At 46.9% G+C, this 72,089-nt stretch overlaps 1 protein-coding gene across 1 annotated transcript; it reads right to left on the minus strand.

The window, feature by feature from the left end:
• Nucleotides 1-6,024: 6,024 nt before the first annotated feature.
• Lgi2 (leucine rich repeat LGI family member 2) lies at nt 6,025-38,207 on the minus strand. The gene is made up of 9 exons (XM_021210770.2): nt 38,015-38,207; nt 36,074-36,145; nt 34,267-34,338; nt 32,298-32,369; nt 27,888-27,959; nt 26,656-26,825; nt 19,205-19,369; nt 10,477-11,319; nt 6,025-6,467 (listed from the first exon to the last, which is right to left on the minus strand). The coding sequence occupies exons 1-8, from the start codon at nt 38,200-38,202 to the stop codon at nt 10,502-10,504; spliced, it is 1,629 nt and encodes a 542-aa protein (XP_021066429.1). The 5' UTR covers nt 38,203-38,207; the 3' UTR covers nt 6,025-6,467; nt 10,477-10,501.
• Between the last annotated feature and the right edge of the window lie 33,882 nt (nt 38,208-72,089).

The raw sequence follows: 72,089 nt of genomic DNA on the forward strand, positions 1-72,089 counted from the left end.
GATAGATCCCTGTGGGTAACATGTACTTTCCCTTGCGCGGTAAGGACTAGGCACAGAGAGTGACCAGGTCAGGCTTGAGGGGTACATGACCTCTATGTTTCGGCTTGCTCCCCAAACCGGCCAAGGCTCAAACTGATGTGGTCCAGACCTGGTCTCTCTCACATGCTGGAACCAGAGGGAATGGCTGGCTAAAGGCAACAAGGCAGCAAATGCAGCGGACACAAGAAACGGCAGGCTTCAGAAAGCGTCTCGCGTGTGCCTCTTACTAGGCCAGGGCCACATAAGGGTCACATACACGTGTTCTGTATTATCCTAGGCAAATGTCACGAACAACCCAAGGCTCAAACCCTCCAATCATATCTAAGTTGCTCGTGAAATGCTTCACCAAAAAAAAGTAGAAACTTTTCACGCGTATATGCTAAACGGAGGCCAGCGTTGCTCTGCCAGGATGCCCTCGTGGCTTGTTGACGAGTGCCTGGCAAGGGTGAAAAGTGGGGGTGCTGGGGAAAGTCATGGGATTTAGGGGAGTGAAGGAGAATAGAGACAGGGGGAGAACGTAGTTTGTATTTCGGGGTGGTGGAAAGATGACTCAGCTAATCGAGTACTCTACAAGCATATCCCTAACCTCCACCCGCAGCTTTAATTCCCCGCACCTAGGTGAGAAGTGGGCCATGGCAACGCTGGAAGACAGATACAGTTGAGTCCCTGGGGCTTGCTGGCCAGCCAGTTCAGCCTCACTAGAGAGCTCTGTCTCAATGAGCCATTGCTTGTTTGAAATTCAAATTTTACTGAGCAATCCACATTGTATCTGGCAACTCTATTATGGGGGGGGGGGCGGTAAAGTTGGTTATATTTGTGTTCTGGGTACAAAGCTGAATAAATTTTCGAACCATCCTATACCACATCGCCCTAGTTTTGCCACCCTTTCTCTGTGCGACCTTAGCGACGCCCTCAACCTCTCTGTGCCTCTACTTCTGCATCTGTAAAATGGGCGGATGGAGAGCATCCACTTCCCAGAGGCCTCCCAAGAATGAATGAGAGAAGGAAGGTCTAGTCCCACTGCTTGGTGCCCAGTACCCAAAAAGGTCCTGCCCCTCTCTGCACTCCCTCGGGTGGGAGGGGCATGCCGGAGAAACAGTGAAAACCCACCAGGCCTGGATTCTGCAGTCAGCCCCCCCGCCCCAGCTTCCTCCCCACTACCACCCCTGCAACAGCTTTGCTAGAATTTGCTCTCACTTTCCTTTCCTCTGTGGTGTCATGACTGTAAATCATTGCCCGGGATTCCTGGGCTACAACGGAGCCTGGGCTAGAACCTACACACTGGAGGCTTGGTCGGGTTATTTATAGTGTCAGAGGGTGCAAATGGCTGGCAGTCAACAGAGGGAGGGGAAGCCACCTCAACAGTCTGTGCCACTATAAGTGCAGATGGCGGGCTGTGGGGAGCTGTGTTTTTAGTAAATAGAGCAGATACCCCACTTGGCTGGAGCTACAAGTCGCCAGAAAACTTCTCACTTTCTATGTGCGAACTGAACTGACCGGCTTCTTCCAGGACCCCGTGACGCTGTAGCTCCCTGTCGTCAGGACGCTGCAGTATGAAAAGCTGGTGAGTACAGACTGGTGAGAAGGGAGGTGAGGAGATTGTTGCCACCTTGGCCAGGTCCCCGTCACAGACCTCATCACCTGGACTGCAGACTCGTCCTGTCCCTCCTTCCCTAACCTGCCTCAGAGAAGAAAGATCTTTTCCAAGGAGGTAAAAATAGATTCCCTGGTCGCTGGGCAGAGTTTGCAAATGGAATCAGGGGACAAGGAGCCAAGCTCCCAAGGATACCAAGAGTGTTGGCTTGTCCTCAGAAGGGGACAATTGACAGCTGACCTTGGTGGAAAAGATACCCCCCCCACACACTTCAGAGGATTCCTTTCCCCCAGATGGGAATCCTGCTGTGAGACCCCCAGCAGCCACCTCAGGGCCTTGCTCTCTCTAGCTCCAGTGAGCTGAGCCACTTAGAACCCGGAAAGCGGGCTCCTTGATTCCTACCTCAGTCTGGCCTCTCTGGTCCTCCTGCAGAGAGTAAATATGCCCCCTCCCCCCCGCTGCTCATCCCTGTCAGCAAGTCTGCACCCTGATGAGCAAGCACTACAAGTCCCATGGTATGGTCTTTATTACTAAACAGGTGCTGTGCGGGCGTTGGCCCTGCTTCTCAAGGGATGCGATCGATACTCAGGTACTCAGATGGCTTGGGACAGGGTGATCTCAGACCCCAGGAGCTGCCAGGGACGTTATAAGGCCTAGAATACTGTGTAGTAGCCGTACTTCAGTTTCAAGTGAATAAGCTTAAGCATGCAGCTTAGCAATAGCCAGAAGACAGACAAATGTCGTTAAATCGGGCGCTTATGATATCCAGTAGAGACTTGCCTCATTGAGAGAAAGCTAACAGAGGTATCATTTGCCAGTCTGAGCTTAGTTTATTTATGTATGGAAAATGCTGTGGGGCATGTGTTGGTTCCTAAACCTTCTCAAAGTAACAAATCCCATCTAACAGTGACTTTATCTGATGTGACAATAGGAAGGGAATATATTACCCTCTGGTTCACACTCAACTTCCCCCAAACTCGCCAGTTTTTAAAACAATAAACACCTAAATGTCACATTGTTTCTGTGAGCTAGTAATCATACAGTGGCTTCCTTCCTGGCACAGGGAGGTGACAGTTAAGATGACAGCCAGTTCTGGGTCATCCAAAGGCTCGGCAGAGGTCGCCACCCTTCCTGTGACGCCCGGTTCTCCTGTGGGCTCCTCGGCACACGGCTGGAATAGCTCACAGCAGCAGGTCTTCCTCGGAGATTGTGGTCCAGGAGATAAGAAGGCGCTCAATGCATTTTTAAGACCTGTTCTCTTGAGAGGCAAGCGCTGGCCATTCACTGTAAGTTCAAGTCCAGCCTGGTCTACATAGCAAGTTCCAGACCAGCCAGGGCTGCATCATGTCTCAAAAAACAAACAAACAAACAAAAAGATTCATCTCTTCCTATAAATCTTTAATCATTGTGCTACATTTTTACCCTAGAAGCAAGTCTCTAAACGCAGCTCACACTCCAGGGTGAAAAATCCAGGCCCCACCTCTTGATGGAGGGGGAATAGAGGAATCTGAGAAAATGTAAAAGTTCCCAGAGGTAGAACAGCATAGAAGAGGGATGCCAAGGCAGAAGGGTCTAACCATTAGCTGAACTGAGGAAGCGGGGATCAAATGCATGAGGGTTAGCTGGTGCCTGTGTCCCACCCCACCCCTTCTGCTGAGGGAGATGGGGGTGGGAAGGAGAAGGGGCCAGGTATGGACAGAGTGGAGAGCTTAAAGAGGACATTAGAGAGACCTGTGGAAGGTTGGACAAAGGCCTTCCTCTTCTGCTGAGGACACAAGGAGAAGACCTCCGAACAGCTGGTCCTGTCTGAGTGGGGCGTAGGTGGGCCGTTTCATTAAGGGTTGTACCCCTTACTCATGCTTTCTCTGTCTGTCTGCCTGTCTGTCTGTCTGTCTGTCTGTCTGTCTCTCTCTCTCTCTCTCTCTCTCTCTCTCTCTCNTGCCTGTCTGTCTGTCTGTCTGTCTGTCTGTCTCTCTCTCTCTCTCTCTCTCTCTCTCTCTCTCTCTCTCTCTCTTTCCCACCCCTCTCTGGCTGACTAGGACTCTGTGTAGACCAGGCTTCAAACTCACAGAGCTCTGCCTGCCTTAAGACTTGTGAACTCTGAGCACACACAGCGCTAGTCACACGGTGAGAACTCAGAATTAGCTAGAAAGAGTCGGATGAACGAGAGAACTGGGACTTTCATGGGATGTGAGATCCAAGGTGCTGTGGGATATAAAGGGACTAGGAAAGGAGGTACACATGAAATAGAAAAACAAACCTTATGGAACTGCAGTGTGTCCACCATTCATGAAAGACTGAAGGACACGAACGTGGGAGTCTTGGGCGGGACAAGCATCCAGAGTGGCGCTTTACCTGAAGCCCCTCCCCTGGTTCATTGTTGAGCAAACTGGGTTGTCTGGAGTGACGGACTACCTCTCTCCCTACCTGGAACTAAGATGGGGCTCTGAGCTCTGCGCCATCTTGAGGGGTGGGGGCAATGTCAGTCTTGATTCGGTGAGCCGAACTTTCTCCTCCCGCCCTGAGGGAAACCCAGCCGTCCTTTTTCCCTCCTGTCCGTTGGAAGCCTCTTGGGCCAGACACCCAGAGGTCTGTATAGAAGGTTCTGGAGCAGTCAGAGATGGCTAAGCCTGAGGAAGCCTTATGCCCTCCACAGCCTCCCTGCCTGGTTTGCTGCCTGACTCCAGGCAGGACCAGAAGTTCACACTTAAGGGGAGGCTGCCTGGAGCGGAGACCAGATGGTTGGGTTTGCGGATGCCTTCAGCTTCACCTTCCCAGAGGGTGGGTTGTTTGTCTTTGATTTTTTAAAGTCATATGTGCCAATTAGACCTGGTAGTAAAGGAGTGTCCTGTCTGGGAGGCAGGTACAAGCCAATTACAGCCAGTTGATCAGTGAAGGTGGCACATCACTTGGGGCTCCAGTTCTTCTCAGACAGTTCAGCTTCAGTTAGCGCTCTGATGAATGAAGAAGGAAAGTGTCTTTGCTTCTATGGGGGTTGCCAAGCCTTGAAGATGTCTAAGACCAACCACACCAGGGCATCAGGATCGGCCTCTGCCTTAATGAGCTTCAGGCTTGCAGGCTTGGAGATTATTATTCTTCTTTTCTGCACTTCACAAACATGAAACAACAGAATAAGAATCTGAAAGACTTTTTCCTGTACCTTTCTGCCCAAAAGGTATTTCCTGTGGCCCATGGTGACCTTGTCCCTAAGAATCAGCTCTCTCTATGTACAGCTCCTGTTGCCCTGGGTCTGAGAGAATGCCAGTTGATGGTTGGGGCTTGTTCTGATGAGCTGAGCATCCAATCTTAAGAGGAGACACTTTAGGTTGACTTCTCAGTCCCCATAAACTGGCCTCATAGAGACCTTCAAGGGATGAGAGCAATCCGTGACCTGCATCAAAGCAATAAAACCAGGCCAAAGTGATGGGTTTTCACATCTGGGTGTCAGAGGACCTGAAGAAGCCCACAGCTATGGGGCTGAAGGAACGCTGGAGAAGGGCAGGGACCTGGGGGCGGGCTCTTGGTGCTGAATGAGGCTCCCAACCAAAGGCCAGCAGGGAGATGGGGACTCCCACATCATAATCACAAGAAAGTCAATTCTGGTCCTCCGGGAGATTCCACACACAGTCTTAGGGGACCTTGAACAGAGGCACCAGCTATGCCATGCCTGGGCTCCTGCCCCTGGGAATGGGGTACAACTGTGGCAATAGAAGGCTAGTACTGTACCAGGCCTGGGCAGTCATCAGCTATGTACTTATGACCCCTAGTGTTTTGTTGTTGTCGCTCAACCAGCAACACAGCCATCTATGATCAAGTGAGCTACGCCTAAGTACCTTTTATGAAGCTCGTGGCACATCAGAGGGCTCCGCACGCAGTAGGTATTGTCTCCATTATGTAAATTAGGCTGTTGACCCTCCCTTTGTCCAGCTACACCAACGTGTCTGAGGCTAAGGTACATGTGACAGCCACGTGTTATAGACCTCTCTGCGCCACTTAGATCCTAGACACACAGAGGACTGAGGTCCCTCCCTCGGGGAGTTTGACAAGATTTAGATCCCCTCCCTCTAATTGTCCCAGATAGTCACAAGCTCCTGAGAGATTCCTGAAACCCCCAGACCACCCAGCAGGCTTCGGAGACCACAGATCAGGTGGCAAGCTCTTCAGTGAATGTTTAGTGGCTTTTAAACGAATTCTTAGTTTCCAAGTGAAAAACCAAACGGTCCCCATGGCGCCTATCTTCTGTTTAAACAGCAAAGCAGCCATGGAGGCCTCTCCATCCTCCCTGACGCCCCCCCACACACACACTCTGTAGTACCCTTCAGCTCTGCCATCCAGTGGGTTCATCCATTTTTTTTAAAGCAGACCAGAGATCAAAGCGGCGCTAGGCATTTACTACTTTTTATTCACAGGATTGCAGAATATATAGAATCAAGAGGCATATCATGTGTCCAATCTATTTTCCAAAAAAAAAGCTAAGTAGATACAGCTTTAAAACACATCCAGCATTGTCCGTCTACTGTAAAACCCACTTCCACACATGTATAAAGTATTATTTCACCTAAGTTGTGCATTTAAAAGACATAAAAACAGTACCAAATGGCATATTGGCCTCTTTTATCACAGTTCTCATACATTCCTGATAGTCAGGGGGTTGGTTAGGGAATGCATAGTTTCCCGCTAGAAAGAGGTGGCTGCTGGCGCAAGCAAGGGTAAAGAGCAGAGTGTTCGGCTGAGAGCCCTGTGGCCCAGTGATGTCACTGTCGTCTGAGTCTGCATTACGGTGGATGCTGTTCAGTGATTAGCATGCTGCGGATGTGTCTGGTCATCCTACCCTCTGCTAAGGCAATGGAAATTATCATTACTCTTTCAAGCTTATTCCTCCTTCCCAAACCATCTGCCCCGCACGTCTCCCCCACGTCTCCCATGGTGCCCCAGATCTAAACCACCCTGTTCTTTGCACCTGCTGCTAGGTTGCTGACTCTGCTGTAGCACGCCGTCCAACACAACCCTTGGCCTTGCCTAAGGCAGCAACTCCCTTCCAGAGTTATTCAGTCACACGAGGAGCGGAGCCACCCAAGGAGTGAATCTTCCGCAGAAGAATCAGGAAGCTGGCTCGAGGCTTCCTTTAGGGGGGCGTGCAAACCGAGCCCCTCCTGCAGACCTTCCTCTGGTTTGCCTGGAGTCCCCTAAGCCAGAGAAATCTCCATGGCAAGCACTCCCAGTGTCTAAGCTTGCAGCATCTCACATTGATTTTTTTTTTCCCCCTAAAAGCATGCAGCCTCATTCCACGAGAAGAACAACACAACACTGGCCCGGAGAAATTCAACATTGCTCCTGAGTTGGGTTTTTTAATTGCTCTCTCCTAGAACTCATCGTATCTGGTAGACACCGTGACAAGAACCAGATGTGTCCAGCCTCAGCGTTCCCTCCATGGTTATATATGAGGAGACGCAGCCATGCCTGCTAGAAATCCTCTCTAGACAACTGAAGCCATCCACCACTTCTGGAAGGCTTTCTCAAGCCTGGCTAGGCATGCCCCACAGTTCTGAGGTGCTTGCTAATTGTTCGATGGCATTGATGATTGAACAGTGTGTGTCAGACATGACTTTCACCCATGGCTCTTCATTCTGCTTGCACTTTTACTTAATCTTACAAGAACGGCTGCTTTCTTCACTGTCATGGTAACAGAGTCTGACTTTGGGTGGGCACAGCAGAGCATTAGAGAGAGAAAATGCAGCACCTGCTGTCCACAGGAAAGTTCTAGCTTTGCTGCTTAAAACTGGATAATCTCAGGCAGGCCATCTACTTCTTCAGTTCTGTGTCTATTTCCTTCTCTCTGAAATTAGAATAACACCTGCCCTCCGTAAACCAAAGAGCAACATGTGACACATGAGCAGAACACAGATGCACAGGCGGGAATGACAAGAAGCTTCCGGGATGCAAGTGGATCTTATCCACAGCCCAGGAACAAAGTGCTTGTCAGCCCTAAGGTTTATTTTTAGTCTTTATAGAAATCTACTACGGATCCTACAGAGTCTGAGGACTAACCCTCGATTTCAGGTTATGGAAAAGCTTAAAGCCGCAGGACTGATTGGAGGGCTCATCTTAGGAAGCCAGCTGCAGAGACGGACAAAGGGCGGGCTGAGCAGATGTCAGTGGATGGGTGTTGGGAAGGAAAGAAAGAAAGAAGAAATGAGGAGGGAGGAAGAAAGAGAGGGAGAGAGGGAGGGGGAGGGAGGGGGAGGAGAGACCAGTTGCCCTCGGCTGGACAGTCCTATGCATTTCTCTGCTTTGGGCTCTTGTTATAGCTGTGTGGGTGGGTTTTGTTATTTTACTGGAAGAAAGCATTTTGCAGAAACTGCTTAAAACTTCAGGGATTCTTGGGAGAGAGCAGTAAGATTAATGAAGCAGAGCTTCCCACCTTATGCCAAGAACATCTATGTTCCTTTGCTAAGTTGGCCAGAACAAATACCTCCTCCCATAGCGCAGGACTCAGAAGGCTGCAGACTCCAGTCTGGTATAAACTCGTCTTAAAAAGAAAACCCAATTGCAGCAGAGCGGAATGCCGGTCCTCTCGAACCCCTGCCCCACTACCCACCAGGGGTCTTTTCTGCTTCCCAAATGCTTCATCCGGGTCTGACAGCCTGCCCCACCCCCCGAGTCAAACCCCACGTATCTTGGCTCTCTGAACTCTAAGCTATGGCTGTGGCTTTACCCTGTGAGGAAGCACAGAGAAGCTGGTGCCAGGCTCTGCAGAGGTGGCACTCTGAGAGATGCCCCTGTGGGTTCCTCTACAAGCGGTGGGAAGCAAAAGCATTATCTCCGCCTGACGTCAGTGCTACCTGCCTGTCTGCAGGACCCATGCATGGAGGAACATGGCTCGCCAGTTCTTCAGGAAAAGGAAAAGCAACCATCACACGCCCAGCCTGCGATAGGGAGAGCCGGGAACTCATGGGCAAGCCAAACGAACCAGGAAGACAAAAGAAGGTGAAGAACATAATTTATGCTCAGAACATTAAAACAGACCACTCTTTCTATTTGCTTGGCATTTGGTACCAGCGGTCTAAGCAACCATACTATAGAGCCAGAGTTCATTAAAGTCCTTGATTCCCCCTAGAATGGAAGCATCAACCAGGAGTGCTGATTACCATCAATGCGTAGCTCTCCAGTATGGTGTACCAATCACCCCCTGCTGCTTACAGTCAGGAGACAACAGACACATTCGCATTTGTGGAGTACCCTCTACCTATCTACAGCGTGAGGATGACTGTTAAAAACGACGTCGTACTGCAGTGGGACTCTGTAACACTCCCCTAAAGCAACTGCTCAGACAGAATATCCATCCACTGTGCAACCATCTACAGAACCAGACCCCAAGAGCTTCCCTGCTGTCCCCACAGGAGGCCTATTTTGAAATAAGCCACCTGGTCCCACACACAGACCTGGCCTACGAGATTAAGCTCATCTGGTTCCAGCTGGTCTCGCCTGAAGCTCTATCGGATACCCCACCACTAGCGCTCGGTCCTGCTTCCTATTGCTAGCGTGCTGGAGGAGGGAGATGTGTTCCTGTGATTTTTGACTTTCGCAGGTTCAGAAACTTCAGCAGGGCTGAACAAACCAGCCACTGTGCACACCTACAACTTAACAAAGGACTGTTCCAGGAGAAAGGGAGGCAGGTGGGCAGGTAGGCAGGTTGCTATTGAATCAATTACTTGAAATATTAAGTTGTCCAGAGGGCAAAGACATGCAACAATCAAAGGACCCCCTCTGGGTCTCAAAGCACATGGAGATCTGAGTTAAGTGCCCTCTGACTCTGTAAAAACCTCACTTCAAAAACCCTACCCAATGCGCAGGAGATGGGAACACCTGTTCCATCTCTCTAAGGGACAGATGAAAAGCACCAGTCAGCCTTTGGCCTGCCTGCCAGTTACCCACAAACTAAAATGATGGGCTCAGAGATTTGAGCGAGCAACGGAGAACATCAAATGCACATGATTGTTCCAGTCACCTTGAGGGTCACCTTTAAACCACACACACACACACACACACACACACACACACACACACACACACACAACCAAACACAGGGAAACCCCTTCATCTTGGGCACGTCCCAGGCTGGCCTAGACACGTGTCACCAGAATATTTTCTCTGTTGCACAGGATACGATGTTAAACATTAAACTGTGAGCATACTCATGAGGGACATCGACCCAGATGAGGGCAGAGCCAAGGTTCTACTCCAAGGAAGATTCTGGAAGACTGGCCTGGTCATGACTTTCAGGAAACTAGGATGGCTCAAAATAGCACTGTGGAGCATTCTAAGATTTTTTTCAATGAATGATCAGCAAATCTTTTCAGCCTCACTTTGGCTTTACCAGTTCTTAGCTGAAAGACTGCTAAGATAGGAATGGAAAGGTTGGTGGGGTTAGATGGGTGGGGGTCTCTTGTCTTAATTTCACTAAAAGGGCTGGCCCATCTTATCCATTTTATCCTTTTTTTATTGAAATTAAAGTAGAACCACATTGCCTTCTAGATGGTAAAGACGCTGTGCTCCTGTCTCAGAAATTACAGGCTTTAAGATGTCGCTTGTAAACAGCAGCATAGGCCTGTCATGCAATCAGCCAAAAGAAAAATGCAACCCCTGGTTAAAACGTGAATCCTAAAAGTTTGAAAATGTCTAACTATTTCCCCCAGTGCAGTATGAATTTTAATTTCAGAGCTCTGAGCCTGGCTTATTATGATTTTTTATTATTATTATTATTATTATTATTATTATTATTATTATTATTATTATTATTTCTTCTTGGTCCTGTCTCTCTTGTGAGAGCTAACACTACACACCTTTGAAATAGCTCCAATCACACCTTCACAAACTTAAATCAACAATGATATGTTCAAAAATCTTTGTCTTCCCTTTGAAACTGGACGCAAAGAAGAAATCTCTCCTGTCGGTGGAGACGGCTGTGAAGGACCGAGGCGCCTGCACATAGATTTCTTTAAACTTTTTAAACTGCTGTTTCTCTTTATCCCACTGGTAGATCTGTGAGAACGTGTAGTCACTCCCCAGGGCCAGGTAGTGGTTATCTTTGAAGGAGAACGGTTGCAAGGTCATGGCCCCCCGGGAAGGAAGAGCCTGGACCTCCACAAACTGCTTACTGTTCCACCGCATGACCCGCGAGTCCCCAATAAACCGAGTGAGGGAAAGGTAGAGGGTGTTCTGCATCCGGAAGCTCTTCACAGCCAGTACATCCTCCATGTTGGGGATGTCGCCGTGGGGGACAAACTTCTTGGAACTTTTATTCCACTGCAGGATGATGGGGACCTGGGAGCGGCTAGACAGGATGAGATGCGACTTCCCGTCGATGTCAACAAACTCCGCATCCGTGTCCCTGAACCACTCGTGGAGTGACTGGTAGGAGTAAAACCCTTTGCTGTTCCATTTGTAAACTGTGGACAGCCCGGCTTTGGAGCTGTCGGCGATGATGAAGAAGGTCTCGTCGTCGATCTCGAACAGCTCGATGTCGTTGGGCTTGGAAATCCGAGACACCTCTATGTCTTGGAACTTGACGAACTTGGTCCAGCTCTCATCATATTTGTAAATGTGAGAGCCACCGAAGAGCTGGGCCACCACCACAAAGACCTGGTCGTCAATGAGGATGGCTTTGCAGCCCACGATGGACTGGCCTGTGGCCAAAAGAAAGAGAAGACGTTAGTGTGACTGCAATGAGTGGTAAATCTCCCTCCAGAACATCTCCCAGCTGGCCCAAAGGTACTGTGGTACTGTGGAAGACACCATGTGCTTTCTTGTGAACTTAAACCTAGACTTGCCAAATGACAATTCTATTTCTTGATACAAATCCACAAGAGCTTAAAGCAAGGCCTGGAAGAGATACCTGGATACTAAATTGAGAGACCAAATGTTCATGTTTAGTCGCTCCCAAAGGGACCATTGGGAAAGATGAAGAAGGCAGCTTGCGGTTGGGGTCTGAAACAGCCAAGCAGACAAAAGGAAAGCCAGGGCTCTAGAAACCTGACCTTGGTTGGGTTTAAATCAAATGTTAGGGTTGAAACAGTGAGGTTGGTGTCTTATGTATGATTTCTATTGCTGTGATAAAGACACCATGACCATGACCATGAACTTGGGGAGAAAAGGCTTTATTTGATCTTATGGGTCCACATTACAGTCCATCACTGAGGGAAGGCAGGGCAAGGCAGGGTAGGAATTGAGCAGAAACTATGGAGGAAGGCAGCTTACTGGCTTGATCCTTGTGATGTGCTCAACCTGCTTTTTTTATACCATCTAGGACCACCTCCCCAGGAGTGGCACCACCCACAGTGAGTTGGACACCCCCCCACACACACACACACAATATCAATCATCAATCAAGAAGATGCTGTACAGATGTACAGATACATATGCCTTCAGGACAGTCTTACGGATACAGTTTCCTCTTCCCAGATATGTTTAGATTTGTGTCAAGTTGACAAAAGCCAACCAGAGCAGTCCCTGGGAATATTGGGGAAGATAGAGAAGAGAGCTTACAGCTGGGGTCTGAGAAAGCCAAACAGACCACGTGAGAGGAGAGGCGGGACTCTAGGAAAACCAACCAAGCCAGTCTTGGCCAGATCCCATGATCCCACAGATTCCTCTTTGGGGAATGTACTGGCCGGTTTTATGTCAACTTGACACAAGCTAGAGCCACCAGAGAGGAGGGAGCCTCGGTTAAGAAAATGCCTCTAAAGATCATGCTGTGAGCAAGACTGTCAGGTATTTTCTTAATTAATGATTGGGGAGGGAGGGCTGGGCTCAGCCCATTGCGGGTGATGCTATCTCTGGACTGGTGGCCCTGGGTTCTATAAGAAGCAGCACCCTCCATGGTCTTCTGCATCAGCTCCCATCCCCAGGTTCCTGCCTGGCTTGAGTTACTCTCTTGACTCCCTTTGATGATAAACCGTGATGCTGAATAAACCCTTTCCTCTTCACAGTCGCTTTGGTCATGGTGTTTCATCACAGCACTAGAAAGCTAGGCTAAGACAGGGAGCATGAACCACTGCCTTTTCTCCAAGTAAACTTGTCAACTGCATTGATAGTTACACCTTTCTTGCATTTAGATGCATTCTTGCATCAAAGACATTTAATAATAACAGACTGAATTGTGAATAAAAATGATTACAAAAAAATATTCCTCAAGCTATTTTAGAAAAGGGACCACCCTAAGTCACCTCAAGGGTGAATGGCTGGAGATTGCTAAGTCAAGGATTAGAAGTCCAGATGTAGAGGTGGCTGGCTGCCAGGCTGCTTGGCTGGGCCTGTCCTCCATTCTAGTGGGCATATTTACTTTTTCTTACCCTCCTATTAAAAATAAACAGAGCGCTCGCTCTAGCTGTGCCCTTCTGTGAGCTTTTCTTCCTCAGGAGAGCAAAGATTTCTGCCATGGCTGGGGCTAGGGGGAATTCAGGAGTAGGGATTTCTCCATCTATAACAACTTTGATGGAATTGTGCCAGGAAGTAGGGGTTTGGAGCGGTAACTAGGCCCCTCATGATCAGAACTACCCTGACAAAAGAAACCCTAGGGACCCCCTTCTGCCCTTTCACCATGAAGAGACTTCGGCAGGACTGGGGTGGGGTGCAATTGCACTGAGAGACTTGGGAAGTGGCTCTGGGCATAAACACAAGGATCTAAGGTGAAATCCCCAGGTCCTAGAGTCCCTGTGCACCTACAGAAAGATGGGAGATGGAGACAAGGGAAACTCTCCAGCTAGCTAGCCTGGTGGAGACAAACAACCAAAGAGAAATCTGTCTTGAACAACATGAAAGGCAAGGACGGACATCCGAAGTTTTCTTCTGACCTCCACACGTGCAATGTGGCACACATGTGCCTGTACTCACACATGGAAGCACTCATATACCACACACATATGCACAGCCATGATGGGTGATCTTGCACCAGACATGAAATCTGCTGGTCTCTTGATCTTGGATGTCTCAGACTCCAGAACTTGAGAAAGAAATTTCTGTTGCTTATATGCCTCCCTGTAATAGCAGCACTAAATATACCAAGACAGCCTTACTGAAAGTATCATTACACACAGCAGCTGAAAGGTGGATGACTTGAGTTACTCTCTTGCTTCCACCCAACTGTGGTCTGTGGACACCAAGAATAGTACTCAGCCTCCAAAAGGAAGGAAAGCCGGATGCTTGGTACAACCCGGACTGGCCTCGAGGACGGTCTGCTAAGTGCACAAAGCCAGCCATGAATGGACAAAGCCGTCAGTCCTCCTGCAGGTGGAGTCACAGGCACAAAGACTGGACATAACAGGACGAGGAGGGGGAAGAGCTACTGTGTAGTAGCTACACTGTGAAAGAGACATGAAAACTGATTACCCACTACGCCAGTGTACCTAACACCATAGCACAGTATACAAGAAGCGGTGGGGGTGGTATTTTGCACTGCATGTCTCCATGGCGGTGGCGGGGGGGGGGGCGTTGGTTCTCAGGGCCTCTGAAGACATCAAAGGGTGTGCAAGACCCTTAGTGCATGGTGCTGGCACACAGGAGTGGCTGGCATCACACAATAAGTGAAGTAACCGGACTGTCCTGACAATCTCAAAACATCTCCCACCTCTTAACACTTTCCCACAGTTCAGAAACGCCTGTGGAGTTTGCAGTGGTCTGAGGCCCAGCTCAGTATCACAAGGGACCCACTCCCACTCTGCTCTGGGTTGCCACAGGCATTCTCTCTACACTGGACTCCCATCCCCCACCGAAGAAGGCCCCCTACCAAAGATGACTGCCCCTCCTTCGAGATCATAATACCGTTTTGTCTTTTAATATTCCTGGTAATTTGACCAAAGTGAATCTGGTCTGTAAATTACAAGGATAATGACCCAATTTCTGTCCTGAAGATTAGCTTTGGGGCTAATCAGTGGCTTTCTGAAAGGTATTTGTTTTTCTCTCTTTTATTGTTCTGAACTTCCCGCAACCTGATCTCTTGTCTTTGTTTAAAACAAACTCTTGAATTGTAGTTTTGTGAGGGCAAAAGTGATGTTCACCAAAGCAAAAACTGAAATCACCACAGGTAAAACGTAGAAAGTGGGTGCTTGTAAGCAACATGCCAAACTCCTTTGCCTGCCTACTTCCTCTTCCCAGTCACCGCTGGAGACAGGGCAAGCCTTACCAGCATGTTCGGCTTGCCAACAAGACACAGAAGAGTTAAGCATTCCACATAAAGTCACACAGCCCGTACGTGACTGCACCTGGGTTTTAAGTCTAGATCACCCATACTCCATCACTAAAGTACCAAAAAGGCACACCAGAAATTAAAATCTATGCTGAAACCAAAATTAATTGGTAAATATTAATATTTTGATATATTTCCTTAATCTTTAATTTATTATCAATATCTACATATCGCTATATCAAATATGCTTTTTTAAAAAGCCATTGGGGCTTATACTATATACCTGCTTTTAAAACCCTACTTTTACATGTATGTACATGCATATCTGGTTGTCATGTATGTACATGTGTGCCTGGTTATCGTTTCTCATTGCAACCCCCAGGCATCCAGCTGTCTCTGCCTCCTGAGAGCTGACAATATAAGCACAAGGCACCACATCTGCCTTCTGGTTTTTTTGTTTGTTTGTTTGTTTGTTTGTTTTTTAATGTGGGTTCTGAGGATCAAACTCAGGTTCTCATCCTTGCAGCAAAGCTTTCCCAACTGAGCGCTCTCCCATCCTTAGAACCTACCTTTTTCATGGAACCTGTATGCTGTTAGCTATCTTCTACAACTGGATTTTTTTTTTAATTACTATGTGTTGGAGCTGGAGAGATGGCTTAGAGTTTAAGAACATTTGATGTTTTTTTTTTTTTCCAGAGAACCCCAGGTTAGGTTCCAAACACCCACATTGCAGCCATCTGTAATTCCAGTTCCAGGGGTCTTATGCCATCTTCTGGGCTCTCTGGTCATCAGGAATGCAAATGGGGCACATACAAACAGGAAGGCAAAACACCCATAAAAATAAAGTATAATAAAACTAAAAGAGAAAAAACCCACAACACTATGCAACATTATATCGCATGAATGCACCAAATCCTATTTAACTGATCCTATACTGCAGGACAAAGCAGTCCATTCTAGTGTTTCATTATTGATAATTCCTTCCACATACCGTTAAATAAACATGCCTTTAAACCATCTGACAGCATCCTCACATGTAAAACTCTGCTAGCATAAATGCTGGGTGTCTTTCCTAAGGCTTTAGGGCTCGAACTACCAACATGGCTCCTCAAGAATGCCCACCCTACAAACAGCAATTTCTTTTTTTTTTTTTTTTTTTTTTTTTTTGGTTTTTCGAGAGAGGGTTTCTCTGTGTAGCTCTGGCTGTCCTGGAACTCACTTGGTAGACCAGGCTAGCCTTGAACTCAGAAATCCGCCTGCCTCTGCCTCCAGAGTGCTGGGATTAAAGGCCTGCGCCACCAGGCCCGGCTCTAAACAGCAATTTCTAAATCAAGCTTCAGTTCTCCCTGGGGTGGAAAGGCTGGCTAATGAGGTCCCTGTCCCTAAGGGAGACCTTAGAAGTCTGTCTGTCCTAGAGAAGGATTTCAATCCCATGGCCCAGGTGACCAACCTGTGAATGTGTCAGCAGCAATAGAGATTGAGTGTGTGTGTGTGTGCGTGTGTGTGTATATATACACTCAATATACACTCATATGTCCATCTGTCTGCCTGCCTAACTGCCTGCCTGTTAGTACAGGAACAAAGATTACAAGTTTGAACAGGCAGAAGTCACAAAACAACAAAAATACAAAAAGAGCGACAAAGGAGGAGAGGAAGCCGTGGACATTGATGTGAACATGAATTTTCTCACTGGAGACAAAGGAACACCTTACCAGAGCCCCAGAAGAGAAACTGGGTGCCTCTCTGATTCCTCTGACACTCCATCTAACAGGCACATATTGAGAACACACTGGGCAGCTTGTTCTGACTTCAGAGTCACCCATGACCAAGCAAGATGATGGAGGAGGAAGGTCCAGCCCAAGGAGGGAGGACCATCCACTCTCCCTCCCTTACTCTTGTTCATGGTCAGTGACTCCACACATGGCTTTGCCTGACCACCCAAGCCAGAAGGACTTTTTCATACCAAGCTAAACTTCAGCTCCCAAGGACAGGCACATACTCTTCCCACGCCTGAACAACTCACTCACAGGAGTCTCAGTCAGTTCTGGGGTTCTCTGTGCCTATAAACGTCTCGGAAGTCTTAACTGAAGTCAGAAAGGCGTGGTCTCTGATGGGAGAGAGCTGGTTCCATTTCAACCCTGGTGGATAAGGCTACCATTGGCCTCAGGGTCTGCCCACTGCACACAACACCCATTACATCCTTTCCAGAATGCCAAGGCCAATACTACACTAATCCCATTTCATAGATGAAATAGAAGCCACAAAAATTCCCACTGAGCAGATGAAAGAAACCTATGAACATATAATGAACTTGCCCAAATACTATATCCCCACCAGCTAGAAGGCAGCTAGCTCAGAGAAATGCCCTATAAATGAATACATGAAGAACGATTCACAGTTGCCACCAGTGCTAGAGTTTTAAAAGTAAAATCTCAACCAAGAGAACAGAATCTCTGGGTGGGAGGGAAATCTACTTCACCAGCTGGGCTGGGTCAAACACCTTGGCTGAGGACCGCCTCCAGAGAGGAAAGCTCACCTTAAGCCATGCTAATGAGTTAGGTGGACTAATTAGTCCTTTAATGAGATTTTCCCTTCCCAGAATCCTCACTTCTGGTGCAGAAGCTCGCAGACCCAGACCACAGCCCAGCAGGTCCATAAGCCTGATTTTCTGAATTGGTCAGATAAGGGTGTAGCTTTTCCTTTTTCTTCCCTCTTTTCTGAGTCTGCTTTGCGCTCCTCTCCAGCCTTTGCCTTCTCCCTTACCCTTTGTGTAAAGCCTTCCTCCCCACTGCATGGCCCCCTGCTCACCTCTATCTGACTGTCCCAGCTTAAATGGCCTTTTCCCCTCCTCCTCTCCCCCCTCCAGGCAGTTGCTGAGACTTAAGAGCTGTGTGGCCTGTGCTTCTCCTTCTAATACTGATCGAGTTCTCCTTGTGCTTACATTTGAGCTCATTCTTAAAACCTTCTCTGAATGAGACTCAGAACCCTAAAGGGGGATCCCAGTCTCCCCTCCAGGGCCAGCTGCCATGAGTGGCAAGGGCCGGTGAACAACAATGCTACTCCTTTCTGTCCTCTCCAGACTGGGACAGGGACACACATAGGGATAGGTTCTGTCCCTGAATGAACAGAGTACGTCACTCGCAAAGCTGTGCTGACGGCGCTGTCACACAGGCAGGAGCCAGCCCAGGCATTCTCCACCGAGCTCTACACCCAAAACCACGAAGCAAACTCCGCCAGGATACCAAGCTCTCCGTACATCCTCTTTCCCCAGCCGTGGTCCAGGTACAAGGTCCTTCATGCAGATCTGCACTGGGTCTGAGCTTCTAAACTCTACACCAAGGACAGCGTGCTCCACACCGGAATGCCAGGTGTCTGTGGCAGCAGCAACTAGCTCATCTGAGATGGCGTCTCCCGGGCATCGGGGCTCATGATTAGACTCATTAGTAGCCCGTTCCCCAGGGGTGAAACACCACTGTTTCTGCCTACCTATGCGCTTGCATTTGCTGTATAGCCGCTTGTGCCTGAGAAACTCCTACGATCTCCCCAACCCAGACTTCATACCAGATCCATTCCAGAGTGACAGTTCAATGCCTCCAGGAGCCTGGGCAGGACAATGGTCGGCCTTTTAGAGTCTAAACACCAGCATCAGCTAAGCTATACGGACAAGCTGAGAGGCCTGAAAGATCGCTTCCAGCCCTAATTTTATCCTTTTACTTAAGGAGCAAACAGATAGCTTGTCTTTAGTATCACTAAAGCCCTCAGAACTCTTCTCAGGATAAAAAAGAAGCCAAAGCTCTGAACTTATGACCAGTCCATTCTCATTGCTATGCTATTCACGAGAGTGAGCAGTGATCTTCTTGACCCAGCAAAGGAGCATGGGAGCGAGCAATGGAAGGAGGGGTGGTGTGTATATGTGTATGTGTGTGTATATGTGTATATGTACGTGTATATGTATGGGTATGTGTGTGCATGTGAGTCTATGTATGTGTGCATATGAGTGAGTGTGTGTGTGTGTGTGTGTGTGTGTGTGTGTATGTGTGTGAGTTCATTAGTTAATAATCAGCTTAAGAAAAACAAAGCGGTGACTTAACTCTGGTACAGACAGGCCACCTTAACTATGCAGGACCATGGGATTCCCATGGGACTTCTTGCCATTGAAGGAAGAAGCTCTCAACGTTCTCATGGAGTCGCCACCTCCCCTTTCCCAAAGGGATCTCCACCATGAGAAATCACCACCTGAAATCCCACACTCATCAATGTCTGACCATACGGAGAAAACTTCAGAGGGACCATTAGCATGGACTGGAATGTGGTCCCTGCCTCCCCTCCAGCTAGGACATCAAGCCTTCCCTTGACGACGGCAGGGGGTGCTTCTCCTCACAACCCACCTGTGATATTGTCATAACTCCGGAAATTCATTTCTATGTGGTCCCACTCCAACACCATGCAGTTCTCCATGCTGGGCTGAGCGATGGCCACGTACACATCGTTCTTGGAGTTGAACGTGTCTACAGACACCGACTGGTACGGCAGAGTCTGATGAACGACAAAATCTGAGAGTGGGTGTTGAAAAACAAATATTAGTTCATAAAATCCCAGTGAGAATCCCAACTGCCATCCTCTCTGCTTGGCATCATCAGTCTGGGGACCTGGGGAGGAATAGGCAACTCCACACTGCCCTGCCTGGGGAACGTTCTGCTCTGTAGACTCTGAAAGATGGGATTGTCAGGTCCGTGCAGTTTGTGATACTGCTTCCTGGAGACACACCCCCAAGGTACCAACAAGGTCTCAATGGTCTAAGCAAATGTGGGAGACCTGGCTTTCAGAAAGCCAGGGCAGAAAGAAGGGGGCAGGAAATACATGAAGCTGGCATGCAAATTATCCTGTGACAGGGGATGCTGTGTTCTATTAAGTTCTAAGAATGCTAAGCCTTGAGCTCTCTCAGAGCAGCCCCTGCAGGAAAGAAGCTGGCTGAATATGGCTTGATGATATTCTTCTCAAACTCACTCAACACAGGAGGGACCCCGTGGTCACCTGTGATTTACACCCAGTTCCACAAACCCCTACCGGGAAACAGCACCCCTGCAGGCCACAGTGAGTACTACACTCCAAACAGGGCATGCATAAGTTTGGGAACAAATACCTTCTGCAGAGGTCTTAGAGGTTTATGAAGGGCCCCCTGGGGAAGTTGAGGGGAACCTAAATGAGCGCTCTGGACACCGGTCTTGATGTCCCATGCCTATGGTCTGAGCATCATGACATAGCAGTGAGCAGGCACGGAACTCTGCAGGAACATGTAGCATAGGGACTGAGGGTTCTCACCCACAGAGAGCCCATGAGTGACAACCAACTCTCTGTGAAAGTTTGGGTATAGCACAGAACTGCCAAGGGACAAAGGGCAAGGGGCATGCCCACAGTGCTAGCATCACCTGTATGTGGGGGAATTAGAAATCTAGAAAAGAAACAATTTTTTAAGACACACACACACACACACACACACACACACACGGCAAGATGTGTGGAACATGCCTCTAATCCCAGCCCTCAGGAGGCAGGCACAGGCAGATAGGTAGATTTCTGTGAGCCCAAAGCCAACCTGGTTTATATATCAAGTTCCAGGCCAGCTAGGGCTACACAGTGAGATCCTGCCTCAAAGAAACAAACAAAACCTCACAACAAACGGTTATAAAACACAGACTAAGTGGTTCTTCTGACCGGAAATGCTCTAACACGTGCAGCCCCTCCAGGAGGGAATTCACATCCAGGAGGAGATCCATCGCTTTCCCACCTAATCCTTAACCATCTTAATTCATGTCACCTACAAGGCCATCTCTGACCAGCCCCCACAACACAAGCTGGGTTCATCTGTGGACACTGAGGTTTAACCGAGGGTTGGGGTGACAAGAGTGAGGCAGGGGTGAGAAGGGTTAGCAAAGGCATCTTTCAGGCCTTAGTTCATTTGTCAGAAGATGAAGGAAGGAGCTACTCTCCCAACTCCATGGTGGGGACAGATCAGATCTCGCTAGGTGAAAATGCTCACCTCAGGGCTCAACTTAAACAAATGCAGAGGCTGTCCCACCTGCGTCTGTATCCTGACCATCTTTGTAAGGTGGGCGGTGTCTATTTTAATAGCATTGTTGCTGAGTTAATTCTTCATGTTTCTTCCTGTTCTGAATAACCTTGGGAAAATGACATTCTCTCTCTCTCTCTCTCTCTCTCTCTCTCTCTCTCTCTCTCTCTCTCTCTCTCTGCCTTCCTATGCATGGGAGAGGGGAATGCACGCACTGTAACACATTTGCATGCATATGAGCACCACTTAGCCCAACACAAAAGGAAGTCCCATACACCTCCACTGTAAGAGGTGCCCCTTCTTCATCTGGGATACCCAATACGTGCTTACTATGCTATTTTACTTATTGGGGAGGCATAGCCTCAACCCAGGTCTGTTGTAGAGACTGGGGGGGGGGGAGGGGAGGGCAGCAGGCAGGTCCTGTGAGAAGGGGGAGACAGGAGAGGAGTTTGGCACTGGGCACTAAGAGAAGGATGCTTCTGTAGTCCAACAGGTAGAAGGTAATTGAGGGGTGGTGGAGGGATAGATGTTTCTAGAGAACAGGATGCCCCTCCCCATATTCCAGCAGAGAGCAGACTCCAGAGGAGGCCAGCCTTGGTGGACAGGCAGGTCAAGCTTCCACGTGACCAAAGGTGATCAGAGGAGCCTACACTTCCAAAGGTGGTGGTGGCAGGCATAACACCTGGCCCATGTCAATCGTGGAGGATTTTACTTCTGCAAGATGACAGTAGCAAGCACCTGCCGAAGACTTTGGGAAGATGCCCTATAGCTGCTAGGCTGCTCCTGACATCCCCACCCCCCCACCAAGAAAGAACTGCCACGCCCCTGCAGAAGGCAAGGGGCAAGCACTCAGGCTGCTTCTGTTCAAGGCAGGTGGACAGGCAGCTGCTGCAGGCTTCCTCTCTTGGCCTCTACAACATGGAAGAATGCAGCTCTTTCCACTTCAGCAGACACAGTGAGAAACTCTTTATTAAGCCGCTTTTCTTTCATCATGAAGGCCACAGGTTCTAAGCGCTCCCTGACGTCTACCTGCTGCCCCCCCCCCCACACACACACACACCCCATTTCTCTCCCAACTGTGTTTGTTCTCAAGGCCCAGAGATGTAAGCCTCCGCAGGAGAATGTCCATGCACACTTTAAGGCGAACAAAAGCTTTTCACCTTTCCTGAGGAATCCTGAAATACAAAGGATCCGCCAGAATAGGGGCTGCGGAGATGGCTCAGTGCTCAAGGGGGCTTGTTGCTCTTACAGAGGACCCTAGTTCAATTCCCAGCACCCAGGACAGCTGCCTCACAACTGCCTGTAACTCCAACTCCAAGGGATACCATACCCTCTTCTGGTCTCCACAGGCACGAATGTATGCACAAATCCATAGGTATATCCACACTTAAAAAAATAAAAAGAATTTTTTTTTTGTTAAAAAAAAAGTTCTCCCCCCCCCCAAATTTATTCTGTCTACAAGAAATGCAGGGACAAGGGTGGAGCAGAGACTGAGGGACCCAATCCATGGGCATGCACCAATCTCTGACACTGTTAATGACACTCTCCTTTGCTTGCAGACAGGAGCATAGCATAACTGTCTCTGAGAGGTTCCACTCATCAGGTGACCAAAACAGATGCAGAGACCCACAGTCAAACATTGGGCAGAGGTCAGGGACTCTTATGGAAGAGTTGATGGAAGGAATGAGGGACCTAGAGGGGATAGGAACTCCATAGAAAGACCAGCAGAATCAACTACCTGGACCCTTGGGGCTCTCAGAGACTGAACCATCGACCAAAGAGCATACACGAGCTGCACCTAGGTCTCCCAGCATATATGTAGCAGTTGTGCAGCTTGGTCTTCACGTGGGTCCACCAAGAACTGGAGCAGAGCTAACCGTAAAGCTGGTGTCTGTCTGTGGACTACATCCTTCCTAACTGAGCTGCCTTCCCGGGCCTCAGTGGGAGAGGATGCACTAGCACTGCAACCAATTGATGTACCAGGGGTGGGGGGGGGATACCCAACAGGGCCTCCACCTTCTCAGAGGAGAAAGGGAGGGGGGTGGGTGGGAGGAGGAACTGTAAGCGGAGGGACTGGGAGTGGCAGCAGAGGTCTAGATGTAAAGCAAATTAAAAAAAAAAAAAAAACAAAAAAAAACGTTCTACCAGAACACAGAACACGTTATACAAACCAAGCTTCCCTGGCCCTGCTTTAATTTATTTTTCCAAATTGAATTCATCATTTCATAATATTTCCTATACTCTGACTATCTGGCATGACACACACTGTTAATCACCGAAAGGACTAATCCTTCATAGAAGACCTAGGACCATACCGACCACCAACGAGACAGTGACTGAGACACAGGCATCTATCCATTCTGGAGAAGGGGAGGAGACAAATTTACATACCCTTTCCCACCACGTATCTGGACTTGAACTTTTACAAAAAAGCCAAAGGCATGGTCATTGTGGAGAGACCTCAGAGGACATACATACCAAAGTGACATCAATTTACTGGTGGTAAAATATTAATGGTATGTGCCTCCATAAGAGCCACCGCTTCCATTCACACCAGATCAAGTTCATGATGTCAGTGGGTCTCTTACAATTTCAGCCTTTCTCCCACTGGAATCCATGGATTTTTACATAGCTATTTATAGAACTTGTAGAAAATAAATTATACATGATGCTGAGCCTATGGGGAGAGAGAGTGCACATTAATGCATTATTTCTCTTTGCATTTTCATCAGCCCCGAAACAGGGATGGTAACAGGACAATTAGGATGCGCAACTCACTCCCTCTAAGGAATTTAGCGAATTATCCACCTAACATGGGATCATCGATGGGTAACAGGAATCTCTGCCTGGTTAAAAATAGACTTGAAGGGGAGGGTGTGGAAGAATTGTGATTAATCTGAATTGCTGAGGCAGCGGGGTGATGGCTGCCTGCTCATTTCTCTCCTCTGCAGAGCAGCAGCATGGTTACAATGTCGCCATCCTCTCTTGGGTCAAACAGATCTGAGCTAAGGAAGCCATAAGGTGACCCTATGTGCTTATCTCTCTCTCTCTCTCTCTCTCTCTCTCTCTCTCTCTCTCTCTCTCTCTCTCCAGGATTCTCCTCTCCACCCTCCCGGCACCCTCATACCCTCCCTCCAAAAGTCTTTGGTAAAGCACCAGAGGCCAGGGCTCGATGAGAGCAGACAGGAGAGTCACACCTCATAAATTATAGAGGGTATACAGCAGGAACAGTATGTGGGGACAGGTCACCTTGTGTCGTTTCACCCATGCACCCACCCCATAGAAAAACATTGGAGCAGAGCTAGGGTGTCCAGGAGCCTTAAGGTAAGAGAGACAGTACAGTTCCCAAGGTCTCACTTGAAAGCCTCGCGTGGACTTTGCAAAGGCGCAGGAACCTCGTAGGCAAAGACAAACCCAAGAGAAATGGCTCAAACGTGTTAAAAGACTCGCTGCATTGCCCCCAGATTCTGAGACTCAGAACCTGGCCATTCTAATTTCAAACCTTCTCTTTGCCCAAGACAATTCTTAATCCCAGAATGCGATTAGAACCACCCAGAAGACCTCGAGGTCAGAAATCCTTTTGTTGTTGTTGTTATAAATGATGCTCTGCTCCCTGAGTGTTCACTTTCCATAAACCCATGTCATCTTTTCAGAGGCAGACACTGTGACCAGGTCAAAGGGAATGATGGGAGATGCCAACCTCACTGTGGAGTTTAGAGAACTCTCCAGAAAGGAGTTGAAGGCAAGACCCAGAGGAGCCTCACATGCCTTCCTATGCACTTAATGTCAAATGGTCTTGAGTGACACCTTTCTGCACAAATGTTATTGACCGTGACCTCTGATTTACTGGCCTGATAGCATAATAAATAACCCCTTAGTGGCCTGCCTGAGTAAGGGACACCTGCCAATTACACAGCTGAATAGCCCCAGCTCCAGAGAGAAAGACAAGGTTACTTCCTTCAATCTTCCAGTTTCCCATAGGAGAGCAGAACTTGTGAGTTTCTCCAGCTGCAAACACACCCCGGCACATGCACACAAATTCAAACACCTGGAATTCATTTCCTACTCGGTGGCTTTCGGCTTATTTGTTTGGAAGGCAGTAGTATATTTTGGCCTGAATACGATACTTTGTTCCTGGGAATCTTTATGATTTTTGTGTTTCTTTAACTGTTTGTTTTTCTCTTCTTCTTCTTCTTTTGAGTTCTCTTGACATGCCTTCAGGCTTTGTAGATAGCAACTCCTAACCCCACCGTTTATTTCCACAAACATCTAGAAAGCCGGCTGCACGCTGTGGATTGATCCTCCCTCCTTGAAAATCTGCCTTCAGAAGCAGTGGAAACCTGCTTGAACCTTTCAAATGGAGGCCCCCTCCCTCCACGCTCTACCTGCAGGGACATGGAGGGAGTCTGCATTTTAAATTTCATTCCATAACCTCAAAAATGTGGAAATGGAAACCCTGAGGTGGACTCTGAAAAAACAAGGCCAAACCACCTTTACAGTTCCCCCTCTATGTGACTGGGTTTTTTCCAGCAAGCACCTGTCAAGGTATATATTCTGCTTTGCCACTGGCTATAATTCTCCTAGTTATCTCGTCCTACTTGAAATGGAAAATAATTTGTAGATATAAAAACATGGTATTAAACTTACTGTATCATCTTAGTAGGAAAAAATAAAAAGCTTCTGACTGTAAAAATATCCAGACCCCTCTGCACTGGCTTCCAACACAAGACGGGCCAGGCTTGTTTGAAGAGGGTCCTCATGCTAAATTCTCAAGTCTGCATTTTAATCTTTAAATATCTTTAGACAGACAGACAGATAGGCAGTCTGGGAGATCTAGCTTAGCCAGAAAAGTATTTTCTGCATGTGAAGACTTAAATTTTCTTCCCCGGAATGCACATAAAAAACCTGAATGTGGTAAAATTCACACAAACGCTCAGTGCTGGAGAGGCGGAGACAGGCAGACCCAGACCCTGGGTCTCACTGGGTATCCAGTCCAGCTGAATCGGCAGGTTCCAGACCAATGAGAGATGCTGCCTCAAATACCAATCTCGGAGGAATGACCCCCAAGTTTGACCTCTGGCATCCACATACCCATGTGCACACACAAGAACATGTTCGTGCACTTGGACACACAAACATACAATTAAAGGGAAGAAACAACACTGGAGGATTTGAATTTTGCAAAGAAGCAAAATTAAATCAGCCTTGGTGAAAGAACGCTTGCCACACCTAGCCCTAGGGAGGTGGAAACAAATTTGCCTCAACTTCAAGGCCAGCGTGCTCAGCATACCAAGAATCAGGCTAGCCTGAGCTACATAACAATACCCTGTCTCAAAAGGGGCAAAAAGACAAAGAAAAAAAATTAAAATTAGAGCCAATATAGCTAACAAAATCCTTCCCAACTGTTGAGATGTTCTCCGAACCACACTGATTCTTCATCTTAAACATTTTACGTGATTTATTTTGTGTGTGTATCTGAGTGTGCATGAGCGCACTCGCGTGCACTTCAGAAGAAGATTAAGAGAGAGAGTCACTTCTCTCCTTCAGCCACATAGGTCTCAGGTCACCAAACTTGGCAGCAAGCACTTTCACTCAATGAGCCACCTGGTCAGCCCTGATTCATCCCTTCTAAAAATCCTTACACTTTCTCTAAAGTGATTCTTATAGAAAACATCTCCATTCACTTTCCTTCATATGCAGTTGACAGTCTACAAGGAAGACAAAGGGCTGTTCTACACGCCCACCTCTGAGGACGGAGGCTCTGCCTACCTGTGGTGGTGCACTCATAGTCAAAGCTGGTCACGTCGTTGAGTTTCTTCTCCTGGTATTCTGGTGGGCCGATACACAGCACGTCAGAGACGGTGGAATTTGTCATCTTCAGCCATAAATACAGCCATTTGGCCTTGCAGTCACATTCAAATTTATTACCCCTTAAGTCTCTGAAATACAAAACATGCATACACACACAGGGAAGCAGTCATAGCTGATGTGGTTTGGTAGTGGCACTGGCTGGTTTTGTGCGTCAACTTGACACAAGCTGGAGTTATCACAGAGAAAGGAGCCTCCCCCTAAGGAAATGCTTCATTTTTCTCAACTAGTGATCAATGGAGAAGGGCCTAGCCCATTGTGGGTGGTGCCATCCCTGGGCTAGTAGTCCTGAGTTCTATAAGAAAAAGCAAGCTGAGCAAGCCAGGGGAAGCAAGCCAGTAAGTAACATCCCTCCATGGCCGCTGCATCAGCTCCTGCTTCCTGACCTGCTTGAGTTCCAGTACTGTCTTCCTTTGGTGATGAACAGCAATGTGGAAGTATAAGTTGAATAAAACCCTTTCCTCCCTAACTTGCTTCTTGGTCATGACATTTTGTGCAGGAATACAAACCCTGACTAAGACAGTAGTAATATGAAACACTGGAGTTATTCATAACTTGATAGATCTAAAACATTCCGTATATGGAACTGTTTAGAAAATAGTTGAATTTCATGGATCTTATTTCTTGTACTGACTGTTGTCTTGATTGAGTGTTCCTTGATGTAGTAATTTTAGTTGAATGGGATACAGAAGGTTCTCAGAAATGAGACATCAGCCCTCTTAAAATTGTCTCAGTGCAATGCTGGAAGTGGGAAGGGATGAAAGAAAAACATCCCAGTATAAATTCTCATAAATGAAGACAGGACGAGATAGGAAGACAGTATTCACAAATACAACTGGAACATTTAAAGTCTTGTTAACCTGCATCCAGTAAGATGTACTATGGTCATGATGCTTCCAGTGAAATTTGAGAAGGCAAAGCTGGTGGATAGACTACACAGGAGCCAGCCAGCCAGCATGCCTAATTTGCTATTGGACGCAGGGTACGATATCTAATAGCTGAAATCAACACAAGACAATACTGTCTCTCAGTGTGTACTACTTTGTGGTCAACGGTCGAGAGCAAAGGGATTTGAAAGACGTTATTGACTAGGGCCTGTGGCAGTATACACAAATTTAAATTGCATTACTCACAGTTCAATGAGGGAATCCAGATCACTGAACACGTCCCTTGGAAGTGCTTTAATGTGGTTGTTGGCCAAGGAACTAGAAAACGAAAGTCACATTTTAATGTGGTTACTACCTTCCTGCCAATCATCCTGAAGTCCCTTAAAGTACATCTAATGATTCAAGGAGAGTTCTGAGCCTCCTCATCAAAACATTGCTCAATCCATAGCTTGATCATCACTGAAAGACACAAATTCCATCACACAAGGACAACTGGATTCCAACGTAAGCTTTTTTGCTTTGAAAATAAGTACTTTATTAAGTAAGCTCTTTATGCACAGCTATTAAACTACAGTTGGCTTCTATAGCTGCTGGAATAAAAGTCAACATCCTAGGCCAGGTCTAGTGGACTAACACCCTTAGTTCCAGCCCTTGAGGGGCAGAGGGAGGTGGATCTCTGTGAGCTTAAGGCTAGCCTGGTGTACGTAGTGAGTTCCAGGCCAGCTCATCTTGTCTTCAAAAATAGGAAGAATAAAAAAATGCAAGGTTCTATTTCATGGCATGTAGGACTCTCCATAGTCTAAGAGCATCCCCGTTGGGTGAGACTGCACCGCCCACTACTCTAACCCAGTCATACAGGAATCTCCGTCACAGCTCCCTGGTCTCATTTGGAAGATGGTCATTTGCAAACTATGCTTTACTTGTTTGCTTCTTGACTGAGTAACTTCACAACACAAAAGCAGCACACAGACAGACACTGCTGTCCATCCGTGGTTTCATCCCATCCCTAGAACAGGACACACACATAGGAAGTTGTGAAACTTTTGCTAATAAAGAAGATGGATATGCTATTTTTAAAGAATGAATTAATGAAGCATCAATATAAGACAAACAACAGAAGGTGCACAATCCTCTCCCAAGTCATCCTCCTGTGGTCCACCCAAGTGTATGTGATCATTTGTGCTTCTGAAACGGACTCAGTGAACACTCTTTTACAGAATGACACTCTGCGATAACAATAAAATCTCACTAAAGTGGCGTGCTTAGTGAAGAACTGACTGATCAATTTCATCTTCTCCTTAACCGAGGCTGATGAGAAACCATTTCTCTGTTTCTTCTTAGGGTGGCCGAGATTTCTGAGATGCTAGCCCACACCCACCTCCAGCCAGAGTCGAGGTTGTGAAGAGCCTCAGCTCCCATCGATTTGGGATTCTGCACTGCCCCTGATGCCAGCCCACTGAGGATGGATGACTACAGCGCAGCACTGCTGTGGGAAGATGCTGAGTGGAAATGATGGGCACCAAGTCTGTGCTTCCCCAGATACTAAAGTAACGTGGTTGGGAAATGTATACATTCTTCTCGAGCTTTCTTCTACACATGAGTACAAATGGCACCGTATATAACTGATAAACACGTAGGAGGTTTAAAAAAATGTATGAAGTTAGTTATACCTAGTCATAACATGGTCATGGCCCATCCCAGAACAACAGTCATCGGGTATAGTAGAGAGCGTAAAACCATTTTCACTGCAAACATTCTTCCTTCAAATACTGACTGAGACTGGGGAGAGCAGTACTCTCTAATGATTCCCCTTCCCACTCAGGCAACCATAAATGGATTAGAATACCATTCCGTGGGCTACTTTACCTTGCTTTTCGTGATGAGGTACTTACACATTTTTTGATGTGTTGGGAAATAAACTGATTATATAATCACATTGAACACACGCCAGGGGTAACTTGTGGAAAAAATTTAAAGGGGGTGTTTGTTTGGATATAGAAAACAAAGCACAAAAAGACTTTAGCTAAATAGCAGTTCATTGTTCAGTTTTGGTTTTGTTTTTTGTTTTTTAACCTGAAAGCTGTTGCATTGTAATGGTAATAATGTAACAATATATATAGACTGGTCAAAGAAAAATACCAACCAACCAAACACACAAACAAATATATTTTGCAACTGTTCCAAGCTTGAAATTTAGATTTCATAAGCCAGTCCTATTTCCATGAGCTCCCCACCCTATCCAGTCTAAGTGCTTAACATCTTCCTTTTAATTTTATTTTGTCTACAAACCCATAGCACTTACTTCATTTCTCAAACCATTTAATAGCTTCCTGTCCCCTGGGTTCTATAAGAGTGCTAGAACACAAACGTCCTAGATTTTAGTTACAGATTGGCACTGCTCCCTCTGCTTTGGAACCCAACCTGGGTTTTAATATGAATGTCAGTATCTAAGTGTCAGGAAAGCTCACCAAAGGCCAACATAGAACATCTCATTTATGTGACAAGATTCTGGCTAGTGACTTCTCTAAGAGAGCACTTTCTGGAGCCAAGACTTCCTCTGCATGAGCCATTTAAAGAGGAACAAGGGGACAGTCCTATCTATAAACAATGTGTAAGATCTGCAGCCTGTGATCAACAGCAACGGCCCTCCTTCCTTCTCAAGTTTTGAGACCCACCCTTACCTGCCTCAGTTGCTCTTCTCCAGACAACCACATCTGCTCTTCAGCAGTCTCTATCTGGATATTCAAATCACCAAGAAAATTTAGCAATCCAGAGAGAAAAAAACAAAACTTTTTAATGACTGGAGGGGTGAGATGATACTGTCATTGAGGAGAGGAGGAAGAGGAGGAAGAAAATGATGATGATGGTGGTGGTGGTGATGGTGATACCTGCCAAACCCTGGGCATTGGCATTTACTGTGGAGAATAGGGCCGCAGTCTTTGGAGACTACAAACATTATTAACCATAACCTACGTCATACCATCCACAGTCAGTAAAATAATGCTTCTCTCAAGAATGAGGAAACTAAGTGTCAGAAAAGCTAAGTAATATCAATAAGTAACCACAGGAACTAAGGACTCCGGTAAACAGGTTGACTCTGTACTTCCATAGAAAGTGAAGAAACCCAAGAACAACGCCATCAACGGGATGCATGTCCTCCTCTGTGCACTGTGCTGACAGCTGTTTTCATCCTCCATGGTCACTCCCCACCGCCTTACTCTCCAGTCTCCAGCTCTGCCAGGGCTTCTGCTTGGTGGTGCCCCAGACCCCAGGCTCACTGTGCCCACCAGCAGGTGCCTTCACCAGGACCATTGCACCTTAATAAGAAGAGGCTTCGTGGTTGGGTTTGTTTGTTTTTCAAGTCGGGGTTTCTCTGTGTATCCCTGGCTGCCCTGGAACTCACTCAGTAGACCAGAGTGACCTCAGAGATCCACCTACTTCCGCCTCTGAGTGCTGGGATTAAAGGTGTGCACCACCACCGGGCAAGAAGACTCTTTTTTTGAAATGATTATGCCCCAACGCTGTGATCAGGGTTACACTCAAAGGTACCACCATCCTTGCCGTCCACCTAGACTCAGTGCTCTCAGTTTCCCCAACTCTCCTTACTGTAGACAAGGTGACCATGGATATATAGAACCCATCATCTTGATTATGCAAATTACGCCCACATCTTAGCTAGCAAATGCCATCTTCTACTGTGACAATGACTGGTTTTGCATTTTCACAAACACAGCCATTATTCTTTCCAGTCTTATTAACTTTTCTAAGTGTGTGTACTTGCTTCATTCTGATATGCCAATCGATTCAGATCAATTCCTTTTCCCCCTTTTGGTCTCTGGCACACTCTTAAGGAATTGAAGAGCTTAGCTGAAATTCAACATAAAAGAAAAAAAACAACTTTCATCCTATAGGGAGGTCATTCAAGGTCTCTATACCGCTTTACCCTCTAGGTGATGTCTTTTGCTGAGTTGCTTAAGCTGTAGTTCCCAATTCTGTAGAATGGGAACTCACAAATTATCATAAAACCTGGGAAGGCCTGTGGGTACCAGACCTGGCAGCTGGCACCAAGTGGGTATGAGAGCCATGCCTCTATCCAGCTTCCTCCCTGAGCACACAGCCCACACAGCACTGAAGTTTTCCCGCTTCCCATGGAGTCCTGTGGTCCCCATGGTGACACGGGATGATGGAGATCAATATACAGTTAGTCACCCCAACAAGTACTATCTGACAGCAGAGGAACCTCTCGGGAAGTCTGGAAATGAGTCTCCTTTGAGAGATGTTGTGAAGATGGAAACATCACGGAAAACAACAAAGAAAAACAACTGTGCATGTGTGTGCATGTGTGTGTTCATGAAGATGTGTGCACATGTGAGTGTGTGTATGTTTGTATACATGTGTGCACATGTGACCTCAGGAGCCGTTCACTTTACTTTTTGAGACCAAAAAAGTTTCTCCCTGGGACCTAGGCATCATTGCTTAGGCAAGGCTGGCTGTCCAACACGCCACAGGGATCCTTCTGTCTCTGCTTCCCCAGCACAGGGATTGAGAGCATGTACCATGCATGATACCTGTCTTTTTACATGGGTTTTGGAAATCAAAGCAGAGAGGCCTCATGTTCTCGTGGCCAGCCCGTACAAGAGATTGCATAAGACTTACAGGTGAGTCAGGTCACGGAGGCCCCGAAAGGCATTTCTTGAAATGGTTTCTATTTTGTTCCCTTCAATGAACCTAAGGAGAAAAGCAATATAATATAACTGAATTCCCTCTCCTTAACATCTCTAACAGATGATGCAGTGTGCTTTGGCAATAAAATCGGAAAGCACTTATGAGGTACAGACACGCCAAAGTTAGCAGCAAGCTACGCTAAACTCCGTAAGGGAGACCGGCACGTGAGTAAGAACACGTGCTCTCCGCTCCAGCCAGCCCAGCCTGGGTGTCTCCAAACTCGGAGCTGGCAATGTGGCCAATCACATCTTGGGTTTGAGCATGGGAGAAGAACGTACTGCACAGAGGCCAGGAATTCTCCCATCTCTGCAACACTGGAAAGCTGCCAGGCAGTCTCCCTGCTCCCTCTTACACTGCCCTGTGCCTTGCTAGCCATACTTTTGTTAATACCGTAGTCCCTAGAGGAAAGCCCATTGTTTTACATCTCTATGTTTTAGTTTTTGCTGAGGAAGGAAGAGTTCCATTAAGCACGGCTTCCAGAAACCTTGCCTTGATCTTGTCCTACACAGCCTCCTATCTGGGCAAGTGATAACAAGATAGAGGTGTTCTCAAGCTCCTGACAAGGCTGAGGAGCAGAAAGGGCAGTCTTCCCAGCAAGGCTGACTTGCTCAGGGCTGAAATGGTACAGGGCTTAAGCAGAGATCTTGTAGCAGTGACACTGACGAAGCCATAAACTCTCCAGATATGACAGGGATACATTGTAACTGTTCTCCGGGGCCAAGGAGTTAAGTCAAATAAATGCTAGCGGGTCTTTGCTGAGAAGGTCTATGGGAAAGGCTTTGCTACATCTGTGACACAACTGATGAGTTAGGTCTCACAGGGAGCAGTCTCCGATGCCTGGTTTTTAAAAACTCTGGTGTCTGTTTAGTACTAGATGTTTGCATACCCTGATAAGCTGCCTTTCTCCCTGACGCCCTGGGCAGCATGTGAACTCCCCACCAGAGAAAAATCTCAAGAACCCCACAGCTATTCGTGGGTTTTTGGGTGATCCTGGTGGCTTCAACCCTGCAGCTGTGACACTCTTTGCACATCAAATACATGTCAAAATACCGGATTATAAAAGGGTTCTCCGGAGAAAGAGTTCCTGGGGAGACAGCGTTCCCTAAGAGTTCATATCAGCAGAGAGCTTTTCTACCTGGCATGTGTCTAGAATTCCAACATCTACCTGTTCACCGCAGATAAGACAGCAGGAACAAGGCTTTGCAAATCCTCTGAATGCTAAGCAAGGAAATCCCAGACTGATAGCAGGATTAAAGTTATTACTGACTTACAAAATACAAGGCTAGGACAACTTAAGGGGGAAGAGAAAGGTTTGAATGTGAGAAAGGCTGACATAAGAACCACAACCAAGCTCACTGCTCAAGGGGGAAATCATACATCTGAAGAAGGGGAAAGAATTCCCTCTCCTGCTTTCTTGTTGTTATGATTTGGTTTGGGTTTTCATTTTTAGAAAAAGGGGAAAAAAATCTAATTAGACCTTCAACACGACTCCCAGGAGACAGAGCAAATGGGATATGGGACAGCTGGATAAAAACCAGGCAGTTTACCCCCAAATAGGGAAACTTTGTTTAAAAATACGTAGCCCCCAGAACTGTCCAGCTCTATTTCTGGCCCATCAGCAAATCCATGCCTAGTTATGGAGGTAAAAATATCCAACGCGATTTCCAACTGTGCTTGCTACATGACAAATTAAAGGTCAGCAGAGAATGAATGAGTGCGTGCCTCCCTCCCTGCGCTTTGTCTCCAGCCTCTTCCTGCCCTAGCACACTGGGAAGTAAGTCAGCTCACAGGTCAGTGTTGGCATGAGAATGAATGGGGTTTGCTGCCCCCCTCTCCCACCACAGGACACAACTCAGAAATCTCCCAGAGGCAACCAACTCTCAGCAGACACAACACTTACAGGTATTCAAGATGAAAAAGGCCAGCAAAGGCATCGTCCCGGATCACCGTGAAGGAGTTAGAATTCAGCAATCTGAAAACAAGGCAGGTTTTAATAGAGATGGAAACAAGTGATGTCGTGTGAGGAAGCCATTCCTTTTTCTTTTGCTAGGTGATGGTCCCTATGCAAATGAGGGCTATTCTCAGCCTAAGGACAGCCCCTTAGGTCCCTAATGTCCTCACCACTGTGATAGGGACAGCAAGAAAGGGATCCCTGTTGGCTGAATTTTCCCCACTGTCTCCAATACTACCTGTCTCACGCCTGGAGGAACTGATGACCATTATTCAAAAACAGTTTTCTCCTAGGCACAGCAAGGCAGCCAATAAATACTTCAGTATGCCCAAGAAACCATGGAATTACAGACCTTCAAGGTCTGTAACCCAACTATATTCTAGAGGTTTTGAGCCTCAAGAAGATAAGAGACTTGACTAAAGTCATCCAGTGGGGACCTAAAAGCAAAACTCCTTTCTACCACACTGTACCTTCTCATGAGAAATAATCATTTTTAAAAGGTTAAGAAATCTCTAAAAGACTATCTCTATGTAGCTTTCAATTTGGGTAGCTAGGTAAATCCATTTGATAAATATTTACAAAGCCACCTATGTTTATTTGACCAAATAGTACCTATGCTATATTTCTATTCTAAAAAAATTGGAGATTTAAGGGTATGTATGTATGTATTGCAAAGTTGTATGTCCAGAGATGTATCTGTGAACACAAGTGTGCCATAACACATATGTGAGGTCAGAGGATAGTTTGCTGGAGTTAGTTCACTCCTTCCACCATACAGGATCAAACTGTATAGTCATTATACATGTTACGGTAGATATACAACATATTAAAAGCAAAACTAAAAATGGCACCTTATTGTGGCTAGGCAGTGATTAGTATCTCTGACCTTTTCCACTGTGCATTGCTTGCTGTAGGTAGAGTCTCACTCCATCCAAGAAATATGGCAAGCATCAGTGCTATATACTCATGACCGCCTGCTGATCTTTGCTTTGTTTGTGTAGTGCTACGGATGGACCCCAGTACTACATAGTAGGCAAGCTCTCTACCACTGAGCTACATACCCTCTACGCATATACACCCCAGCCCAGTGAACTGCTTTCAAAAAGTGACTGTGGGACAATTATTTTCACTATCATATATCAACTGACTTGGGTTTCAGGGCCTTAAATGGACACTCACCATGACTGGGTGACTTGGATGAGATTCCCTAAGAGGAACTGGGGCAAACATAGTTTTGGGCTTCGGGTTTGGATCCTGACTCTGTGACTCAAGGCAAGGCATTTACCTTTCCTGAGCATCAGTTTCTTCATCTGTCAGATGGGAAAACAAAAGTACCTTTCCTGCAGAGATGCCCGCCCTGTGAGATAAAAATGCGCGCACCTGTGCCGTTTGCTGCGTGTGTATGTGAGACAGATTGGAAGCATTCCTATGGAAGAGCAGTACCAGGACTTTTTTTTTTTTAAAGATAAGTTTCTTTTTGAGGTGAGATGTTGGAGGTGAAACTCGGGTTATGGTCGATGCAGCCACCTCCCAATTGCCTGATCTGTGACTGGGATCTACCACAAGTCCCAGGGGAGAAATTGGCCTAAGTTGGGGAGGCCCCGGAGCAGGAGAACAGTGGTTTAATGTGGACAAACTAAAGCTAAGAGCCAGCCAGGGTGATTTGGAGGGTTGTTGGTTATAGGAAGACCCACAGCAACAAGGCGGGTGCCACCCTTCAGGGACCCCCATTTTGCAGAGAATGTCTCATACTCACAGCAGCTGCAGAGAGGGCAGATGGGAAAACATTCGGTCCTTGATTTCCAGAAATGTTCCATTTACTAGGCTCCTACAGGCAAGAGAGGGACAGAGTGAGGCCCAGGGTCCTTTCAGGAAGTGCAGAGCCAAGTGGGCAGTGGGCATTTCCTCCACCAGAACTTCACACTCCTCCTTTCTGGGGTGAAGATTCATGTGTTTGGCCATTTTCTTCCCAGGGAGCAAGATGAGAAGAGGAGAGTTGCTTCCCAGTATACTTGGTCAAGAAGAAAACTAGCCTGGCTAATAAAATCCCGTGCTTTGGGTCTGACTCCTCGCACAGACATTAGCTCAGTCAGCTTAAATCAATTCCCGAGCTTCCCTCACTTAACTACAGGAGGCCTCCACTGAAGGTGGATAATTACTTCACCCAGGATTCTGTTTGTGCAGACACAAAGTTAATGTTGGTCCACAAAACTCTGGGGTAGGATTAAGCATTCCCTCCTTGGAAGCACAAATCTCTGGAAGGCACTCAGAGCACTTCTGACTAAATGCACTGCAAAAGCCCTGGGGAAAACTCAGAGACACCTGAACTGGCCCAGGAAGAGAGAGGCAGGGCCATCTGCCAGCTAAATGGTCAACCCGGGAAAAGGAGCTTGACTGCTTCTGCCTCAGGGTCTCCTACCCTTTCTGGCCACAGCAGGATTTCCATACATGACTGGAGTTAACATGCAGAACACTTCAGCTTTGATCACATCCAAAGGGTTTAACAAGAGAAATTCTAGAATCCTCCATGTGATCTAATTTAGCAAGAGTAAGAGTCAAACAAGCCTGCTGTCCCCCACAGCCAAACTCTTCCAACTTTTTACAGATGTAAACAGGACCCCGACCCGACCCTCTCTCCCTCCCTGTACGCTGATGCTGCTTTTGCCTTGAAGCAGCACAGGACACGATGGAGAAGGCACAAGCAACATGGTACCCAGAACTACCTTCCCCTCAGGATCCCCTCCTCTACATCTGCAGGGGTACCCCAGCACCTCAGCCTGGAATAACGGACTGTGCTAGCAAGAGATGCCCCAGCAATAAACAGAACGCCCTCGGGTCCCTTCCATAGCAACACTTCACCATTGCCACTGTGTGAGACCTAGTTGAAAGAGCCTAGCAAGCGAGCAGAGGAATCTCCCCAGTTAGTTCTGTCAGTGCTGGTAATACAACCCACCATGGAAAAAGATGGTAAAAGAGGGGCCCTCTTGAACTCAAGAAGTTGGAAGGTTTCCCTCACTAGGGGCCTCGGCTGGACACCATATACGGGAAAAGCACTTAGAAGTCCTCTGGGTTTCCCCTCTTTAAGCCACGTGGAACAACCCCCTCTACTTCGAGAAGCTGTGTGCCTTTGCACAGGCTAGGCATTTCCTAGCCTGCAGTGTGGAGAGGTCAGGAGGGGGCCAACCTCCCAGCAGGGCTGAGGCCCGTTGCGGTGAGGCCTCACCCATTCCTAATTAACCAACCGCTCAATCCCGGGCGGGCGTGTACAGCTGCTCTCCAGTCACACACCCACCCACTCACCAATACAACAGAACCACTCAAAACTTTAAGGTACCCCAAGGATCACCCCGTGGCCCAAAATACAGGCTGTGGACTCTGGTGCAGAGACCCTACCCCACGGTGGGTCCTGGGTCTGCAATAGCATCAGCTCCCCCCCAGGTAGGTCTGATGCAGGTGGCCTCGGGCCACAATGAGAAACTGTCACGCGGACCAGTCTGGATTTCTGTACTCTGGGGCTTAGAGTCCCCCTATCCTCCACTCCACACAGATTCCTCCCACGTTCCGTGCCCCCCAACCCAAAGGCAAAGAAAGGGACTGAAGAGCAGGGTCAGGTGCCGCTGCCCCAGCACCAGCCGCAACTCCCTGGTGGCGGCCGGCGCAGGGCAGGGCGGGGCGGAGATGGAGGGGTCCCACTCACAGGGAGCTGATGTCGCCAGGCACGATCCTAGGCACCCAAGAGGAGCCCACGCAGATGATGGACTCCTTGGTACAGCTGCAAGTGGCGGGGCAGCGCGCCAACCGCCTCACCTGCGCGCTCGGCGGGATGAGGCACGCGGCACTCAGCAGCAGCAGCCCCAGCGCCCCGCCGCCTCTCCATAGCGCCATGCCGGGTCCCCCGGTCCCCGCCCGGGCTCGGACCCCCGCCGCCGCCGCCCCGCGCCGCGCGCTCGGACCCAGAGCCGCAGCAGACGCGGTTGCCGCTTGCCGATCGGCCGCCAGCGCTGCTGGCGAGGACGCGGGCGCCGCGGGTGTGGGAGGCCGAGCCGCAGCCGAGCAGCATGCTGGCCGCCACCCCCACTCGGCGCCCCCCCACCCGCGCCCGGGCTGCTGGGCCGCCGCCGCACCCGCCTCACCCGCGCTGGCCTGACATCAGCACCCGCGCCCGCCGCGGGCCCGGACCAATGAATAATGCACGCGGGGGCCCGCCCCGCGGGGGATGGGGGGGGAGGGAAAAGTTGGATGACCTTGGGGGAGGGGCCAGCCGTGGCTCAGACCCCCTGGGAGCAGGGACCCGCAATCCTTCTGTTGGGCTGCAAAGAATTTCACAGACAGTGGACTCCTCTCTACGGGGTCAAAACCTGAGCTTCCTTCCCCGCAATAAATAAATAAATAAATAAATAAATAAATAAATAAAAATTTTAGAAAGTAGAAACAGTAAGAACTGGAGCCTCTACATCCCCAGAAAAGTAGGAGTGGGGAGCACTGTCTCGACCTGGGAGAAAGGTCTCTGTCCCGGAGTGCCCGGAAGAGGCCAAACCTTTGTGCAGGCTTCATTTATCTTAGAGAGGACCTAAATGACTGTGGCACAGGGGCCCGACTGGGCCACCTTGGCTGACAGACCATGTTACTGTGGGTTCTGAGTCTCCACTGCACCTCCGCTCACTGAAGCCAACCCTTTTCTGTTACCCAAGGAAACTAGAATCGCAAAACTGCTACAGCAGAGAATCCCCTGCCTTGCTGCTGGGCCTTGCAAGAGCCTATCCTGCGAAGAAAAGTTTCCTGGCTCAACACGGTAACCTACGCCCCACCCCCACCCCCTGATTAAATGATGGGGGACACAGATTGTTAGGAGAGACAGAGTTTGTTGCTCTGAGCACCGGGTCTTTCATCTCCTAACCCTTAGCAGATGCTATCCATCTTCCAGAATTTAACCGATGAGAAAACTGAAGCCCAGGAGGCCTGGGTAGCTGTCGAGTCTGCTGTAACAGTCAACACCAAAGAGAAAGACTGGAGCCTGAGATGGGGATTTGTAACTGGCCCCAAGGAAACCCTTTTTACTTCCGGAATCTGTCTTAAGGAACCTTAATGTTACCATAAGGTCCTGTGCTGCTGGGGGCATGGAGGGAAATGCCAAAGCAGAACAAAGCATTATAGGTCTCCTACCCCACCCCTGCAACTGCTCTGAGCTCAGACTTGTCCATCAGGCTACCAACCTGGCAAACCATTCTGATGTTAGCGTGTGCCTGAAACAAGTACAGCCAATGCAGAAGAGGAAATTCATCAGTGCTGCCTCCTATTCCTGAATCATTTTAGCACAATTCAGTGGGGGAAATATCTGGCTGACCACTATGGGAAAGGAGAGAAACAGTCCCTATAAGCAGGAAACTTCAGTGTAGCTGGACAGATAGCCCAATAGAAGGACTTTCCCATAGTTACATGGATATAAGAGACTGGCCAAAGAGTAGAACGTGGGATGGCACTTCATGGAAAGAGTAAGACACGGTCTTAGAGCCAGGCGGTGGTGGCGCACGCCTTTAATCCCAGCACTTGGGAGGCAGAGGCAGGTGGATTTCTGAGTTCCAGGCCAGCCTGGTCTACAAAGTGAGTTCTAGGACAGCCAGAACTACGCAGTGAAACCCTGTCTCGAAAAACCAAAAAAAAAAAAAAAAAAAAGACACGGTCTTAGTTACTTTTCCTGTTGCTATGATGAAATACCCTAAACAGAAACATCACAAGTCAGCAACAGTGGCACTATCTAGTAGAGATATCCAGGGCTCAGCCTAGCACCAATCAGCCGGTGGGACCAGGAGGGACACCAAAAGAAGTTCTCAGCTGTGCCTCTCTCAGAGAAGCAAAGATCAGCAAAGACAGGAGACCAGCAAGCATTGCTCAGCTAGCTCTGCTGGTAAGCCAGCTCAGCCTCCCTCACTGTCTATTAAGTCCTATCTATAATCCCTCCAACCATCACGTGTCCCCCACGAGTCTTGCCTCAGCATGTGAGTCTGTCTCAGCTGACATTACTCTGTCATCAGCCTGAGTCTGCAGAAGTGGCAAGAAGCTGCAGCACACCACCAGAAATTTTTCAGTACATTTCTCTCTATGAAGTCCTGACAAATGGAGCTCAACTATGCAGTGTAAGGCGGACCAATACATGCAAGTCAGCAAAGGATCCTTCATCATGTGTCCTTTCACTGGTGTTTGCTTCAGTGAAACATTCATTGACCGGTCTGCCTTAGCCTTTCACCTGTGTCCACTTCAGTGAAATGTTCCTTCATGTTCCACCCAGCAAAACGCCATCCAACACAACTGACTTTCCAAAGAACCCTAAAGTTTCCATTTCACTGAAAGACTGATTTAAGCTAAATGGTTCCTCAAACATGTTCTTGAAGGTTTGTCTTCTAGGTGACTCCAGGTCCGGTCAAGTAGGCACTCAACCATAACCATCACAGATATCGCTGACGGCCACCATGTATCCAACAGGAACATTGATGTGAACCACATATTATCATAGACTATTCACACACACATACACACACACACACACACACACACACACACATACATGCCCATACACACACATCCTGATATGGAAATAAGAGGCAGAGAGAGAAAGCTAACTGGGGAAATGGCATGGGCTCTTGAAATCTCAAAGCCCACCCAGCAGGGACACACCTCCTCAATATAGCCACACCTCCTAATCCTTCCCAAACAGGTCCACCAACTGAGGCCCAAATGTTCAAAGATATAAGCCTATGGGGGTCATTCTCATTCAAATCGCCAGCATGCTAGAATCAGCTGCAGCCCGTTCTGAGTAGAGTGCAGAAAAAGACCAGAGGAGTAGGCCTGGCAGAGCTGTTATTTGTTTAGGCTCTGGTAGAGACACTAAGTGAGTACTTGTAAATTATAAGGCACAGTTTATAAATTAAGAACATAAAAATGGAAATGCAGATTACTTTGGTTTGGTTCCAAGATCTTCAGCAGTTTGAGAGGGAAAAAAATGTAATAGACAATCAGGGAGACACAATCTGTTTCCAGGAACTAGTCAGGGTTTGTGAAAATGTAAATGTCTTCATTCAAATGGACACTTGTCCCAGTGAGGCCTGGCGATATGAACACCCAGTCCTGTAGTGTAGGAAATGATAGGTAGGATTCCTGTTTCCTTTTCTGAATTCTAACACTCGTCTGTACTTTACATTACTGCACACGCTTCAACTTCAGAACTGTGTTTATTCATGCCCCTGCACTCAACCACCAGTCAGCACTGAGTGGGAGCTTGCTAGGAGCCGGCAGTGATAAAACCAGGCTAAGACAGACACACTCCCTACCTCCATTGGAGACAGACACTAAATAAAAGAATGTACTAATGGATATGCGAATACAAATAGAGGACAGGACATGGGAAGATCTAGCTCAAGGGTGAAGAAGACAAGGAGAAGCAGAGGCCAAGGAAGGGGGGAATGTGGCAGAAAGCACAGTATGTGCAAAGGCCCAGGACTGAGAAGAGCTGAGTGCCTGTTCAAACCGTATATGGCATGTTCAGAGATAAAAGCTGAGGTGCCATGAGTTCTGGAAGGTCGGAGCAAACAAATCACACAGGACGACTCTGCAAGCCAAAGCAAGGAGCTCGACTGTCCTTCCTAATGCCAGAGGGACCTGAGTCAGAGAACTGGCATGATGTCATATACTTCTGAACAGTTGGCTCTCTGACTGACAAGTCAGCCCCAGAAAGCGATAAAGGCAGCTGGGCTCAATCTACAGCAGGAAGGAAGAAAAGGGGTGCCATTTCAAGAGGCCTCCTCAGGAAAGGGTCAGCAGAACTCACCATTCACTTCAGGCGGGCAGTCGAAGGAAAGCATTAAGGTTACCTCTTGAAAGTTGGCTAGGGCCCGGGCGTGATGGTGGTGGTGTCACTCCCTAAGAACGTCTGAAGAAGAAGAGGGCTTGGTGAGAGAGGGGTGTCAACAGTTTGGTGTCAGGGACATTGAGGCATCCAAGGAATGTACACGCGGAATGGGTCTTTAGATGCCCCATCATCCTCATCCATACTGGTCGGGAGGAGTTATGGGAGGTAGCCTTCACATCCCCTGGTGAAGCTTCAGTCCTTTCTCAGTTCTCAGTGTGCTGTTGGTAAATTGCCTAAGCGGGAGGGAAACATTTCAGATGTACATTATCGAGAAGATATCTCTCAGATGTATTCAGCCAGGAACAATGCATATTACAGAGAGCTAAGAATACTGCAGTTGGGGGTGTATTTTTAGATCACAAGTGATCTTCAAATCCTAAATTGACTATAGTACGTCTTTTGAGAATCATAGAGACTTTCTCATACAGTTACTCTCCCTTCCCAACTTGCAGACCAAAGTCTGCCTGCCCACAGCCCCCACCTAAGCGCCCCCACACAGCCGCAAGCCCTGGAGAGCGATCCCAGCACCTAAAGCTCTTGGCTCCCGAGCTTAGAGAGAAGTTGCCCATTCAAACCTCAGAGGCATGTGGTTTGAATGATTGCACTTTGATACACACACACACACACACAGAGTTTGCCAATCCCAGTTCCACCACATCCAATCTGCCACTCTGTGTTTAGCTACTGATCAAACAAACACAGAAGCAATTTCTGCCCCACCCACCCACCTTCCCTGCTGCTTTTATCAAGGAACCCAGTGAGTCCCCCAGGCTGGAACCCACTCTGAGCTGCCCCTTGATTTCAATCAAGTCCCAAAGGACTGCCCGTGGATGGGTGTCTTGCCCCTAGGACACTGACAATAGCTTTTAGTGATCTTTGTCATCTCGTCCTCACCACCCGTGAAGTGGGACCTTATGGGTCTTTGTTTAGCTTTCACCAGCAGCTACATGGTCTCATGACAACAGGACATAATATTGTATAGTAAAGAGTCACACCTCTTCAACCACATGGCTCACTTGTGGGACAACTTCATCTTCCATTTCAGACATCATCCCCACGAAGTTGTTCCAGAACACTCCGTTCGCCAAGCCACACAGACCGAGTAATTGATTGGTGACAGTTAGTATTAAATGTCAACTTCATACCTGGGAGGCAGGTCTTGGGGTACATCCAGGAAGGATTGTCTGGATAAGATTAAGCTCTAAAATCGTCTGAAAGGAATTGTTTTGATATGTTACTTGACATCGGAAGACCCACCCACTGTGAGCAGGACCATTCCCTAGGCAGAGGATCCTGGACAATGTAAGAGTAAATAAAAGTTAGGGCTGGAAAGATTGTTCAGTAGTTAGGAATGTGTAAAGCATTACAGAGAACCAAGTTCAGTTGTCAGTGCCCACATTGTGTGGTTCATAATGGCTTGTAACATGAGATCAAAGGGAGTCCATGTCTGGCCTTTGTGGGCACCTGCACTAGCATGCCTAGATTCAAATACAAAACAGAGATGCATGTCATTTTTTTTAGCTAAAAAAAGTGTGTGTGTGGTATAGTGGTAAACACCTTTAATCCAGCACTCGAGAGAGGAAAGCGGGCAGATTTTTATGAGGTCAAGTACAGCCAGAGCTACATAGTGAAACTTTCTCTAGAAAATAACTACAACAGTAATTAAAAAAAAAAAAAAAACCACTTACAGAAAGAGCATGTTGCCCAGCTGCTTCAAGTTCCCGGGCTCTTGGCTTCCCTGCAATGGTGAGCCATGCTTTGAACTGTGAGCTGAAATAAACTCTTTCTCCTTTACGTTGCTTTGCCAGACAACAAGCACGGCAACAGGAAAGGAATCCAAACACGGGTTTCACAAAAACCTTTGATGGAGCCCTTTCATGAATCCACACAGCAAGAAGAGCAAAGCCCCACCTACAAGTGGGCCACTGTGGCGTTTTAGGGATCTCGTCAAGCCACCCATTCAAGTGTTCAGTTATGTGGGATAGTAAATATCCCCCGTCGTTTAAGTAGTATGAGTCTGGGTTTTGTCCAAACCCAATCAAATGGGTCCAACTCTTCGCTTTAGCCATTATCAATAGCAGAGGACGAAATTCGGGGACACTGAGAGGAATCCCAGAAGTGGCTGAAAACAAAAGCCAGTTCCCCAGCTTCACTTTTCTCTATGGTTCCCTCATCTAGTCATTAGTTTGTTTGTTTGTTTGTTTGTTTGGTGCAGGTTTGTGCACATGTGTGTGCACATGTGTGTGCAGGTATATATGTACTTGTATGTGTGTAAGGGAGAGGTGGGGCCAGAGTTCAACCCTGAGCATCTTCATAAATGATTATATTTTGAGACTGCTTCATCTTTTTTTTTTTTTTTTTTTTTTTTTTTCGAGACAGGGTTTCTCTGTATAGGCCTGGCTGTCCTGGAACTCACTCTGTAGACCAGGCTGGCCTCGAACTCAGAAATCCACCTGCCTCTGCCTCCCAAGTGCTGGGATTAAAGGTGTGCGCCACCACACCCAGCATCATGCTTCATCTTTTATTGAACTGGAACTCGTCAATTTAGCTGGACTAGCTGGCCAGGGAGCCCACAGGGACCCTCCTGTCTCCACATCCCAGCGCTGGACTATAAGTCCATCATGCCCAGGTTTTTGCAGTGCTTCTAGGGGTCAGCTTCCTCTTCTCAAGCTTGCATAGCTGTCACTACTTTACTGACTAAGCCACCTCTCCAGCCCTCTTCCCGCAGTTCTGTGATGCCTTTGTCAAAGAAATTTTAATGATATGGTGGTTCCATTTTTACCAAATTTGCATATTTATGTTTCTTGTGGCACTATTAACAGTTTTCAAATTATAGGACCAACCTATGTGTCCATCAATAGATGAATAGATAAAGAAAATGTGGTCCAGATATATTGGAGTTTTATTCAGTATAAAGAAAAACAAAGTCGGGACTGGCTCAGTAGTTAAGAGCACTAGCTGCTCTTGCTGAAGACCCAAGTTCAGTTCCCAGCACCCACAAAGGTAACTCATAAACAGCTGTGACTCCAGTTCCAGGGGATTTGTTGCCCTCTTCTGGCCTTGAACGGTACTGCATACATATGGTGTGTATCCCAACATGCAAGTAAAACATTCATACACATAAAATAAAATCTTCTTTTAAAGTACAATGAAACTATCATTTGCAGGAAAATCAAAGGAAATAGAGATCATCGTGTTAAATGCAATAAGCCTGACTCAGAAAGACAAATACCGTATTTTTTCTTATATGTGGAATATTTACATATATACATATATGTAGTGTATATATGTGCTTATACATGTAATACATATTTGATAACATGAGTACAGGAGGGATAGAGGGGTGAAAGAGAATAGTGGGTGGTGGATATGAGCAAATTGCCTGATGTGCATGCACTGAGAAGATATAAAGATGCCCATCACCTCTACAATCAACATATGCCATTTTTTATTATTTATTTATTTATTTATTTATTTATTTATTTATTTATTTATTTATGGTTTTTCGAGGCAGTGTTTCTCTGTGTAGCCCTGGCTGTCCTGGATCTCACTCTGTAGACCAGACTGGCCTTGAACTCAGAAATCCACCTGCCTCTGCCTCCCAAGTGCTAGGATTAAAGGCGTGCACCACCACTGCCCGGCCAATATTTTTAATTTAAGTTAGAAAAAAGAAATGCATACACTCAGCAGTGCCCTCTCTCTTCTTTTGAGCAGCATTTCTGTCCTAGTGATTGTTCTTGTGGGGAGGGCTTTGCTGACTTAATTTTCTGTGTTGGTCCTCCATGCTTTGACCCTGCATTAACTACCTATTCTGACAGGGACTGCTGTATTTTTTACACCTATCTGTCTGGAATTCTGCACTTTGTAAAATTCTCCACCAGTTAGACTCTCTTTATTATTCGAGTCACCTTCCTTTGAGTTACCTTATATTTATAAGCCAGAATACCTTTAATTATGCTCCTACTTCTAGGAGAATATGCTAAATCTAGTTGGGTTAAATGGGATAGAGGCACACCTGAGAGGTTGTACACAGTGGGTTCATGATCTTGTCCCCTAAAACAAGCACAGTATTCTGCATGTAACGTGTGCAATCACAAATTCACGCCACAGTCTTAGGGGATAGCTCTGCTCTTCTTAGTGAGCATGCTTAGAAGAAACTTCACTTTATCAGAACAAGTCGTGAAGTAGAGATTTAACTTAGATTTATAATAATGGGCCTTAAAATAGCCTCTAAGCTGTTCTCTTATCCTAAATCAAAATGAATCCCATGCTTTACATTCTGGTCTTTTATCTTCTCGAGACTCATGCTTTTGGAGCAGCCTTTGGTCCCTACTTATTTTTAATCAAATCTGAAACTTAACAACTTTCCTGTTCTACAGCATCTGAGTTACTCTGTGATCATATGCTCTTGATCAGCTGGCCCAGACCACATCAAAACGTGTTCTGAGGGAATCCCTTGAACCCCAAAGACTGCCTTTTTATTGGGTCTCCTTATATCGTGGTTCAGATCTAAAATGTCCCCTGAAGGCTCCTGCTATGAGCATTTGGTCTCCAGTTTGTGGAACTATTTAGAAAGCTGTGGAGTGTTTAGGAGATGAGCCTTGGCTGGTCGAAGTAGATCACTAGGGATGGACCTTTAAAGGACTGTAAACTGCCCATACTTCTGGCCTAAGTCTTTGCTTCCCTGGTCTGCCAAAAATTCGAGGAGCCCAGCCTCATACCCTACACCTTGCCATAGAAGCAACTGCCCCAATTACTCAACACAGATGCAGCTGTCCCCGTTCTCACCATAGAGGCAGCTGCCTGATTCCTCACCATAAATCGATCTGCTCCACAGTCAGACCTTTCCCACTCTGGTAAATGGAAATCCCTCTGGAGCCATGGGCCATAATAAACTTTCCTTTCTTTGAATTGCTTCCATCAGGTATTTTGTCACAGTGCCAAGAGAAATAGTTAATGCAAAAATATAGTACCAGGAGTGGGGTTGTTGCTGTGGCAAATCTGACTCTATGGTCAGTAGGCTTTATAAGTGGGTTGCACGAGGAATGCAGAAGACTTTAGAAATGGAGGCTAGAGAAGCCTCAGAATGCTAAGAGTAAAACACCATAGGCAATATGTGGTAAGTGTTCAAAAGACTAGACTTGATTGGCATGAGGAAACGTAGCTCTCAGACTTAAGCCAAGAGCCATAGTGAGGATGGCAGAAACAGGTTTCTGAAGTGAGACCATGGACTCAGTTTTCCACTGCTCCCTGTAGGCCTAGCTATGGGTGTCTCCTCTTGACTTCACCTATGTCTTACAGGAAGAATTCTTCAGATTAGTAGACAGCAAAGCTTATTTCTAGCACTCTCCACACACCCAGAATCTTCATTTTCTGGGCACTTCAAAAGAATTCCCAACACGCTTGCTCGAAGCCTAATTTTATGGAGGGAATTTCTTAGTTGAGGTTCCCTCCCCTCAGATGACTCTAGGTCAAGGAGCATTGAATATGGGATCAGAGTTGATTATTTTGAACTCCATTTCCACTGTTTTTCTTCAAGATATTCATTTTCTGTTCTGAAGGTGGGAGAGGACCATATATACACCACCTTGTTGCTAGGAAGATCAGTAAATTCCTTATGTGTGATGCAAGTTAACCAAACAGTTAGCAAGTTTGTCTCTGTTTGTTTAGTAAGAACCGTAAATTATCACAGATACAGATACAATGATGTATGCACTACCTAGTTTTATGTCAATTTGACCTAAGCTAGAGTCATCTGAGAGGAGGGAACCTCACTTAAGAAATTCCATCCCTAAACTCAGGCTGCAGGCAAGTGTGTTTGGAATTTTCTTAATTAAGGATTGATTTAGTCTACCCTAGCTTCCTGTAGGCAGTGCCTCCCTTGGTTCTATAAGGAAGCAGGCTGAGCAACCCACGAGGACCAAGACATTAAACAACACTCCTCCATGGCCTCTGCATCAGTCCCTGCCTCTAGATTTCTGCCATGTTTGAGTTCCTGTCCTAATGTCCTTCAATAATAAACTGTGATATGGAAATATAAGCCTGATAAACCCTTACATTCCCAAGTAGCTTTTAGTTATGTTATTTCATGGCATCACTTGTAATCCTAACTAAGACAGTGGGTAAATAGGTATAGATATTGGATGGTATAAATCTAGCACAGATAATTTTCCTCCAGAAGCTTCAAATATCCTCAAGAAATTAAGATTCTCTTGTGTCAGAAAAGCCCCCTGGACTCTCAGAGTTATCTTAGTTCTTTCTCATCACTTTTCTATAGCTTCAAGAGATGGAATTTATGTGTCAAGCTGAAGACTAAAGGGTGCCATCTTCTCCTTTCTAAACAACTCCTATGGACCTGGCTCTATGACAGACTCTGAAACCCACCATAGACAATGTGATGTCTGCTGCCTTCAGAGAACCTTTTATATCAAGGAATCTAGCGGACACTTTAAACTCTGTAGTTAACAGCCACCCCACTCTCAGCCAATGGGACTGTCTTAGGGTTCTACTGCTGTGAACAGACACCATGACCAAGGCAACTCTCATAAGGACAACATTTCATTGGGGGCTAGCTTACAGGTTGAGAGGTTCAGTCCATTATCATCAAGGTGGGAACATGGCAGCATCCAGGCAGGTACAGTACAGGAAGAGCTTGAAAGCTCTCTGTCTCCATATGAAGGCTGCTAGCAGAATACTGGCTTCCAGGTAGCTCAGATGAGGGTCTCAAGACCACTTCCACAATGACACACTACTCCAAAAAGGCTACACCTCCTAATAATGCCACTCTCTGGACCAAGCATATACAAACCATCACAGTGATTCACAGGATCCTGTAAAAGAGCAAGATGGTAGAGGTGCTAAAAAACCCTCATCCCACCACTGCCCTCATACCAGGGAAGCACCAGACTTGACACTGCACAGAGACATATTTCCATCCCTTAAGCAGGCCTAACTTCCTGGTTCTGAGTCTTTTGATGACCCTGGAGCTTAGAATTTATGTGTCTGCTAAAGACTGATAATTTGTCAGGCTAGCAGGTGATCCATCATTTATGGAAGGGCAAAGGGTCTTTCGATGGACCCTATACCTGTCATACAAGAGGAGCAGATCATCATAAATTCCACATTTGTCCTCAGCAGGTCATCTTTGTTCATGTCACACTGACGCTTATTTTCCATTATGCAGAACATTTTGAGAGTGTTTGTTAAAGCATGTGGCGTTGTTGAGATATTTACCTTATCTACTCACTTTGAAGAAGAGAAACAGCCCTTAGGGGCACAATGACAGTATCTGACATTTGCACGGAGTCCTTACAATTTGTAATGCCTTTTAACCCTCTGATCTCAACAAAAGTTCATGATAACCTGGGATTAGAGGAAGAAATCTAGGCATAGCAAGTAGCTTGTCCAGAATCAGTCAACTAGAGTTGCTATGTCAAACACTGTACCGGATGCTAATGCTTTCCACATTCTAGAGAAGGCAGAAACCTGGCTGTTCCTACCTCTGTACCCCAACTATTTTGAAGGCATCTTTGATGTTAAAATTTTTCTGAAAGCAAGATGAAATATGACCATTTGTAGTCATCATCAGAGAGCAATGTTGCAGGATATTCCATCACACTGTGAACCCTGAGATTGTGTTGTTTACTGGAAAAAACAGTTTGTAGTTGTGATGTGGCTCAGCCTTAGCACACTGGCATGCCCTTAGTACACACCTTTAATCCCAAGCAATAAAGTTAGTTTATAAAAGGAAGTAGCCATGTTTGAAAGTGATGTCTAATTGAGTGGCAGACAAAGTGATGAATCAGAGAAAGATTTGACAGAATAGGACATCCCAACTCTCCAAGAAGAAAGGGGAGAGAGAAGCTACTTAAGAAGCAGTGCAGAGAGGAGAAGGAGGCAGCTTTATCAAGACAGTTGTACAGAGACAGGTTGCAGAGAAAACAAACTAAACACGGGAAAACAGAACAAGCCAGAGAATGAGAAGGAGCAGATTAGAATAGATTGCTAGAGTTAAGTTTGAGGCCAAGCAGAACAAAAAGTAAGAGACCGAGAAGGAAGCCAGATTGAATCAGTCAGATTGAAGAGGAATTTGAGCCAGAACAGCTGAGTTGAACCAGCCATCCAAAGCTCAGAAAGGGCTAGGAAGGGTGAGCTTATTCAGAAACAAGTCTCAGAGGCTGAAAACATTCTAGACCTAGATAAGATTAGGCTAGAAGCTTCCAGGACTAGGCCTAGGTTAACAGACAGAGTCAATAAGCCTCCGAGATGACAATTACATCAGGCAAATAAAAGTTACTTTTACAGAGTAAGTCTTGACAACTCAGACACATGAGAACGACAAGACGACCATGCCCAAACATCCCAGTGGTCCCAGCTAAGTGTGTGGGAAATGGCAGAATGACTGTTCTTTATAAACTTTCTCTAGGCAACTAAGATCTAAAGGCAAAAATCTCCAAGAACCAAGACAAAGCTGCCAATGGTGGAGAAGAGCAGCAGAGAAGACAGTCACCCTTGGAGATCATTCCTGAGATCTTCCCCAGCTGCCCTCCACGGCCCTTGTGGCTCTGATGCAAGCCTCAGCACGTCTGAGGGGTGCCATCTCAGACAGCCATTTGTATTTTTATTTTTTTATCCTTTAAAAGAAATAATAGAATTCATAAATAATGTCTTGGTTTTAGATTCATTTGAGAAATCTGAAAATGTGCCTTGAGAATAGCACACTCTGATTGAGTTACTGTACTTCGGACAGTGTCATTACAGCTGGATTTTCCAAAAAGATTCCTAGCATCCTTTCTGGTCTATGAACAGGCCACCAGAAAAGGCATCTGAAGACCTTCAGAGAGCCAAAAGTTGCTGCTGCTCCTGGATCATTGGGCTTCTCTTGAGATATATCTTTATATTGCTTGTATGTGTAGGGATACATGTACCACTGTGTGTGTGTGTGTGTGTGTGTGTGTGTGTGTGTGTGTGTGTGTGTGTGTGTGAAGTTAGAGGACAACTTTTTCTCCCTTTCTGCCCTATAGGTTCCAGAGATCAAACTTTAGGCCATCGGGCTCGGCAGCAAGCATTTTTAGCCACTGAGCCATCTCAGCAGCCCACAGCAGGATAGACTGGGCCTTCATCTGCTACGGTGTGCCGTGTTATAGGAGCTTCATCTGCTCTTGAGCTCACCCCAGGCTCTCTTGGACCTCTGGCATGCAGTGAGTGCCGTTTGACTTTGCTCGGAGGCAGACCTGATCTGGACTGAGAGGGAAAGGCCCACTGTGGAGCAGAAGATGCAGAAGGAAAGGCTGAAGTAATCTTGAAGTAATCCGTCAAGTACATGGCTAGCCCCTGAACAGCTTAGTCCTTTTGTGGGGAGCCATCTGAAGTACTGTTCTCTGGTTCTGCTGCAAAGGAGGAAAGGCATCTGGGTTGGGTCAGTGGGCATAAACAGAAAGGGCCTCAGTGAACACTACTGCACATCTCCAGGGCTCTCTGACTGACCGACATTATTCCTGGTGCTTCACAAGGACCCCGTGCTCTACAGGACTTAGTTGTTGCTTACGCTTACAGAATACTAGCTGTTATTTCTGCTGGCTTCACTGTTCTGTAGGAATGGGCAACAGGTCAAGAACGATGGAAAAGGAGGCTTAGGGTGTAGCTCAACAGTAGAGTGTTCGCCAGGCAGGAGGGCAATGAAGACCCACATCTGTGCAGTTGCAGAAAACATACACAGGCCAGAGACTCAAGCTTGTTCTGCCGTCTTCACCATGTAACAAGGCTAAGCTGAGAACAGAGGTATTTAAGGCCACCACTGAAGAAGCTACAGAGGACACCCTGCCCAGTGAAGGAGGCGACAACCAGTCAAGAAGGCCACACCTGGGTGAGTTTCAGCAGAGGAGGAGCCTGGACCAGTGGCCACAGAGTTCTGGGTCCCCACATGGATCCCCGGCTCAAGTGATCCCATAGCTGACCCATTAGCCATGCCTGGGGACTCTGTAGGAGAAGGGATCTCAGAAGGAAAAGCTGGCTGGCCTTCCTGCAGGAGGAGGGTGACAGAGGGCAGCTCCCAGGGACACTGAGAGCTGAGTCCCAAAAGCTTGGAGTGATGAGCTGGCTGGCACAAGGGTAAGGTGCCTGTCGGGAGAGTAAGCTCAAGGCTAGATCTGCTTCTCCTGCCCCTTAGTGTAGTGGGTTGGCCTGATGTTGTTCGTATTTTAATGTTAATTTGGGCCCCCAAAACTAGTTGTCCCAGAGAATGAGAAAAATCTGCACATAAACACTAGCTGAGTGATCCTACCCCCCCCCCCAGTTAGTTGTGATTGCTAATTAAAGATGCCAACAGCCAATAGCTGAACAGAAGAGACAGAGGTGGACTTTAGGTTCCACGGGCTTGTGGTCAGAGGAGAACGAGAAAGAAGAAGAATATGTAGGAGAAGAGGAAGGAGAAGCCACCAGGGGTTAAGGGGTCAAGAGAATAGTGTGGCCCTGAGGGTTGCCCAACTGAAGTTAAGAGCAGCCCAGATGGAACATAGTAAATGATAACTTGGGGTTACGAATAGGAAAGAAGATTCTAACAGCATGGAGGGTAGGCAGCTGCCCGGCTCTTGTGCTGCTTAAGGCTTATTGTATATACAGGAGATGGAGTGTGTCTTCCATCCAGGATCTGAATGGGATGGGGGGTGGCAATAGTAGAAGCCCCGGGCAGTCTCAGTACCTCCCGTTCCTTTTCGGTAAAGTGCTGAGCACAGGTATGTTCAGTTCAGCACAAGCATCTCGTACCAGAGTCAAGTGGTCACCCTGGAGTGCACGTCTGGCATGATTCCTGATTCTCCAGGACAGCACGTTCTGTCCTGCCCATTGACCCGCTTCCCAGAGCCAGGTGACAAGAACCCTGTGGCCCCGGAGATAATTAGTTTGTGATCCAGCAGTTTTAGGAAATGAGTCACCCCTCCCCGAACAGATGAAGGACTCTCAGGAGACAGGAGAAATCAGAGTATGTGTGTTGGGGCCTCTTTTCTGTCACACAGTGACTGTCCCCAGCATGTTACTATAGTCTCCAGCTAAAGAGGACATCGAGGCTTCGGGAGGGATTTCATCAGCCAGAGGGTAGATGGAAATGCTAGTAAGGTCCCGCCCGCCATGCTGGCAAATCCTGTGCCCACTCAGGTGCTGAGGACTGAGGCTCCACGTGATTCCAGTTCTGTCTCACCTTCACTGCACCTTCACTGCACCATGGCCCACCTCTCACTTTGTTCGCCCCATCTCTCAGAAGAGTCTTCTGATTTTAAATTCTGTCCCTGCTGTCTTCTGAAATGTCCCCACCTTCAGCTTCATCCATGCACACAACTTCTGCTTCCTAAGTGGCTCCGTACTTGGCTTATTTATTTGCATGATGTCTATTTTCTCATAAGAACGCAACCTTTCTAGAAGCAGAATCCCTGATGTCTTGTTCTCTTCTCAGTCCTAAAGTCCCAGGATAGCCCATAGAAGAGAGTGAAAGGATGTATGGATGGCATTGAGGCTGCTCCACTGCCCCAGCACATCCCACGCTAGATCGCAGCCTCAAAAGTTCATTGACTGAATAAAGGAAAGAACACGGTCAGGACTCATGTTCATCCAGAAAATGCTAAAGAGGGAGTGCCATACAGTGAGAAGCCAGGGAAAGCCATGAGTTCTCTAGACCACTGGGGTCATTCAGACTCTGGTCTAAGAAAGGAAAGAGAAAGGAAGAAGAGATGGAAGATGGAGGAGTGGGGGTGGGGAAGAGAGTTGTTGTTCTGATGTAACAGGCTCATACCTAAGCGGTCCTGAACTAGTTAAATCCATGAATCCTTAAGTAAATGATTTATGCTAAACTTTCGGTTGGACATATAATTTTCTAATAGGCTGATGGTTTTCTTTTGGCCCTTCTTTACAATTCTATAACTATGGTTATTTACTTTAGTGCCCCCCATCAGCTGGGGGTGGGATTGCAGGGAGCCATTTATCCCATCTATTCCAGATCTCATCAACTGAGATAACAACCGTAGATGTTAGGTAACTGTAAACAATCTATGTATGTGTGGTCCCTACATCCCATAACTTTAAACATATATATATAGCTCATCATGTGTGCACACATGTGAGATTGTAAATATGTTTTGTTCTGTTTGGTTTTGGTTTTGGACAGGTCACTTCAAGGCTAGACATTCTTTTTGTTTGTTTGTTCGGTTGGTTGTTTTGGCTTGTTTTTCAAGGCTATTCTCTGTATAGCCCTGGCTGTCCTGAACTCACTCTGTAGACTAGGCTGGCCTCGAACTCAGAAATTCTCCTGCCTCTGCCTCCCAAGTGCTGGGATTAAAGGCGTGTGCCACCACTGCCCCGCAAGGCTAGACATTCTTTACCAGTCCCAGGGAGCTAGAAATCCTCTATCCTGTGGTCCAATATCATCTTAATGAGAGGCATCACTATATCAATGGGGACCCTCCTTCCTTCTGAGTCCTATCCCAATGCTGTGGGCTAGACCTTTGACATGTGAATCTTGAGGCAACCTCAAATCAACGCAGATATTCACAAGATGGTTTCATTTCAATCTTCTGATCAATATAAAAATATTGGGCTATTTTATTTTCTTCATTTTAAGTCATTGAAACACAGAGTTGAATTTTATACAGAGGCGTCAACTTTAGCGGTATGCTTTGCAGTTAATGACAGTTTACACTCTCAGTGCTAAATTTTCCTCAGCTACATTTTATCTATGTTTGCTATTTAACACATTTCTAGTTGAAAAAAGAAGCATATGCCCAAAGTTTTCAAAACATACTTCAAAGTTGTCCAGTAATTGAACGGAATACCTAAAGAACCATCTTCCTTTAACTGTTCTGCATGAGAGCACACGGGGTGTCTTTACCCACATAGACTGCTACCATGTCCTTGAACATCCCCCCAAACCGCAAGCTACATAAACTGCCAGCTTTTATTAAAGGCATAGTCTCAGAGATTTTGTTATAGCAACCTATCATCTAAAGTAGCCTTTGGGGGGAGAGAAACTATCATCTTAGCGCATGGACCAGCAGGTCTGGAGATACTGGCGTCTTCCCTAAAGAACCCAGGAGGCCTATTCTCATAGAATATCTGACTAGTCTTTATTCCTTTCTCCCTGATAAGAAAGTTGGAGCTCAGAGAGGTTAAACAGCTTGTCCAGGTCACACAGCACATTTGCTTCGTAGCTGGCTTACTCCTTCTGCATCCCAGAGGCCCACTGTAGAAATCCTGGCTCTACCTCCCCTTGAGCTTTGCTCTGGCACTGTTATTCCTGTAGGCTTCATATCTCATGGGAAACATAAGTGCTCCTGCAATGAATACAGGATCCTAGGTGAACTCACAGATGGCCTCTGGACTCCTTAGTGTTTAAATGGCTTTCTGGTGTAGAAGGAGACCAGTTTCCAGTTTAGCTTTCTCTTCAGACCACAGGTGTCCAGCTGTGCTGGGTGAACCTAAGCAACTTCTGGGGTCCTAAGAATGTCTTTGATCTGAACCGGGCTGAGGTTTTGAGTATTTAATCCCTGCTCCCTACCATGCAATTGAGAGAACCCGCGTGAACTACTTACCCTGAGTTGGGGAGACAATATCAGTCAGTGAGGTTTCTGGTGCTGTTGCTCCGTGGTTGTAGCTCAAGCATGCAGTTTTAAACTTAAGGAGTAATAATTGTGTTAAAATGTAAAACATGCCTCCTCAAACTCCAAACTGGGGAGAAACCACTGTGGTGAGGGGTTTGTTCATTCATCAGGCATTGATAGAGCACCTTATGCATGCCAACAGATATTGATAGAGCACCTAATGTATGCCAGGCTCTGTCCCAGGCACTGGGGCTGTAGGAAGTTGCTATTTGTGAAGACCCGCCTCTAGGTTTAGGAACTAGCAGGTATACACATGCTGAGAAGAAGCCCGAAGGCACATGAGGTATTTAGGAATCTGAGTAAGTGCAGGGAAGGTTGGAACGGTCACTCTGCACAGAGGGGACATAAGGTAACAAAGGCCTTGGGGCATTTGAGGGCTTGGTGTGTGCAAGGACAGACAGAAGGCTGAGGCAGCCAGTCCTGATTGTGGAGATCAGCAGGCTGACGTCAGAGCAGTCGGAGGGAGCTTGCGGGGCACAGGGGACAGTTTGGGGTACAGTGGAAGTAGCTGAAGGAAAGGAAAGAGGTGACAAGCTCAGACACGCAGCCACTAAAGGGCTTGCTGTGCAAAGGACAGACTGAAGCAAGCAAGAGGAAGCAGGAAGGTCAGGCTCTAGAAGGGTCCAAGGGAAAATGTCACACAGGCTCGGGCATATCACATTTGTAGAGAATTGAGGCTGCCATCTGTACTTTCAAGAGTTTCAACCCACACTTAGCCTCTTCATTTAGTAGCCCCGAATCCTGGAGGTACCTAATACGGGGATACAGCTCGAAAACATTGAGCTAATAGCTAAAAGCAGAGAAATGAACATGTGGATCCTGAGCTGGCTGTGTTATGCCAACCCATTCGAACTTCAGCTCAGCTCTCTCAAATGAGAGGGAGAGAGGGAGGTAGAAAAGGAAGAAGTGGGGAGGGACCAGACCAGGCCATTCAGTCTTTTCCCACAAGGAAACACATTGCTGGGGAGCAGAACAAGTGGGTACTGGCCTGGGTGTGAGGGCCCCGGGGAACAACTCTCACCCATTAGCTCATAATGAATGAGATAGATAGTAAACCATGCCATGGCGTGAATAAATTATTATCGAGTTGAGGTGCTCCTCAAATGCCAGTCAGCCAAGCTGTTGTTTGTTGAAACAGCAACAGAAATAGCACTTCAGATACTTGATGCAGGACATTCACTGAACCCCTATCAACCTGAATGAATTTGACCTGCAAAGATTTGGCTGCTTAGTCAGACCTCTTTAGTAAGGTTTGAGAAGCCCATGAAAAGGTCCACATGGACTGAATCAAGGACACACAAAACCACTCTCTCAACAGAAGTCCACGCAGTTAAATTCATTACTATATCATGGTTGCCGCTATTATTAATCTGTTAGCCCTGGGTGTTGAGGAATCTGGCTCCCTCCATTTTTCTTTCTTCTTTTGACTTCCTTTTCCCTAGTTTGGAGAAAGAAGAAGGGAAAGGAATGTTGGAGCTTTGGGACTCTGCCATTAATTGGGCTGTAGAAGCTCTTGCAAAACCATGAGCCATTATGACGGGAAACAACCTTTCCACTCCCACTTCATTTATCTGAATCAAGTTGGCTGCCTTTCACGAGGACATTCCATTAATCCCGTAAGACACTTCCCATCACTAGCAAACGCCATCCCGGTGATGCCAAACCAGTACCAAAGCAAAGCAAGTGCCTACGTGTTAGAAAGGACGTTTGTCAGAGCACAGCATGGCTACCTGCTGAGGCCAGGCACTGGGCTGAATGCTGTTCTGAGTGTGAAGAGCAAGCTTCTACACAAGATGTGTGCGGCAACAGTGACTACAGCCACTCCCCAAGACTATGCTGAGGACAAAACACTCAGGGTTCATGTGTACTAGGCAGGCAGCCTACACTGAGACGCCATGGGTTTTAACTCATTGAGCTGTGTGGAGTCACCACTGTCATGGTCTTGGTCATTTGAGGTTTCCTTGGCCTCTTTGGGTGAGGAGTTGCTATCAGGATGAGAAGGGAAAAGGAGGCTGGGGAAAGTCATGCTGAATGTTCAGCCCTCCAGTTTGAAGTAGGAGAGTCATTCCCCGTATTTTCACGATGCTGTGCTGACCCTCCAAACCCAGCACTTGGCCTCCACTTTACCCTTATCTTTCTGCCTGGAGCAGAAGGCTATGGTCAATCCCCATCTTCTCCATCCCCGCCCCCCGAGGATTCTCTAGGCTCCATAGGAGAACCTCTGCCTCCTCCTTTGCATCTTCTACCGGCTTCCATGGTCCATGGCTGGGGGCCCTTTCCCCATATTCACAGCCTGTTATTATTGTGGCTGCCACCTCCTCCATAAACTGGGCTCCTCCTGGCTCTTGCCTGCTTCCAAGGCCCCAATGACCCACTGAGCTCTAGGGACCCAAAATCATCTCTCCATCTCAAAAGCCTTCATTTACTCTCAGATAGACAGTGCCCTCTGCCATGGAAGGTAACCTGTTCCCGATTCTAGGGCTTAGGGTGTGTGCATGTCGGCCTGTCTGCCACAGAAAGGGAAATAGAAGATTAGCAGGGGCAGGTGTCTGGGCAATACCCAAAATGCCTCTCACCTCTACAACAGCTTTTTCTGAAGTATATCTTAGTGAAGGCTCCAAGTCCTGGTGGCTTTGTCCTTGGTCCATCCCTTGCCTGTGTTGTTGTTGTTGTTGTTGTTGTTGTTGTTGTTTTGCTTTGTTTAACTCTGTCCAAAGTAGCAGTTTCTTGAATTGCCCAGTCAGAAAGCTGTGGTATGTGATGGGGAGAGGGGAGAGAGAGGCAGAGGGAGAGAGAGAGAACTGGCATTTCCATTCTCCTCTCATCTTGGGTTGTCACCCACTGTCCCCTGAACTTCAGCATACCACCCAGTCACACTCACCATGGCCCCAACCTCCTGCAGACAGCCCTCACCCCTGAGCTCTGGTAATGTCGGATTGTCACGGCTTCCTTCTGAGGACTGTCTTGTATTCCTGCTGCTGCTAACTTCTGAACTACCTCTCTGTGGCCTTTAGACTTCTCACCACTGCCAACACCCCCCCCCCCCCTAATGTGACCAATTACTTCATTAAATTCCCTCTCTTCACAAACCTGAAGTGGTTTGTTTTCCTAGTTGGCTTCTGATTGATTAAGCTGGTGAAAGATTAAATAAGCTTCACATAAAAATAGACAATTCATGAGACTCTCACGACTCAAATTAAAGTTCTGAAGCTCTTCTCTCTCTTTCTCTGGGAATTGCCCCAGCATTTGGGTTTTCAAAGCAGCCCAACAGGTTCCCAACAAGTCTGCCACCTTTCTAGACCTGTCACGAATGACCACTTAAGATCACAGAGATGGATTCTCAGCTCTGGAGCCCAGACATCGAAGGCCAAGGTGTCAACAAGGCTGTGCTTGCCCCCCACCCCCACCCCACCCCCGCCTGTCTTATGTGTGTAGCCTGGGTCCTAAAATCCTGACTGAGAGCTTCAAGGGAAAGAAGCTAGGGTCAGATGGGCCATGCACACTCGCCTGGAGCAGCATCCCCTCCCGCAGTGACCTCAGAGGGTTTATTATGGGTGAAGGGCCAGGTAGTCTCATTAGGGCCTCTATAGACAAACAGTCTCAGGCTGTAAGAAACAGTTCAGGAAGAGGAAGCTACAGTTGCTAGTTTTTGTACACACCGACTGTGATAGTCTGGACACACTTTTGCAAGAAGAAGGCTTTGTCAGTTCAGACCCATATGGAGGAAGGCTTGACCAGTGTCCCATGGGTCCAAGGTGTTGGTCCTTGTCACGGCTGTGCCCCTGTCTACAATGCACACTCACTGAGGGCTTCACTCACTCAGGATGTCTTCTTCTCCTACCCCAGAAAGTTCAGAGAGAAAGGGCCTGCTGGCCTCTTGTAGTACCTAGGGCTACAAACATGCCTTAGCTTGCAGCTGCATCCTCTAGTCTCTACTGCCATCCTGATGGGCTTCCCCTCTTTGGTGTCTCTCTGTCTTTCTTCAGCAAAGATACTTTGTGACTTACCTAGACTTAAAGCCCTTCAGGGTAACCCAGGATGATCTCATTGGAATACTCCTAACTTAATCACATCTACAAATACTCTTTTACTAAATGAGGTTGCAGACCCCTAACATTAATATACAGATACGGGAGCTAGCAAGAAGGCTCAGTGGGCGAAGGAGCTTGCTGCCAAGCCTGAAGTCCTGAGGTCAGTCCCCACAGCCCACATGGAGGAATGAGAGAACCCACCCCCCACAAGTTGTCCTCTAACCTCCACACACATTCACATAGACACACGACAAATAAGCATGTTAAAATGTAAACCATTTTCTAAAAGATACATCATTTGTACAGAAGTACCACTCAACCCACTGCAATAAGTTTTGACTGCTATAGGACAAATTGAAAATATCTATCTGTGTGTATGTGTGTGTTTATATACAGATTAGGTTTATTTCTTTATATCTGTTTATGTCTGACTCTTTCTCTCTGTCTGTCTCTCCATCCCTGCCTCTCTTTATCTCTCTGCGCCTGTATCTATATCTCTACTTCTTTCTCTCAATGTCTCCCTGCCTCCCACCTCTGTCTTTCTCCTTGACCCCTACATGAATTCTGTCATGTCACTTCATCCACTAAACTTAGCATCTTTTGCAGTTCCTGGAGGTCAGCTCTTAAAGACACACAGTTTGTCACCAGCAGATACTGGAAAGCATTCTCTGCCCCCCCCCCCCCCAGAGCTGGCTAGTGGAAGCAGCAGCCTTTGAATGCTGCCATAGCCTTGGCCAATGTCAATCAGCAGAAAAATGGCTGGGACCTCTCTGTGGAAAATGTCCTGGTTCCATCTTCACCCTTCCCTGCCCACCCTGGCAACAGATTTTCCTCTTTTTGATCAAAATGTATGCTTTCTAGTTTATTCTTAGTAAACATTAGTCTGCCGAGCTCGAGGTTGGCCATCGGTGCAAAGTTCCTCAGAAGGCTTCGCACGCACGGGTGCCCGGGCCTGACTCAAGTTGACGGAAGAGCAAATGATGACGTAAATGAACACTTCACATGGCTTCTCTGAGATTAGACCCCAGCTATGGGTTCAGAGCAAACAGAGGTTCGGACTGAAATATCGTTACACTGACTAATGCTCACCAAGAATAAACTGGAGAAATCATTTAGAGCAGAAATAGAACAAGTAATTGCCCTAAGTTTAAAAAAAATGGAAATAATGTGCTTCAAAGATGAGTCAAATTCTCTATTTTTTTTTTAAATGTAGGAGATAAGCAAGGTCCTACACAGAACTTCTGTACAAACTCTTGGAGTGAAGGAGAGAAAACTACTTTCAGAGCACAAACTAAGCCAAGAAGATCAAGACTTTAAAGCCAGCTTCAGCTACTTGGTGAATTTAGGGCTAGCCTGGGCTACATGAGATACTGTCTGAGGGGAAAAGAAATGAAAGAAATAAAACAAAACAGAGTGCTCCATGGGGTTGTGTGAACGGCACATGCCTTTTTTCCTGTGTATGGACAGTGCCTTACACAGTGCTATGCATATATTTGCTGCTATCCTAGGGGAAAAGGAAGACAGGGAAACAGGAAGGTAGCATCACTGCATAAGGGCTCCAAAAAGGACTCTGCTGTGGTGATTTGAGTGAGCATAGACCCCATAGGCTCATACGCTTGAATACTTAGTCCCCAGTTGGTGAAACTGTTTGGAAAGGATTAGAAGGTTTGGCCTTGATGAAGGATGTGTGTCACTTGGGGGTTGGCTTTGAAGTTTCTAAAGCCCATTCCATTTTCAGTTCGCTCTTCCCACCACCAGGTACTTGCGGATCAGATGTGAGCTCTCAGCTACTGCTCCAGCACCGTGCCTGCCTGCCTGCTGCTGCCATGCTCCCCACCATGACGGCTGTAGACTCACCCTCTGAAACCATAAGCCCTCTATAAACTCTTTCTTCTCTAAGTTGCTATGCTCATAGTATCTCCCTAGCTATAGGACGTTAACTGAGACAGCCTGCTTCTATGTAGAAAACGGACGATTGTCAAAAGCTAGCTGTGGTGGTACACACCTGTAATCCCAGCACATGGGAGGCAGAGGCAAGAAGATGGACCTATATGAGTCTGGGAGCTCACGTCTCGGTGACATATAGAAACCTGATTTAAAAACAAGTAGTAAAAAATTTTTTAAAAATAGACAGTAATAAGGAATGGAAGGACTAGTTGATCATGGAAAGGAGAGAAGCTCTAAGCTGGCCAACGCAAATTGTTGTTGTAACAGGGATGGCGTATGAGTTTGAGTGCTGGAGTGGAGATGGAGAGAGGGGCAGCAGGAAGGACAGAATCCTGTAGAGCGGGGAGAGGAGAGGAAAGCCCTATCTGGTCAGTATCACTGTCTCTACTGGTGAAAACTCAAGACCGGTGGTCTGTGGGAGGAAGACCTCAGGCCAAACAACACCAAAAAAAAATCTAAGAGGGCTATTTGCAAAAACATGCAGGAAGCTAGGGAAACAAACAAACAAACATGTGCTGGGGGAGCGGGGCGGCGCATAGGGGAGGTAACACCTGCCAAGTCAGCAGGCACACCTGCACCACCCAAGCCAACCAGGCACACCTGCACCACCCAAGCCAGCAGGCACACCTGCACCACCCAAGCCAGCAGGCACACCTGCACCACCCAAGCCAGCAGGCACACCTGCACCACCCAAGCCAGCAGGCACATCTGCACCACCCAAGCCAGCAGGCACACCTGTACCACCCAAGCCAGCAGGCACACCTGAACCACCCAAGCCAGCAGGCACATCTGCACCACCCAAGCCAGCAGGCACACCTGCACCACCCAAGCCAGCAGGCACACCTGCACCACCCAAGCCAGCAGGCACACCTGCACCACCCATGGCAGGTCCTCAGCAGCTATGGGGATGGGCTCCAGTGTTTTTTCTCATGTTCTAGAGCCAGACAGTGTGGTAGAGCTCCTTTGTCTGTGGTCCTATTTCAGGACTGTGAGTTTTTGAGTTTCTTTCCACTTACGGGTCAGGATGGCTCCACTCACTAATTCATGGTGGAGATGGAGTCCACCCTGCTCCCTCCCATCACCACTGCTGCCTCCAGAGCTCTGGATAGACCTCGAACATCTTTGGAGGAGTGTCCTCCCTCTCCCTGGTGACCAGTGTCCTGCCTGGAGTGGAGACAGTATTTGGAGAGAGGGAGTGTAATGTATTGAACAGTGGCCCCCAGGTTCGCACGTCCACCTATGGTGTGACTGTGTAATGGGGTATGGGTGCTGGGGCAGAGATGGAGAGAGAGGCAATATGCTTGACAAAAGCAACCCAATAAGAGAATGGATGGTTCGGGGTCACAATTCGAGTGACAGCTGGGAAGTCATAGCCACAAGAGTGTGAGGCAACTGGTCACATTTCATCCACAGTCAGGTGACATCAAGAAATAAGTGCATACCCAGCTTGATTTATCCTGTTTGTTCAGGTCAGGACCTCGGCCCAGAACTGTTGTCATCCACAATTAAAGTGGGTCTTCCCAACCGATTAACAGAATCTAGACAATCTCTCACATGCACACCCAGAGGTGTTTCCATGGTGGCCTAAATAAATCCCACCAAGCTAACAGGAGGGACCCGCACCGTGACTTCACTTGGAAAGAGGGTATGGAGATTAGTTAGGAATCTGGAGATGGAGGCATCCTGAGCCCAGGATGGGTCAGAAATCACACAAAGAAGAAGACACTAGAGACAGGAAAGACCACGGAGATGAGACAGAGGCTGGAGCGACAGGTCTGTAAGCCACAGAGGCTGGGGGATCGGGGAGGTGGCTCCTCCTAGGGCTATCTAGGCAGTTGTGTGCCACACTTGATCTTGACTTGTGCCCTCCAGAGCCCTAAGAGGCTAAATTGTGATCTTCTTACAGCAGCTCTGGGAAACCCATCAGAGGGAGAGAGAGCTGAGTGGACTGAATGAAAGAGACGAAGGGGAGGAAGAACGGTTCCAAACAAGAGGCCCATCCCTTCTGCTGAAACGAACAGACAAACGACACTAGGACAGTCTATACTGGTAGGTGTTCGTTGGCTTGCTTGGTGTTCTGGGATTGGACAACAGCCACAATCAAAATGGAAAAAGAAAAGGAAAATATCACATTAAAACTTTCAAATGTTGACTATATGTCCAAAATTATATGATTTTAAATATATTGAATGAAATACATATTAAAATAACTACATTATACCTCCTAAAATCTTCTAATATCAGGTTGCTTTTTTTTTAAAATATTTTTTAAGATTTATTTATTATGTGTAAATACACTGTAGCTGTCTTCAGACACTCCAGAAGAGGGCATTGGATCCCATTACAGATGGTTGTGAGCCACCATGTGGTTGCTGGTATTTGAACTCAGGACCTTCAGGAGAGCAGTCAGGGTTCTTACTCACTGAGCCATCTCACCAGCCCCAGGTTGCTTTTTTTAAAAAAAATTCTTATTGTGTGTGTGTGTTTCACCTGCATGTGTGTATGTGTATCATATATGTGCCTGGTGCCTCCAAAGGGTGTTAGGTCCCCTTGAACTGGAGTTGCAGGTAGTTGTGAGCCTCTGAATGAATGCTGGCTATTGAACCTAGTCCTCTGGAATAGCAGCCAGCTCTCTTAACCATTTAGCTATTTCTCCAATTCCATGTTATACTATTTGATCTTTCTTTCTTCCTTTTCTTTTTCTTTCTTTCTTTCTTTCTTTCTTTCTTTCTTTCTTTCTTTCTTTCTTTAAGATTTATTTATTTATTTTATGTATGTGAGTACACTGTAGCTTGTGAGCCTAGGTTGTGAGCCTTCATGTGGTTGTTGGGAATTGAATTTTTAGGACTTCTGCTCGCTCTGGTCAACCCCTCCGCTCTGGCCCAAATATTTATTATTATACGTAAGTACACTGCAGCTGTCTTCAGAGGCACCAGAAGAGGGTGTCAGATCCCATTACAGATGGTTGTGAGCCACCATGTGATTGTTGGGATTTGAACTCAGGACCTTCAGAAATTCGGTCAGTGCTCTTACCCACTGAGCCATCTCTCTAGCCCCCTATGCTATATTTCTATTGAACAGTTTCCAGAGGCCAGCAAACATGGCCTCCAGGTCAAATTCAGCTCATTGCCTAGAAAGTATTATTGCCTATAAATAAGGTTTTATTGGCATATAATCACAGTTTCTGCCCGCTTTAAGGATAAAGATGTACTGAGTAGACTCACTGAAAGCCACATGGCTCACAAAACTTCAGCTGTCTGTTGCCTGATCCTTTGCAGCAAATGTCAGAGAGACACTCATCTGAGGATGGGCCCAAATCTCTGGCCAGCTCTCAGATGAGGAGAGCGGTCCCAACCTGGCCCATCCTTCTATACCCTAACAGCATTTTCTGAAGAAGACATTTAATCCTGTATTTTCTGGTCTCATTGTGATAGCTTGGTGCTGACTTGGAAGTCCATAAAGCTTTAGTGAGTGCCCTCCAAGACGGATGGTTTCTGGTGGGAGACCGGAGTACAAGTCGGGAAACGACAAGCTGAAGTTTTGCTGGGGGCTGTGGCACAGAGGAATGGAACTTCTCTCTAGGGTTGGTACCCCATTTGGAGAAAGCCTAGTGACTATAAAGGCCACAGAGGTTAATCTCCAGATTGTCCTAAATGCTCACACACAAGGCATTTTAAATCCCTGTGGTGGCTATTCTTTGTTGCCAACTTGTCTACATCAGGAATTAACTAAAACCCAAGTGGTTGGGCATACCTATGAGGGACTTTTTTTTTTTTTCTCTAGTAAATCATTTGAAGTGGGAAGACCAAATTTTAATCCAGATCTTTTGAGGTGGAAAAATCCACCTTTAATCTGACCCATGCATTCTGCTGGCTGCCTATATGAAGGGCGTGGAGAGAAGGGAGCTTGCTCTCTTTGCCTGCTGCTCTTGCTGACAAGTCCATCCCTTCACAAGAGTCTACTTCTTTGGGATCCCAACATACAATGGAGACTAGCAGAGACTGGCTTCTTGGACCTTCTATTGATAGCCATTGTTGGACTAGCAACCTATAAACCATTCTAATAAATCCCCTTTAGGTAGGTAGGTAGGTAGGTAGGTAGGTAGGTAGGTAGGTAGGTGAGTGGGTGAATGGATGGATGGATGGATGGACAGATAGATAGATAGTAAATGGTGGTAGATAGATAATAGATTGAAAAGATAGTAAATGAAAGATAGGCAGATAGATAGATAGATAGATAGATAGATAGATAGATAGATAGATAGATACATAGATAGATACATAGATAGATACATAGATAGATACATAGATAGATACATAGATAGATACATAGATAGATACATAGATAGATACATAGATAGGTAGATACATACATACATACATACATACATACATACATACATACATTCATACATACATACATACATACATAGACAGACAGATGATAGATTCATTCATTCCTCCAGAGAACACCAACTAATACAACCCTCATCATCACTGGGCTGTGGCTTGTTTAAAGCTGTTTAGGAACAGCAACTCAGTAACTGTCTTTGAAAACAGACTCCTATGTGTGTGACCAGCACTTTCTGCCAGGCGTAGCCAGGGCTAAGGAGTTAGGTCCTCAGCTGAGTATGACAAATGGAAAATGTCCAAACACAAAAGCCAGGTGCTCTCTCATCACCCCATCTCCTTGAGCTCCCCTTTGCAGCCCTCTGCCTGCCAGCCTGGACCAGAAGCCTGTCCCCTTCATACCACATTTGCCATGGAGTCATTTACCTGCATCCCCAGAGACAGCAGTGCCCCCAGTCATCAATCCTCCTTCCTCCGACATGCCTGAGAGGGCAACCTCTTCAGCCTGAGGGACAATTCACCCTAATGTGAAGGCCTTACCAGACTCAGTGTGCAGCCCACAGGCCAATCCCAGGCCTCTCCTTTTTTCTTTTTATGTAAATGATGGTGTCATCAATATTGGATCTGTTCCCTTGAGATACTCTGTGTGTGTGTGTATGTGCATGTGTGTGTGTGTGTGTGTGTGTGTGTGTGTGTGTGTGTGTGTGTGTGTGTGTGTGTGTGTGTGTGTGTGTGTGTGTACAACTAATTCAATCATTTACCATGATCCATCTGTTTGGGGAGGGGAATGCTAGAGATATTCACAGAAAATCCATACCTTGAGTTTGACTCCCTACTGCCCTGTGTCATCTGTACAAACTCCAAGGGGACAGTTCAGAGATAGGCTACACGCTGTGAATGCCAGGCAGTGCTGCTATTCCCTGGGGTTGCCACATCGACCCGGCTTCCCTTCCCGGAGGCTTTATTTTATGCCCCACTGATGGCAGTGGGAAGGTATTCCCCTGGACTGCTGCCTTGAACATAACATAACTTAATATTGTTAAATTCAACAGCTGCTTTGTCCCACGCTTTTAGAAGGCCCTTCTCTTCTCCTCGCTTCAATGTTAACTGTACCTTCTGGATTTTATGGGTTTGAAGGACAACAGGATTAACTCTTCAGTTATTTCAGGGGAAACAATGAGGTAAACTGGTATTTCTGTTCCCTTCTGCGTAATTATTCGGTCACCGTTTTATTCCTTTCATCATATTTCTTTAGCTAAAGTCCTCTTCTGCAGTCTCCATTTGTTAACCGGCCTGGACTGGTTGCAAGGGCCAACCTTTGGGTGTTTTTTTGTTTGTTTGTTTGTTTGCTTTTAGTTTTTTTTCTGGAATGTATCAAACCCCATAATCGCTTATCCAGGTACCACGCTGTGTCTATTGGGGCCTCCCTCACTGCCCAGGCATCCTTCTCTTACATCTCTGTGTCTGGATTCTGCATCCTAAAAATCCCCCTGGCCACTCAGCACAGAGGTTCTACTGAGAGCCCCCTGCCCCAGGGTCACCCACCATACCCTTCATTTCTGTGCAGAATCATGTCACCCTTCAGTTTTCCCGACCACCAACTCCACCAGACAACCAGCTCCTTGCCAGGAATGTCCTGTGTTTTCTACCTCTATAACCTAGGATGCTCAGTGATCTTTTTTTTTTTTTATGAATTGAATTAAATATGAATCGAACTGAATTATGTTGGATAGCACTGCTAATAGGTAACAGGAGTGTTTCTCAGATGTCTTTGCTTAGCAAATTGGTGCCCTGTTTCTGGGTCAAGTCATTACCAGATAAACAGAAACTACTCTTAAGTTTGAAGGAAATGTATGCTGGATAGTTTCATGTCAAATTGACACAAGCTAGAGTCATCTGAGAGGAAGGAATCCATTAAGAAATTCCCTCTATAAGATCAGGCTGTGGGGCATTTTCTTAGTTAGTTAGATTGACGTGGGAGGGCCAAGCACATTGTGGGCGGTGTCATCCCCTAGACAAGCCAGCAGCAGCAGGCCAGGAAGCAGCTCTCCTCCAAGGCCTCTGCATCAGCTCCTGCTTGGGTTCCTGCCCTCACTGCTTTTGGTAATGAACTGTTCTACGGACCTGTGAGTGAAACACACCCTCTCCTCCCCAGTTGCTTTTGGTCATGGAGTTTCATCCCAGCAATGGTGGCCCTAACTAAAGCAGAATGTAATACAGGGTGCTGTCTGCCTGGGCAATGGAAGTGGAGAGACCAAGAAGGGTTGGCAACTCTGTAGAGTGAGGCCGGAGGGAGCGGGAGTCAGGCTGGCAAGGCTCAAAGCCAGGCCCACAGCAGTGTTTGCTAAGTTCTGCTGAGAACCACAGAGAAGAACATTCTTTGTTGTTTTGTTCTGGTTTGGTTTGGTTTGGTTGGTTTTTGTTCTTGTTGTTCGTTTGGTTTGGTTTTGGTTTGGTTGGTTGGTTGGTTGGTTCGTTGGTTGGTTAGTTAGGTTTTGTTTTGTTTTGTTTTGAGACAGGGTTTCTCTGTGTACCCTTGGCTATCCCAAAACTTGTTTTGTAGTCCGGCTGACTTCAAATTCAGAGATCTTCCTGCCTCTGCTTCCCAAGTGTCGGGATTAAAGATGTGTTTGACCACAATTGGTTTGCAGCTGAGAATTTTTTATACATATATCAGTATGGAAACATTTAACTGGTAATAAATCACCAGGAAATTTATTTTAACCTAATTCTTTCAACCACTATTAAAGAGAAAAGCAAGTTTACAAACTAATGAAATGGGTGTGCTTGATTATTTTTACATGAAGAACTAAATCTTGGCTGAACATTCGATGCTGCAGAATTCAGGGCATCCTTAATGTTTTCCAGAGCCGATGGATATTTTTGGTTTTATGAGCATAGGTGCTGCAAGTACTACTTCACATAAATTCATAACACAGAAAGGCAGAAGGATGTTCAGAGCTATTTCAGAAATTACTAGAAATTCTGTCCTAATCCCAAGCTAAGATTCATTGAATGATGATGATGATGATGATGATGATGATGATGATGATGTGTGTGTGTGTGTGTGTATGCCACGCATAACTCAAACTAGAATTTTTTAAATCAAGCATTGTAAGATAATACAGTACAAACATATGCTAATTTGATGCTCCCATGCTGAGACTTGGTGGTGGGAAAATATTGAAGCTTTTGTTTTCCGTAATTGAACTATTTTCTTCCTGTAAAAGCAGAAAAGCTCTGTATGTACAGTTAAAACACTGGAATTCATAACATACAATAATAGTCTGCAATTCAAGCAGAGATGCCTCAGAGTCTGATGGTTGTTGACAGGAGGCACATGAGCCACGTGTTCAGCACCAAGGTTGCAGCGAGGGTGCAGGAGCAGCAGCACATGCCTCCCATTCATTGTGTGTTTGAGTTCACTTCTGATCATTGCACAGCCGACCTTTGTGACACCCCCCACCACAGTCAGTTTTGTCCCCCCAAAATGGAGTCAACACCCACAGTTCAAGAAGCCAGACCCTTCAGGATGGAGGTGGATGTAGTCAATGTTTGACTAACACTGACAGCCGAGGCAGGAACACTCAGGCAGCTGCCTCCTTTCCATCCCCCAGTCTCCCACTCTTGCCTCCTGAGGCTAAGGCAACCAGGGCTGGCACAGAACCCTGCTGGGCAGCCCAACCTGCCTGGAGCCTCCTCCATCCAACATAAAACAGCTCCAGAAAAGGAGTGAGTTCACCAACAACTCTTCCATAACTCGCCAATCCAATCCCATTTCCTCTCAATGGAATGACGATGAAGGAAATGAGAGAAGGAAAGTTGAGAAGTAAAAGAAGCCAGCTGAATGCAGAGCAAACACCGGCAGTTCCCCAAATGGGTCCCCATCTCCAGCAGCCTGGGAATCAACGGGGCAGCTTAAGCCGGTTGGGGTTACCCGGGAAGGAGGAAAGGCCACCATAAGCCAACTGACACTGGATTCAAGGTGGGGGTGGAGCACATCTGGCCATGGACTTTGTTGGTATAAATAAGCCCCAAATTGCATCAGACATGTTTATGCAAAATCATTTTAAAGGCTCAAATTGAGGGCCAGCAAGGCAAAGGTACTTGCAGCTGAGCCTGGGGACCTGGCTCAAATCCCTAGGACATTGAGAATTGTCCTCTGACGGCTATACACGCACTACAGTGTGCCTGTGCCTCACCCCCTTACAAACCACATAAATGTAAATTCTTAAAGTGTTTAAAGCCTGGAATTGAACGGCGCATCCTGTGTTTTGCTTGCTGGCTGGACTTTGGTTCCTGAGTGAGATGACTTGCCTGTAACACACACTGTGGAAAGCCTTCTGGCTTTTTTCCTTCTTACAATTACGCCTGCTCTCCGTCCAACGTTGCTTTTCTGTTTCCAAGTCCCCAGATTTATGTTCTCTCTGGGCTATATTTTTCTCCTGAGCCGCGTTCAAAGTTCTCCAAAGGTTACCCAGGCCTGCTTGCTCTGCATGTTGTGGTACATGCTATATCGAGAAAGAGGGTTGAAATGTTCTTAAAGTGCACATGCACTCATTCGCTAGTAGATAGGAGAGGGTGACCTGCTGAGAAGAAAGGGCAAGATGTTTCAAGCATAGTCTGGGGACAGCAGTTTTGTTAGAAGACAGCTATGGAGGCAGCCTCTCTGACAGACGAGGCAATCTCTGAGAAAACTGTGGCAGCAGAAGACGCTGGGGTGAAGGCACCAACAGAAACAAGGGATAGAACAGGGACAGAGGCAGAAACATCTAGCTGACTGGAAATCCTATCAACTAAAGGGACTCCTGGGAATCCCATCAACTGAAGGGTCAGGGCTTAGCACAAGTTTGTGTTAGTTTTCTTTTAGGTATAGACAGAATATAGGCAGAAGGAGACGTTAAAAAACCAGCTAAGTTTACAGAAGTGAGCGCTGTCTGCTTTTGTCTTTTAATTGTGTGTTTCCGTTAATAGTGTGAAAGCAATGCAATATGACAGCAACAGAGATTAATGCTGAAAACCACCACATTTGCTATCCTCGGGGGCTGAGATTGAACTCTGGCTCCAGTAGTAATTAGCTATGGGGCAGGTAGGTTCCTTAACCTCTCTGCATTAGTCAGGGTAGGATGCGATCAGCTGCTGTAACAAAGAAACCAGAAAGCTCAGTTTGTTTTCTCAGGTTCTAGTTTGGTACAGATGGGACACAAGTTCTTTCCGGCTCTCTCCGACTCAACATTGGAAGCTTCTCTCATCTGCTGACAGAGCTGTCTTGAACATGTCACCTCTGAGGCTGTTGTGGAAGGAGAACAAGCTGGCTAGATCATGCAGAGAAGGGGGGGACTGGACAGGCACACAACCAGTGTGTGTCACTTTTCTCCACTGGCTAGGCCATGCTCTGTTACCCCATGTAGCCTTCATTAAAGGCTAGAGAAATGAATCTTCCAGTGTGACACTGAGAACGGTCTCTGCCACGGTGTCTGAACATCTCCGTGATGAGGCGATGTGACGGGACCTACTGAACAGTGTTTGTCACTGATGTGGCGCTTCGGTGTTACAAGGTAAGAATGCGCTGAGGATGGGTGGAGGTGCAGGTTCCACAACAGAGGTCAGTCGTAGACACATGATGTCCCTGACCTGCTTGCTTCAACATGGCTGCAGTGTGCTATTTTTTTTTTGTTATCTATAGTTTCTACAGTTTTAGAGTTAAGTGCATTTTAAAGCTATACCTGAATTAACCCCCAGGTAAACCTGGTTGAGGGACAGGGTGACAGTTTCAGATGACCAGCTCCCTCGGTGATTTATCTAGAGCTGCATGGTATCTAAAGTCCTCAATATCTAACACAGAGTCACTCGTGATGAAAGCTTCAAGACACAAGGCTGTTTCCAGTCCTCTGGCTCC

The sequence above is a fragment of the Mus pahari genome, chromosome 13 (genome assembly GCF_900095145.1).
Source record: "Mus pahari chromosome 13, PAHARI_EIJ_v1.1, whole genome shotgun sequence".
Lineage (NCBI taxonomy): Eukaryota > Metazoa > Chordata > Mammalia > Rodentia > Muridae > Mus > Mus pahari.

Excerpts from the sequence above, each read along its gene's own strand:
- Lgi2 (XM_021210770.2), bottom strand. The coding sequence starts at position 38,202 with ATGGCGCTATGGAGAGGCGGCGGGGCGCTGGGGCTGCTGCTGCTGAGT. Across the intron at positions 32,370-34,266 it reads CTTTTTCATCTTGAATACCT|GTTCATTGAAGGGAACAAAA; the intron begins GTAAGTGTTGTG and ends TTTTCTCCTTAG. Across the intron at positions 26,826-27,887 it reads CTGGATTCCCTCATTGAACT|AGACTTAAGGGGTAATAAAT; the intron begins GTGAGTAATGCA and ends TTTGTATTTCAG.